The sequence below is a fragment of the Diceros bicornis genome, unplaced genomic scaffold (assembly GCF_020826845.1).
Source record: "Diceros bicornis minor isolate mBicDic1 unplaced genomic scaffold, mDicBic1.mat.cur scaffold_160_ctg1, whole genome shotgun sequence".
In the NCBI taxonomy this organism is placed as follows: domain Eukaryota; kingdom Metazoa; phylum Chordata; class Mammalia; order Perissodactyla; family Rhinocerotidae; genus Diceros; species Diceros bicornis.
The window spans coordinates 547,915-620,003 of record NW_026691066.1 but is presented as its reverse complement, the minus strand read 5'-3'; the positions used below and the strand labels follow the sequence as shown (position 1 = coordinate 620,003).

General features: G+C 41.3%; 2 long non-coding RNA genes and 1 pseudogene across 2 annotated transcripts; 2 read left to right on the top strand and 1 right to left on the bottom strand.

Annotated features, from left to right (window-relative positions):
• Positions 1 to 32,009: 32,009 nt before the first annotated feature.
• Positions 32,010 to 33,512, top strand: LOC131402574 (uncharacterized). Its single transcript, XR_009218776.1, has 3 exons — positions 32,010 to 32,070; positions 33,002 to 33,150; positions 33,451 to 33,512. It is a non-coding gene; the product is annotated as an uncharacterized LOC131402574 (long non-coding RNA).
• A 10,049-nt stretch (positions 33,513 to 43,561) lies between these two features.
• Positions 43,562 to 52,977, bottom strand: LOC131402573 (uncharacterized). Its single transcript, XR_009218775.1, has 3 exons — positions 52,918 to 52,977; positions 46,027 to 46,074; positions 43,562 to 43,691 (listed from the first exon to the last, which is right to left on the bottom strand). It is a non-coding gene; the product is annotated as an uncharacterized LOC131402573 (long non-coding RNA).
• Positions 52,978 to 53,283: 306 nt separating this feature from the next.
• On the top strand, positions 53,284 to 62,115 carry LOC131402571 (centrosomal protein kizuna-like; annotated as a pseudogene).
• The last annotated feature ends 9,974 nt before the right edge of the window (positions 62,116 to 72,089 follow it).

The window sequence follows — 72,089 nt, the reverse complement described above, 5'->3', positions numbered from 1 at the left end:
CCAAATATTTCCTAGCAGAGATACAACTTTAATGAGTACATAAGAATGATTTGTAATTAAAACCTGAAAGTACTCATTTGAATAGGGTTGGTTTCTGCTGCTTTCATTGTGGTTTACATGAATGAATATAAATTGATATGCCTAAATTGGCTAAATTATCTTTTCTGAACTATTAGTGTGCTTTTATTGTTGGTCAGTTTCAAAGGTAAATTCTAGTATTATTTAGGCCTATCTAGAATGAGAATGACTCAGATATTTTAAAGACCTCACCCAATCAGACTGCTCCCATCTTTGATCTTAAATTCTGATTTCAAATAGCATAGAGTTAAAAAAAAAAAAAAGAACCTTGTCTTATTGTCAGTGTAAATAAGGCTTAATCTTGATACTTCACAATGTGAATTCCCTTGGGCTAAAATTTCACTTATGTGTTTACTACCACAGTGCTATGCTGGTATGGAGGATCAATAAATACTATATGATAATAATTGATATGCAGTTTTCTTAATGACTACTCTAAGGAAAAATAATTTCAAAATGAAGAAAAGAATATCTTTCAATCTAGCCATAGATCGCTATCTATAGATCTGTATCTCTATGTCTGTCTCTATCTAGAGATCTCTATCTCTGTCTACATCTCTATCTCGTTTAGAGATCTCTATCTAAGTTGGAAGTTAATAAGAGTATGATATAGATATGTTAGGAATACAATTGCAATTGCTTTATTCCTACTTGACATTTTTACTGAAGGGCAACCTGGCATTATAATTTAAAATGAATTTTTTCTTCTCATATTTTTAATTTTTCCATATGTTAACACAAGTTAAACTCATAACTTGACTGTAATAAACATATTCGAGCCAATTTCTGTTTGCCACAAAAAGCCATTATGATGTGACCTAATTTGATATTTTAAAAATTGCCATTAGTGACTTTAGGCACAAATAGAAAGGGAGCAGCACTGTGTCAGAAGATCTAAATTATGAAGGCAAAATGAGATTTTTTTCTAGGAGAATGCCTGTCAGATGTAACCTCCTTTGCTTTTTCCTGAAATGGGGCTTGCTCTGTTTTTTTGTAGTGGGAGAATTTCTCAGAGATATTCTGCTGTAGCACCTTTCCCAGTCCTTACGTCCCTCTCATTTCCTTCTTTTTTTTTTTAGCACAGATTCTGTGGTCCAACATTATAAGCACATCGTTGCAAACCATCAACTACCATATCCCTTTTTGCCTTCAATCTTATTTACCTAGAAAATCTGTAATTCTAATTAAACCCAACTACCTGCCTACTCATGCCTGCATCTGAGCAGCTGAGTATGATTACAGAAAATCACAGAAGCATGCTATTTGGTCTGCTTGTTATTCATGATCACAGGTATCAAGTGGGTCCTCACTGCTGTCCAACAATGTACCACATGTCCCTAGTCATGTGAATCTCCTATTCTTACAATGCCTCTTTCACCTATTTTCCTCTATCCTCAAATCTTGGGCATCTCTCCCCTGATCCTCTCACTCAGATCACTCTGTCGCTCAGAGAACAATCTCCATATTGGCGAAAGAGTGTAATGAACTTCCTGTTTGTTTCAATAAGAAAACAAAAGCTATCAGAAGAAACTTCTACATTCTCCCACCATCAGATCTGCCAATCTACCGTCATCTGAAACTGTACTCCCTGTTCCCTGCTGTTACAGTGGATGAACTGTCTGGACCTCTACACTTTTCCACCTGTACGCTGGACTCCACAACCTCTCATCTACTTGAGCGTTCCAAGACTGACATTATCTCCTCTCCCTCCTGCATTGTACGGTTTTCCATTTTGACTGCTTTATTTCCATCAATCTACAAACATGTAGATTGGTATCTGTGTCATCTCTCAACGTAAATAGAACAGAATAAAATTGATCTTGGTCTTGAATCTTTTCGTGCCACCTTATTTCTCTTGTTCTGTTTTTAGCAAAGCTCCTTGAAAGAACTCTCTGCACTCCCCGTTTCCACTTCCTCTTCTCCCATTCTCTCTTAAACCCACTCCGCTCTGCTGGAAGACATCTAATCAAGGTCAGCGGTGGCCAGCACATTGACAAATATAATGCCAATTCTGAGTCTTCATTTAACATAAACTCTCAGGAACATTTGATCCAGTCGGTCACTTTCTTTTTTCTAAAACACTTTCTTAAAACTTGGCTTCTGCTAAAATACATTCTCCTACTTTTCTGGCTGTTTCTTCTTAGTCTGCCTTGCTGGTTTCTCTTCCTCTTCTTAACCTCTCAACGTCAAATGCCCCAGAAATCAGCCCTGGATCCTCTTCCCTGTATAGTCTACATTCCTTCGTTGGGGATCTCACCTATTATTGTGGCTTTAAATACATTCTATCTGATGATGATCCTCCAGATCTATGTCTTGAGTCCCAATCTGTCCTAAGCTCCATTTTCCTATATACAACTGCATGCTGTAGGTCTCTGCTTAGAAGATTAATATGCATTTAAAATTTTTGTTCAAAAACAATTCTTGGTTTCACCTCCCAAATCTGCTTTTACTTCATTGTTCTCTATCTCAGTAAATACCACCATCATCCAGGACTGTGGTTTTGTACAAATCCGAGGCGCATTGTTCTTATGGGTTAATTGAATTTTTATTTATATCTTCTGTGTATTTTCCCCAAGGGGCATCTCATTTATTCAAAATGGACTTAAAAATGTAAACAATTTGGTAATTGTACCTAGCTCTTGAAATTTTCAACCTAACTGGGCAGCTACTATATTAATTACATGATGAAAATGATCAACTAATATCCTTTTGAGAAATTACCAAAAATCAGAGAATAACCTTCATATCGGACAGAGCATGTAATGCAAAAACAAACAAACAAACAAGCAAACAAAAAAAAACTTTTAACCAGTTTTAGGTCTTGAAGAAATTTTAGCAAAGGGTTTTTGATTTTTAAAAAAATCAGTTTTTACCTAGCATTTAGGGGAGTAACCATACCTTATTTTTTGATTCCACAGAAGATGGCCACATTTGTTTTTCACTAAAAAGTGGTAAATATTATGTAGAAAATCTGAAAGAATTGACCAAAATACATCTCCTAAAGCTAATAAGTGATTGCAGCAAGGTTTCAGGATACACTCACTTTCCTATATACCAACAATGAACAAATGGAATTTGCAATTAAAAACACAATACCATTTACATTAGGAATGAAATGAAATGAAATACTTATGTATAAATCTAATGTATTATGTACAGGATCAATATAAGGAAAACTATAAAACTCTGATGAACAAAACCAAAGAAGAACTAAATAAATGGAGAGACAGTCTATGTTCATGGATAGGAAGACTCAATATTGTCAACAAGTCAGTTTTTTCCAACTTAATTTATAGAGATTCAATGCAATCCCAGTCAAAATGCCAGTAAGTTATTTTGTGGACATCAACATACTGATTCTAAAATTTATATGGAGAGGCAAAAGACCCAGAATAACCAATCCGAGATTGAAGGAGAAGGGCAAAGTTAGAGGGCTGACACTGCCTGACTTCAAGACTTACTATAAAGGTATAGTAATCAAGGCAGTGTGGTATTGGTGAAAAAATAAATAGATCAATGGATAGATTAATAGATAAATAGATCTCTGTTCTGAGAATAGAGAGCCCAGAAATAGACCTAAATAAATACAGACAACTGATCTTTGACAAGGAATCAAAGGCAATACAATGGAGAAAAGATAATTTGTGCTGGAACAACTGGACATCTACATGCAGAAAATGAACCTAGGCACAGATCTTACACCCTTCACAACAATAACACAAAATGGATCACAGAATTAAATGTAAAATGCCATATTATAAAAGTACTAGACGATAACATAGGAGAAAACCTAGATGGGTTTTGGGTATGGTGATAACTTTTTAGATACAACACCAAAGGCATGATCCATGAAAGAAGTAAGTGACAAGCTAGACTTCATTAAAATTAAAAACTTCTGCTCTGCAAAAGACAAGAGAAGGAGAAGACAAGCCACAGACTGGGAGAAAATATTTGCAAAAGACATGTCTGATAAAGGACCGCTATCCAAAGAACTCTTAAACCTCAACTGTAAGAAAACAAAGAACCCAATTTAAGAAATAGGCCAGAGACCTTAACAGATACCTCACCAAAGAAGATATACAGATGGCAAATAAGCACGTGAAAAGATGCTCCACTTCATATGTTATCAAAGAAGTGAAAATCTAAACAACCATGAGATACCATTACACACCTATTAGAATGGCCAAAATCTGGAACAATGACAACACCAAACCCTGGCAGGGATATGGAGCGACAGGAACTCTCATTCATTGCTGGGAAATGTACAGCTAATTTGAGAGAGAGTTTGGCTGTTTCTTACAAAACTAAATGTACCCTTACTATATGATCTAGAAGTTGTGTTTCTTGGTATTTACCCAAAGTAGTTGAAAACTTATATCCACAAAAGAACCTGCACACAGATGTTTATAGCAGCTTTATTCATAATTGCCAAAACTTGGAAGCAACCAAGATGTCCTTCGGTAGGTGAATGAATAAATAAACTGTGGTACACCCAGGCAGTGGAATATTGTTCAGCACTAAAACGAAATGAACTATCGAGTCATGAAAACACACGGAGGAACCTTAAATGCATGTTACTAAGTGAAAGAAGTCAATCTGAAAAGGCTACATAATGTGTGATTCCAACTATAGGACAATCTGGAAAAGGCAAAACTATGGATACAATAAAAAAATTAGTGGTTGCCAGGGGTTGGGGGGTGGTCGGGGGGATGAATAGGCAAAGCATAGAGGATTTCTAGGGCAGTGAAAATACTCTGTATGATACCATAATGATGGATACATGTCGTTGTACATTCATCCAAACCCATCGAATATACATCACCAAGAGTGAACCCTAAGGTAAACTATGGACTTTGGGTGATTATGACTTGTCAATGTAGGTTCATCAGTTGTAACAAATGTACTACTTTGGTGCAGGATGTTGATAATGGGGGAGACTGTGGAGAAGGGGCAGGGAGTATATGGGAAATCTCTGTACCATCCCTTTAATTTTTCTGTGAACCAAAAACTGCTCTTAAAACAGTGAAGTCTTTATTTTTAAAAAAGTGATAAATATCAAAGAACTAAAAGCACATCATTAGCTTTTTTTATATGCTGCTGCTACTGCAGAAAACTTCATAAGCTTTTCACCCAGAATATTGCAAAGATCAAAGAGCTTTCAAAGAGATTTCTAATTCTAACAGTAAATATAGATACTCTCTCTATGTAATCCAAGCTTGCTATGCTCTATGACATAGGGTACTCCATATTCTAAGCAAGACAGAGACCTAGACAGGATGATTTATCAGGAGCGGATTTTTGTGGAATTTCACCTGCGTTGTTGTTGGAGAGGCCCAGTGCCGAACTGAAACATGTGTGTAATGGCAGACTTGTGGCCAGCTTTTTAGTAAAATTCAGCCAGCATTGAATTCCATTCAAGTATGATTTTCTTTGTTTGTCAGTGGTGTCATACTGATTTAAAAATGTGTTTACCCTTTACATGGCTTCAATCAGCATTATTGAAACTTTCAACACCCATGGGATATATGCCATGGGCCCTGATGTCACCCACTGACTATGCTAGGTTAGTTTTTGCCACTGTTTGTGCTAGTACTTTCTCTTCTTCCAATGTCAACTGCTAAGTGGATCTTCTGAACCATAAGATTTGCATGAAGAGGGCTTCCCTTTGCTCTTAGAAAACTGTGTGTTCTACTCATTGACCCAGCTTGTTTACTTTGGTCTCAGAGATGGTTGGAGTTTTGTTTTCATTAAAAATATTCTTTTGGCTTTTGTCTCAATGTGACATGGATAGAAAAGGCTATCAATTATTTTTATAAGGAAAGCTGAAGAAGAAGGAACTGACATTTTTTAATCTACAAAATAAAAAAGTATTCATCTACTTTAGGAAATAATAAGAATCAATATTATGAAAATGTGCTAGTTAAATCTTCCTAGTTTTAAAAGTGCTCCCTCAAAATTCTGATCTGTCTTTATTCCCTTTGTTTTAAAAGGCAAGTTATGTATACATACCCTCCATAAAGATTTTATAAGATGTTAATGGAGAATAGAATAATATGGTCATACTTAAAGTTTATTGCCTTAAATAATTAATTTAAGCTCAGTGTTGTAAAAAAAGTTTGAATTTTATTTTGTATCATCTTTGGATGCATATCTGAAAACCTTTTATTTTTCTTATAATTCTTTTTACTTATACTGATGTTAAACTGCTTTAAGTAGCAGGCACAGCTAAGTTCACAAAAATGAGATGGATTGCTGGCTTTCATTCTTGAAGTTCCTATTTTAAGGGAATAAGGTGAGAAAATATGATAGTGAGATGGCACATGTAGAGGCATCTGGGAAACCACTGAACCCAATGATCAAAAAAATCCTGGAGAGAACATTCCATCGATTAAAGTGCAAGTAGCCTGCAAGAGTGGTACATATCAATTATTCACAACATTGTGCAAATTACTCTAATTAGGTAATTGCATTGTTTGCCTTCTACTATCTTAGCCTAATTTCTGGGGAATTATTGGTTAGAGGAAAGAGGAGCTATTTGGAAGGGTTGGGGAGAGGAAGACCGTGTTTAAGGGCATGTATTCCTTCTAGAAAGAAGCTTGGAACAGGTAGAGGTCTGCAGGGGCTGGAGACTGTTGGAGGACAGCCGTAGGGATGGGGCCCTGAAAATCGGGGAGACAGAGTCCAGAATGACATGTCAGACATGACCACGATGGAAACATCTACTGTGATCCTGAATTAATGTCTTAGCAAACATTTTCAGTCAGAAGAATGACCTAAAACATCCAGGAGACTTTAAATCGAAATATTATTTCAGGACTCTGGATTTTTTTTTTTTCTAGGAAGATTGGCCCTGTGCTAACATCTGTTGCCAATTTTCCTCTTTTTCTTTTTTCTCCCCAAAGCCCCAGTACATAGTTGTATATCATAGTTGTAGAGTTGTAGTTCTTCTATATGGGACACTGCCTCAGTAGGTCCGCGCCTAGGATCCGAACCGGCGAACCCCGGGCCACCAAAGTGGAACACGCGAACTTAACCACTACGCCACCTGACCGGCCCCTGGATATATTTTAAAGACCATAGACAGAATATACCCAATGAGAGATTATACTAATTGTTTATCATTGCATTCATGCTAACATTCTGAATCTGGCATGTAAAAGTGTCCTAGATAAAATAATAGTGGAGTTGACATTATTTTTCATCACCATCGTGCACCTTTACTTTTTGTTCTACTTAGCAGATATCTGACTTAATAAAATACAAAGGTTAGTTATGAGCAGAGACAGATGTAGACATATCAAAACAGTCGTTTATTTTTTCATCAAAGTCGAAAGCAAACTAAAACAAAGAAACAAATAAAACTCCATACACTGGATTGCCACTTAATTTAATTTTTATGTTATCCCAGAGTCCTGAAGATTTGTGTACACATTAGCACAAATATCTAGCATACATATATGTCTTAGGCCATTACCAGTGAATCTGTTCTTTCAGAAAGTGTCACCGAATTATACATTTAAAATCAACGCAAAGAAAATGAAAAAGGAGCCATTTTTTATTAGTTGACTTGTTTACTCAGCAAACACTTTCTAAATACCTACTATGTGCCACTCTGCTAGGTTATGGTAATACAATGACAAGTAATACACAGCTCCTGCCTTCAGAATTGTTGCAGTCTAATGGGGGCATCAGACCCAAACACTTATAAAGCAATGTGAAAGTGTAGTGAAATAGACATGTACAGGATCTTATGAATGACTGAGAACTCTGCTCCGAGCAGTCACTGCTGGATACTAAGGTAACATTGATTAGCTGAATTAAGACCACCCACATAAGGAACCACACTGCGTGGTAGAGTGCATATACCTGTTCTGCCTTTGCCTGGTGAAGGATATGGCTGTGTTCAGAAGTACACTGTTTTAGCTCATGCGGTTTCATTTATAGCATTGACAGGTAGATGTGATAAATATCAAAGTTTTCCAAAATGAGTTACTAAACTTCCTTCTTCCTGCGAAGTTCTAACCCAAAATTGTTCAGTAAAGGAGAATTACCAGGACCCAGGAAGAGGTTTGGGTACTAGCCAGAATTCTTATGAGTAACTGAGTGAAAAGTGTTTTCCTCATCAAAGTATTTTGCCTTCATTTTCTGAACTAAATGGAGGGAACTGACAGTGTTTCTGATGGTTGTTGCTGCTGACGGTGGTGGTAGTGGTGGGGATGGTGGTAAGAGATTTCTCTTTTTATTTTAGTCAACCACAGCATTGTTTCTCAGAAGCCATTTGATACACAAATATGGAGGTGAGAGTTGATCCATGCTGGCTTCTGAGAATCCTCCTCATTGCCTTTCTTGAACTTTTTTATTTCAAATTTTACAGCTAATTCTTCCATGGAAACAGACAAGGGACTAAAATAAAAAATAGAACCATTGCCAAGTTACAGGGCTTCCAGCCCTATTCTATAAAGGCCTTTGCCTTATATTCCTCTAATCCCTTCACAGTAGTAAATGAAGGACACTGGCCCCTCTTTTAATTGAGGGTGGAGCTTCCTTCTGACCTCATTTTAGTGGAGGGATTCTTTTCCTCATGAGGGCACCTCTTTCCAGCCTGAAGATGCCATCTGCGGAAGAAGATAGTGGTCCTTTGTCTCAACTGGGCACTTTGTAATTCTAAAGACCTTGAGTGTATGACGTTTGATTCACTAAAGACCTCTTAGCCTGCCCAGGTGTGAGCTCTTCTGTTTTTGTTTTTGTTTTTCAGTGCTGGATCAGAGAAACCATGGAAGCCATAGAATATCCTGAGTGTATCCCAGAGCTACAGCTAGTGGGCCTAGAACTAAAGCCTGGAATTGGGGATGTCTGTCTGGGGTGGACAATGGCCTATTAGCAATTTAGCTCAGCTAAGACAGAATTCTGAGTGTGTTCTCAGCTCATTGCCACATTTCTACATTTTCACAAAAATATGTTTAAAAGAAGAGCAGCATGGTACAGACCAAGGAGAACAGAGCAGAATACTGAGGGTGTGGTCAAGCTAGGGTAAGGTAAGTGGTTAGTGAAGTCTCCCAACCAAGGAAACCAGATAAACCAAAGGCATTTGACCGACCGAAGAGAAAACTCAAGACAGTGCTAAGAGTGGGAGGTAGTGAACAGCATATTAGGGGAAGAGGCAGAGCCCTGAGTGGCACTCAGAAGAGAGGCGTCAATGATCTTCACGTTGAGGCTGCTGATGGAGCCATGAGGGTGAGCAAACAGAGCATAGACCTGCAGAGACAAAAATTCTGGAAGCTCGGAGATCTGTTTTGTATTGTCATTTTCCTATTATTTACATCCTTAAGTCTAAAATATTTCCCTAGGAGTGTGATAGCTGAAATGCTTCCTCAAGTTGACTATAAACACTATGAAGTGTAGGTTTTACTGAGAAAAAAGTACCAAATGATATCAATATTTTCCCCACAGCTCCAGAAAAAATGTGTCCACAAGCACAATTCTATCCTTGAATTGGCAACACAAGTGAAATGGATCATTTTCTGTCAGGGAATGTATTACTGAGTTCTCCGATTTATTTTTTTGGAACTTCAGTATTCTGGGTTCTGACATATGGCTTTGCTTTGGAAGTTAAGTAGAAGGCAAGGACCGTCACACAGCTATTGTGCACACTCAGTTGCAGTAGCTCCCATTCATTGAGATTTTAGCTCTGCAGACAGCCAGCCTCCCACTGGGGCAGATGGTAGGGACAGGGGACTGACTTGGAAATAGGTGGTAGGAATGGAGGCCATTAAGGAAAGTCTGTGGATGATTAGAGGGAGGTTGAATGCCTTTCTTTCTGTATGGTTTTGAATTGAGTTGTGTCCCCGCTCCACCACCCCCCCATTTTTATGTCAAAATCCTAACCCGCAGTACCTCAGAGTGTAACCCGATTTAGAAATAGGGTCATTGCAGATATAATTAGTTAAGATGAGATCATAATGGCATAAGGTGGGCCCTAATCCAACCTGACTGGTGTCCTTATAAAAATGGAAAGTCTGGCACAGACACACACAGGCGGAACACCAGGTGAAGATGAAGGCAGAGGTTGGGGTGATGCTTCTACAAGCCAAGCAATGCCAGAGATTGCCAGGAAACTACCAGAAGCTGGGGGAGAGGCATGGTAGAGATTTTTCCTCACAGCCCTCAGAAGGAACCAATCTGCTGACACCTTGATCTTGGACTTCTAGCCTCCAGAACTGTGAGACTGACTATACATTTCTGTTGTTTAAGCCATTTAGTTTGTGGTACTAGAAAACAAATATGTGTATTGTTTGTGTTTCTTATCTGTCTCCTCCAATTCACTCTGCATTCATTGAGGTCAGGGACCATGTCCTGGTCATTTCCAAATCCTCGTCACATAGAACAGTGTCTAGCACACTTAGAGAGCCCCCAAAATGTTTATTGAATAAATAAGTAAATATATTGGTTTCTACCAATAACATTTGGATATCTCTCGATTAGCAAAGCGTATATTCTATTCTCCCAATTCTCAAACTTAGTTCAGTTTAGTAATTTGGACCCTGGATTAGGTTCACGGTGGCCTCCCTTGATTACCCCTTCTTCTCCCCAGATCCTACCACTGCCCTTCATTCAGCTATTTCTGTATTTAAAAGTTAAACATAACAATTTTCATAGTATCTACAGATAAGTGAAATTTTTATACCACTGTTCTAGGAAAGCCTTCATTTACCATAAAATTTGTATAGGTTATATCAAACGTTGGGTTAGGATTTTCTTGAGGGTAAAAAAGCAATTTTTTTTATTGATGGACAAATAAAATCAAGGATTGATTTTAATATAAAGATGTCTACTCATTATAGAGATGTGTCTTGAGTAAATAAAGAACATTAAGTGGACAATTTACTTAGAGCAAAGTGATAGCTTATCCAAAACATTACCATAGATGCAGATCCTATCATCTAGACTGTGGAAACTAGCTATACAAGATTATAGTGATGTCTGAGTGAACTGAGATATTTTTGAACTATAAGTGAAAATGTAGGTCCTTAAAAGTAAACTGGAAAACTTTTCCCCCAGATGCAAGCAATGAAAATATGCCAACTGGCCATATGTGGAAATCTCGGCATCTATTTACTTGCGTTTTAGCCTTTGTACCAAGTAGTTGAGAAGCAGAGGGGAAGGAGCCTTACTGGAGGTTCCAAAGGGGACAAGATGACATAGGGGGACACAGGGAAGAGGGGAAGAATTCTGGGTCAGAGGTGGACGGGATATCTTTCTGTAAGAGTCCTCTGAACCCCTGACTTAGGAGTCTCTTGTGAAAGCTTGGAGATCAACTGAAATATCCTTACACCATGATAACTTGGAAACGTTTTCAACTTCGTATCTTTTGTGTGTTTCAGTTCCTGGGGTTCTTTGTGTTTGTCTGGTTATGTTTCTTCTAAAAGAGGGAAACAAAGATAAACACTTCCATTAAATTCCTGGTCCAGTTAAATATATGATGGACAGCATGATTTTACATAAACTTCCCTCTGAAAACTCATTTGCTTGAATTATGGTTGTTTTAAGTGGAGTTATATGTTTTGCTTGAACGTTTAGACTGGTCAAAATGGCTGCACAAAAGCTTTTATGCTGAATTACATGTCTCAAGTTGCAGTTCAGTAAAAAGGATTTTCAGAGAAAAGGGAAGGTCATATCCCATGTGGCCAGAGGTGACTCTACGCTGGCTTTTCTCTCCGTGTTTACTGTGTAAGATTGCTCTAACAGTGTGAATTAGAGGCACTAGACTCAAATCTGTTTTAAGAACATTCCAGATTTACTGTACTAAAAATGGTGAGATAAAATTTTCTGTAAGCTTTCCCACTTGCTACGTGGCATTTAAGAGAAATTCACTCAGTTGAAGACAGTATCTTGTGAAACCTAAAACCAAACGAAAAGACTTGGAAGGAAGCATCGTCTGACTGGGATAGTCCAATGTCTGTGGTGTCTATTCGATGGTGCAGCAAGCGAAAGAGAACTCCTTGGTTTTCCTTGTCCCTAATCTAACCTCGGTTTCTGGGAATTAAAAACAGAAGGGCAGTTTGCAGCTCAGAGAATTCTCCTTAACAACTTCAGCTGGACGGAGCCCAGAATCTGGCTCTGGTATATAAAATGACGCTTTTAACTGTATGTGAGGATATTAACACTCGCTTTTGCCAGTTTCAAACAGACTTATATATGTGGTATACACACAGATATTGAATTTTCTAAGACATTTACTGTGAGAAATGCCTTTTAAACCCCTGGACTAAAGGTGCGTTAGTGTGGAATACCATGATTCCACACATTTGACTCCATTTTACTATGCCCCATTTATTTATAAATTTCTGTATTCATTCACTCACTCATTAATTACTTAATTTATTTATTACCTAAACGTAACAGACTTACTGAGAAGTACACAAATCTTACATGAGTAGCTCAAAAATCTTTTACAAAGGGGACACATCTGTAAACCACCACCTAAATCAAGATATCAAACACCAGCACCCTGGGGCCGGCCTGGTGGCGTAGTGGTTAAGTTCACATGCTCTACTTCGGCGGCCCGGGGTTCACAGGTTCGGATCCCAGGTGCAGACCTACGCACCATTTATCAAGCCATGCTGTGGTGGTGTCCCACATATAAAGTAGAGGAAGATGAGCACGGATGTTAGCCCAGGGCTAATCTTCCTCAGCAAAAAGAGGAAGATTGGCAACAGATGTTAGCTCAGGGCTAATCTTCCTCACACACACAAAAAACCCCACCAGCACCCCAGAAGCCACCTTGAGTCCCCTCCATGGACTTACCTCCTCAAAGGTAACAACCCTTAAGACCTCTGTCACTGTAGACTAGTGCTGCTGGTTCTTGATTTCCATAGAAATGGAATCATGCAACTCGTACTGCTTTTTTCTCTAGCTTCTTTTGCTCAGTATTGTGTCTGGGAGGTTCATCCATGTGATTGCATGTGGCAATAATTTGTTCTATTTCATTGCTTTGTAGAATTCCATTTTGTGTATTTTAAAATTTACGTTCCATCCTATGGCTGACGCATTTTGGGGTTATTTACAGTTTTAAGCTATTAAGAATAATGCATCTGGGGCTGGCCCAGTGGTATAGCAGTTAAGTTCACACACTCTGCTTTGGCAGCCTGGGGTTCGTGGGTTCAGATCCTAGGCCTGAACCTACGCACCGCTCATCAAGCCATGCTGAGGCGGCGTCTCATATAAAGTAGAGGAAGATGGGCACAGATGTTAGCCCAGGGCCAACCTTCCTTAGCAAAAAGAGGAGGATTGGCAACAGGTGTTAGCTCAGGGCCAATCTTTATTAAAAAAAAAAAAAGAAGAATGTATCTATAGACGTGCTTGTGTGTGTGTTTGGTGCACATGTGTGTGCATGTCTGCTTAGGATTAGAATGGCTGCATATAGGATACACATTTGTTCAGCTTAGAAGATACTGCCAGACAGTTTTCCAGAGTGGTTTTAAAATTTTACATTCCCACCAACAGTCTTTAAGAGTTCCAGTTATTCTGTATCCTCACCAGTGCTTTATAGAGTCAGTGTTTTTTCTGATTTATTTTATGACTTTTATTTAGCTATTCTGGGGGATATGTAGTAATACTCCATTGTGGTTTGTATTTGTATTTCTCTGGTCACTAATAATGTTAAAATTTTTTATTTGCTTGTTGGCCATTTGGGTAGGCTCTTTTATGAAGTGCCTGTTAATGTCTTTTGCCATTTTTCAAAATTGGGTGGTCTCTCTTTTACTTTCTGATTTGTAGGATGCTTTTTAAAAAAACATGAATTCTTTGTTAGATATATATTACAAGTGTATCTTTTATGATAGCTTATCTTCACTCTTTATGATGTCTTTTTTTTCTTTTTTCTTTTTTTTTTTTTTTTGATGAGGAGGATTGTCCATGAGCTAACCTGTACCAATCTTCCTCTATTTTTTGTACGTGGGACGCCACCACAGCATGGCTCGATGAGCAGTGTGTAGGTCCACGCCCGGGATCCAAACCTGTGAACCCCAGGCCTCCAAAGCAGAGTGTGTGAGCTTAACCACTACGCCACCGGGCTGGCCACTTTTCTTCCTTTTCTAAAGCTTCAGTTCGTGGTTGTGTATCCTAGTTGTTAGTTTTAGTTCTCTACGTGAGCTGCCACCATTGTATGACGACTGACAGACGCGTGGTGTGGTTCCGCGACTGGGAAACAAACCCAGGCCGCGGTGGCGAGAGTGCCAAATCTTAACCACCAGACCACCAGGGCTGGCTCTGTGATATCTTTTGATCAATTTATGTTCTTACTTTCAATGAAGCCCAATTTATTAATGTGTTCCATTACTGTACGTGCTTTCTTTTGTCCTTTTAAGAAATATTTACATAATCCAAGATGGTGAAGATGTTCTCCTATGCTATATTCTGGAAGCTTTGTCATTTTACCATTCACGTTTATGATCCATCTGGTAGTGATTTTTGTGTGTGGTGTGAGGTAGGAGTTGAGGATCATTGTTTTCTTATATGGGTTTATTGCTAGTTATGTGCCCTCTTTTTAGCAGAGAGCTGCTTTAGTTTGTCTAGAAGCAAAAACCTTCCTTTGGACTCACACCCTTAAACAAAATATGACAGAGAAACTCTATTTTGAAACTGAAGAGAGGAAGTGTCCTTGTGCCTTGAGGGGGAAGTGTGGGGTTCTTTTGGTTGTTGGTTTGAGGTAGGTTTGAGGCAGCATGAAGATAGTGCCAACAGCATTTTTCAACTGCTCAATAACCACATGTGACTAGTGGCTGCTGTGGATCTATAACATGTCCATCATCATGGAAAGTTCTTTTGGGCAGCTCTGTTCTATTTCTACTTGCTCTTTCACTCAACAGTATGTCTTGCAAACCAAGAGAAGCAAATTTTTTTTTGTCAAGCGTTGAAGCTGGACAGTGGGCACATGGCCATTTGTTATACTATTTTCTCTGCCTCTGATTGTTTAATATTTCTATAATAGAAATTTAAGAAAATAATACATTTTGGACAACTTTCCAAGTCAGTCCATATAGACCTAACTCATGCTTTTTAACAGCTGCATAGTATTCCATTGTATCCATGAGCTATAGATGCACCAGAGATAGCGAGGTAGCCAAAGATCAAACAAAAACTCCACGCTCCCCTTTCTATGGTGTGGAATTGTCACTAGAAGGCAGCTGCCCAACCATGGACTACATTTCCCAGCTCACCTTGCTTCCAGGTATGGTCATGTGACCGTGAGTAGAAGTGACATGTGTCACGGCCAGGCCTAGGATTTTATGAAGTGGGTGTGCCTTCTCCACTGTTTCTTTCCCCTTCTGCCGCTGCCTGCAGAAGACTCTGAGACCCTAGCTTGGCTGAGCCACAATACAGAAGGATCTGGGTCCCTGAATCATCGCGTGGAGGAAAGCCACTCACTAGCCAGAAATATCTGCATTGGACTCTTAAACAAACAAGAATTAAATTTCTTTTTATTAAGCCACTGACAGTTTTGGGTTTATTTGTTACAGTAGCTAGAGTTATTCTAACCAGCACAACAATTAACCCAACCAGTCCCTGAGTGTAAACAAACATTTAGTTTATACCAGGTTGTTACCAGGATAGTACTAACATGCACACCCTTGAGTGTATAGTGAGATATCTCTCTATGTTATATGACTATTTCTTTGGAGTAAATTCCTGGATGAAGAATTGCTGTGTCAAGTGCATGCGCATTTTGATAACATTTTACTAAGGGTAATATATGTATAGAAAAGTGCAACTATCATAAGTGTACAGTTCAATGAACTCTCACAAAGTTAATACACCTGTGTTTATGGATTTTTAATCCTGATGGTACCAAATTTTCTCAAAGGTTAAGCCTTTTGAATTCCCGTTTATAAATTCCTTGTACATCCCTCTCCCATACTTTTCTCACACTCTCTCTGTGGGGCACATATTCTTCATTTATCCACCTAACTTCCCCACACTCTGCCAGGCTTGGGCGGGGTCCCAGAACTGTGGAGATTAGCTCTTTCTCACCAACCAAAGGCTTTCTGGGCTCAGGTTTATTAAAAATTTTTATTAAAGACTTTTTTATTGTTTAAAAAATGATAGATTTTTTAAATCAAGGATGATCTTTTTGGAAATATATTGACGTAATTTTCTCTTTTCCACTTATAGGGATGTGACACCCCCCCCTCCTCAAACCCATTCTGCCAAAGGATTTCATCTCATTCAGGAAAATTTCAGATGTTTTAGCTGCAGACACACAATGACAGCCAAACGGTAATGTTCAGATTTTCCTTATCAAATTGGGTTTTTGAGTTCCCAAGAAGACAATAGTCTTGAAAGCAAAGCCTTACAAGATGCATAAGTTTGGGGGGTCTAAAGTACAGAATGGTAACTATAGTACACAATACTATATTATATTCTTAAAAGTTGCTGAGAGTAGATCTTAAATGTTCTCACCACAAAAAAAATGGTAATTATGTGAGGTGATGAAGGTCTTAGCTAATGCTATGGTGGTAATCATTGTGCAATATATAACTGTATCTAATCAACACATTGTATGCCTTACACTTGCACAATGTTATATCTCAATAAATTTTATTTTTCAATAGCCAGGCTTGGAGGACTGGAAGATAGAGATTTCATTAAGCTGTGGTGTAGAGAGGACTCAGGATATGATGTAAGGGATATACCTGTTATACAGGCAGAAAGAAAACTGTGGGAAGCTAAAAGAGAGATAAGATGAAGAAGACTCACCAGGATTCCTGCTTCTCTGCCATCTCACCTCAAGGCTAAATGCAAGTGGAGATGGGTCACCTCAGAGACTTCCAGATAGGAGTGGGTGAATTTAGGGGCATCAAGGCTAAGGGGTGACTTCTCCCAACAAAAGCTTTCTTTCTGCTGTTGCCACATCCAACATGGTGTGGGGGCCAAGGATTAGAACCAGCAGACAGGGAGAGCTAGTAGGTGACCCAAGAAAACTCTTCTGGTTTCTATAGCCTGGACATGGAAACCAGGAGCTACTGCATGGACCCCTGGGGGATGCAGAGCTTCTGAGAGGATTGATGGACAAGCAAGAACCAAGGTAGGACCATGCTCCATCTGTAGACAAAACACCCCAACCAGAGTCCACACTTCACAGCTCCAAGATCCCATAAGCTGCACCTACACCAACACCCAGATGCCATCTTGGGAGGAACAAGAGCAGGGTGAGAAATTTTGAAAGATTAAGTCTTCACACAATATAAACTGGGTTTTCCAAGTAAGACTAAACTGAGAAACTGAGACATTGAGAACACTAAGAGCTGACAACGTTTTCCTCCTCTATCCAACAGGAGCTTATATGGAAGATGAGAATTCTTAATTAAACATAAAAAATGTATTTTTTTCACATTGAGTTGTAGTTTGATTAAATTTCATCCCAATACCCACCACACTACCATTTATGAAGTTCTTATTACACATACCAGGTGGTTTACAAAGTTACCTCTTTTGATTCAAGCTTCACAACATCCCTGTGGGATAGGAATCTTGTTATCTGTATTTCATAGCTGAGGAAACTGAAGATCAGAGAGGTTATGTGACTTGCCTGAGGTCACACAGCAAGTCTAAGGTACAAAGGAAAGAGCCTGGAATGGGAACCAGGAGACCTGGAAGTTATCCCTTGTTCTGCCACTAACTAGCTCTCAGCAAGTGACCAGCTGTCAGCCTCTGAACAAAAGAATCTCCTCTCCAGAAGACGTCCTCCCACCACATTGGACATATGGATTCTCTTGGACCAACTTACGCCATGTCGCTGATTCCGGTGGGGTTGATGCGAATATTCTGCAGCTACATATACCACAACACCCTGTGTAGAAAGAAAAGAAAAATACCGTGAAGCAGCAAGAAGCTTTTTGGGCTCAACCTTAAAAATTACTCCTGGCATGGCCTCAGGTTTGATGAGCTTACATGAGAAACCCAATTGAGTGAGAAACATACATTATTGCACATAATCTTCAGAGCCACCATTCCTGCCTTTCTGCACTTTATTTTGGTTTTTCATTTTGATTGTATTCATTTTCTTTTCAATTACAAAAATAGCTCCAGCCGGTTTTCAAAGATGTACAATAAAACACGCATTCTCAAAAGGCATGACATCTCCCCCAAAAGGGCAAAACTTGGTTCTTTTGGGAAAGATGAAAAAAATCTTACTCTTTTATGTATAATACACATATAGATATACATATAATACACAAATAGATGTACAGTCTACCTGTGGTATTAAAATTTCATGAAATGGTAGGGCAATTAGTTTTTTTAAATATCTAAAAGGCAGTGTAGTCCTCCAGCATTTAGCTCTTCTCCAACATCATCATCATCATCATCATCATCATCATTATCCCTCACCACCATCATCATCATCACCACCATCATCACCTTCATCACCACCACCATCATCATCTTCATCAGCACCACTGCCACCACCACCACTACCATCATCATCCTCTTCATCATCACCACCACCACCACCATCATCATCACCACCACCACCATCATCATCTTCATCATCACCATCACCATCATCACCACCACCACCACCACCACCATTATCATCACCCTCACCATCAACATCATCAAAGTCATCATCACTACTCTTTGCTGGTTGACTTCAGGGCATAATGAGGGGTGCTAATGGCTAATACCAGTGCTGACACCCCAAAGCAACAACCCTGCATTCCTGCATTTGGAGTCCATGACTTATCTGCTCCTTCTGATGAAGCCTTCCAGTCAACCAGTTCCACAGACCCAAACTCCCAACACTCCAACTCACCATCACTAACTGAAATCCTCTTGCTCATGAATTATCTTAGAGGCAACCGAGTATCGTATTTAAGCATACCAAATCTGGCATCAAAATATGCGGGTTTAAAAATCTGGCTTCACCAATTACAGACCATGTGGCCTCAGGGAAGTTATTTAATCTCATCATACCTAAGTTTCCTCCTTCATAAAATAGGAGAAACTCTACAACAGCAGAGGAAACCCACACTTGTCACTTAGAAAAGATCCCTCATTCTTAGATTTGAACCCATGACCCAAACTCACAAGACATGTCAAAGAAACCACAACATAGAAGATAAACAATACCAAGAAAAACTGACGCCTAAAGAAGAAGCAATAAGAGGACAGACAGAAAGTCTCCATCTCATTGTTCTGATCTTAGCACAAATATCATCCCCTCAGAAATGTCTTTCCTGACTTCCGCCTTCAATACAACCCCTAGTCACACTCTATAACAACTTCTTTCATAGCACTTATTATTACCTGAAATGCTTTTGTTTATTATTTGTGGTAGCATAGTGTAGTGATAAAGCATACAGACTCTGGACCAGACTGCCTGGTTTTAAACCCTGACTCTACCCCTTACCAGCTAAGCTGTCTTGGGCAAGATATTTAATCTCTTTTGCCTCAGTTTTCTCCTTTGTAAAATGGAGCTATTGATGACCCAATATCAGAGAAATTCTGTGGAGGTTGAATGCATTCTATATTTGAGGAACTTAGAATGATGGTAAGTGGGTGGTTGCTGTTACTGTTAGTGGATTATTTTCCACCCACACCCTCCCACTAGGATGTTAGCCCCACGAGAGTAGGAACCTCGCCTGTTTATTCACTTCTCTATCCTCACTGCCTGGAACAGCTCCTGATACATAGTAGGTACTCAGGAAATACATGTCAAGTGAATGGCTATAAAGGAATTCTGCTCTGACAGATGGAATTCCCTGAGCTAGAGTGATTTTTGTTGAAGGTCCCCCAATAAAGGTGTTTGCAGTGTCCAACCTACATTTATGACCTCTTGGCTGGACGGTCCATGGCCCTCCCTTTTTCCTACAGCCTGTTTCCAGCCCAGGCTTCCCCGAGTGCCCCATTCAGCCTCACACTCACCCCAGAAGAGGAGCAAGCTGAAGGTCCCTATCGTGCTGCATTTCTGTCACTCAAGGAGGGGAACTTTTTCTCTGTTCTCCGGGTTTTCAATTACAGAAAGTGTGGGAAGAGGGCAGGGGTGGAGCTGGAATTGCTCAACACTGTGAGAATATCATGACCCTTTTTGCTGAGTTGCTCCCACTAAATGAGGACAGGGTGGCAAACCCCTTATTTTCTCCTCTCATCACCGTGAAGAAAAATTGGTCTGGCTGCTGTGTCACCATGTTATCTCTCTCCATCTCTCTCTCCTTCCCTCCTGCTCCCTTTTTCCTTTCCCCACCAACATTTACCTCCCATCTCTCATCACCTTCCTCCATTGCACCCAATGATAAATGGGCTTCCACCACTTGACTCCAATGAGGCAAGTCCCAACTCAAGGGTCTCTTCCCAGCCTGCTCCATAAAAATAAGCACCATAGCCATCATGTACCAGGCACTGTGTAGACACATTGCCAACAAAATTTAATTTCATCATCATGTCAACATCATAAAGTAGGGATTCCCACCCCCACCTATTTTACCAAAAATTACAAAAGGAAACTGAGGGTTGGAGAAGAGATGTGACTTGTCCAAGATTACTTGGACCTGAGATTTGAATCCAGGACCCTCTGAATCCAAAGTCTAGAGTTTACTCATTTCATCTGCCTTCAGCTCTCCACTATATCTGATCATATCCATCATCACCTCAATGCACAACAACGCTCCCATCCCATTCCCAGCTCCCCAAGCCAACCCAACACACACACATGCACAATCTCATAAATATGGAGGTCTAGTAACACCTTAGTTCAGGTCCTCCAGAAGCAGAAGCTGAGACAAGAATTCTGGTAAGGGTAGTTCTGCAAAGAGGGCCACCAAAACTCCAGCTAGTGAGGGGGGAAGTGAGATACGGAAGGGAAAGAGCCCACAGCAGGTGTGTAATCAAGCAGGTTACACAGTGAGAAACTGGATCTTAATCTCCCTGGCACCTCTGGAAGGCAGCATAGAGTGCACTCTTCAGAGTTATCCCAACCGAGGGGCGAGGGAACTGGGGTGTTTATCCACCAGCTCCTGTCACTCACAGATTGAGGCTCCAGAGTGTAACCCTCTTGATAACAAAATGCAGTGGCTGGCAGATTTCACTCTAGTGTGTCCTGAGGGGTTGAGGGTCACGGGGGTGGGCAGGCACCAAGAGTATCTGCTACAAGCTAAAAAATGAAATGGAAAGACCAGCCCCAAGTTCTTGGGAAGAAAAGCCCCACTTGTCTTTGCATTCTCCCTTTCGATCTGTGCAAGGAAAGATACCCATCCTGGAGTTATGATCACTGAAGCAGATTCATCAAGGGACCCTGCCCCAGTGAGGCTGCAGTTAAGAGCCAGCATGAAAATGCAGCAAATTCCACCAAGAAGGAGGATAAACAGAGCTGTGTTGTGTTTGAGAAGCACTGGAGGGTAAAAGCAGACTCTGGAACCAGCTTGCTGGGGGGTTCAAATCCCATTTCCACCGCTTGCCAGTCATGTGTTGTCCTGGGCAACTTCTCAATCTCTCTATGCCCCAACATTCCCATCTATGAGATGGGCCCAGTAATGGTAGGATCTACTCCGTGTGGCTAACATGAACATCCGAGGAGTGGTCATATGTGACGTGCCTGGAACAGAGCCTGGCAGACAGGAAATCCCCCAGCGTTGGCTATCACAGTGATAGGGTCTGAGGTCAGACAGACCTGGGATCAAATGCTGAATCTGCAAGATATTCCCAAAGTGACCTTGGGAGATGACTTGCCTGTCTGGGCCTCAGTTTCTTCATCTGGAGAATAGGAATAGCAATAGGCCCTGTCCCAAAGGATCGCTGTGGAAGGGATGCAGTAATGTCTGGTAACATTGCTACCTGGGAGGGGATGCTGGGACTTGCACTTTCTTCTATAATCCTTGTTCAATGCATCCAGGAGTGTGGACCCTAGAGGCAAAAAGACCAACGGGGTAGCTTTAACAGATGTCCACAAATTCTTTGATACTCCTGCGTTCAAGAGGGGGAGCCTAATTCCTCTCTCCTTGAGTGTGAGCTGGATTTAGTGACTTGCTTCTAATGAACAGGAAAAGGAGGATGTGACATTGTGTGACATCTGAGACACCTGAGGTTGTAAGAGTCATTGTGGCTTCCTCCGTGCTCTCTCTTGCCAGGATCACTGACTGAGGTGAAGCCAGTCACCATGCTGTTATGACACTCAAGCAGCGCAGTGGCGAAGCCCCTGTGAGGAGGAACTGAGATCTCCAGCCATCTGTTTGACTGCCACCTCATTAGAGACCCCAATCTAGAACCACCGAGCTAGGCCACCTCCAGATACCTGACCCCGATACAGTATAAGAAAATAAAAATATGTTGTTTAAAGTTGTTAAGTTTTGGAGTAATTTGTTACACAGCAAGAAGTAACTAACACACTGAGAAGCAACGTTTCCCCATCAGTAAAATGACGATAATAACTTCATAAGGTTTGAGGTTTCATGTGATAAAATCAAAAAATCCTGCATGACAGATTAAATGCTCAAGAGTATTAGTTACTGTTGTCAATATCATTATCCCACTATGCCAAATGGCTACAGCTACTCATAGGAGGCATGGTACCAGCCACAATTGAATTGAAGAGGTCGCCAAAGATCATTTCATCCAGTATCTTCTGAAGTGGGTGAAAGGGTTGAGGCTTTATCCTCAGGACAATTTAAGGAGGTTCAGGAAGGGAGTAATGGGCAGGTTGGTGTTTTACAACACTTGTGCTGTGTAGAGTGGGTGTTGCACAGGATGTGGTCATGGGTGGGGAGACAGGGAGAAAGTGAGGCTGATCCAAGAGAGAGAAAAGAGTGGTGGTGGTCTGGTCTAGGACAGGGGCTGTGGAGATGGAGAGGAATTTGGGAAGTAGGAAGAGAATTGGGGTAACATCAGGATGTGGGTGGGGAGTCTGAGACAGAAGGAAGAGTTGACTTTTGGAGGTTGCATTAAGGAATTGGAAGGTTTTCTGATCAAGCCCAGATTCCTCGTGGGGATGGGAATGGGATGAGGTGATGAATGAGTCTTCTGCTGCTGCCATAATGAATCACCACAAACTTAGAGTCTTGACACAACACAAATTTATTATGTCACAGGGCTGGAAGTCAGAGTCCCACATGAGTCTTATGAGGCCGAAATCAAGACGGCAGCTGGTCTGTGCTCCTTCTGGAAGCTCCAGAGGAGAATCCATTCCTTGCCTTTTCCAGCTTCTGGAAGCCACCTGCATTCTTTGGCTCAAGACCCCTTCCTCCAGCTTCAAAGCCAGCAGTGTAGCCTCCTCAAATCTCTCGCTTCAAATCTCTCTCTCTCTCTTCTTCTTCTACCTTTTCCTCTTTCTCTCTCTCACCCTCTCGATAGATAGACAGATAGATAGATACACACATACATACATACATACATACATACATACATACATACGTACATATATAGATACATAAATACATAGAAACATAGATACATATATAGATACACAGACACATAGATCCCAATCTCTCTCTCTCTCTCTCTCTCTCCCCCTCCATCTCCTTCTCTTATTCTCTCTCTCTGACCCTTGTGCCTCCCTCTTAAAAGGACCCTTGTGATTACATTGGACCCGCCTGGATAATCCAGAAAAATCTCCCCATCTCAAGATCCTTCACTTAATCACATCTGCAAAGTCCCTTTTTCTGTGTAAGGTCATATATTCACAGATTCTAGGGATTAGGATGTGGGCAACTTGGGGTGGGGAACCACATTATTCTACCTACCACAGATGGGGTCTGGGGTCTTAGTGAGTGATTGAGCACACAAGATGCCATTCACCCTTCAAACCCAAAAGAGGTGACCAAGGCTATAATATCTGGACCACAGAGGTCCTGCAAGGATGAGGGAAGTCATAAGGGGAGAAAAAGGGGAAAGATGGGATGGAGGAAATGAACCATTCTAGTCAAGCGATTGCAGAAACCTAACCCCTTGTGACTTTCCCAGCAAAGGGGAAATCTAAGGACACTCAAGACGGAAGAGGTCAGCCTGGAGGAGCGCCAGAGATGTCACTCATCCTCACACTGTGTGTGGGGGGCTCCAGGGAAGCCCTGCCCACCTTGACTATGCTCCTTCTGTGTTCTAAACCCTCCCATGGCTCCCTATTACCTTCAGGATGAAGTCCATGCTCATTAATATGGCACTCGAGACCCTCCCTCATCTTACACTGGTCTCCCCCTCTAGCCTCCCCACTCCCCCAAAACCCCAGTCATCCTAAACTAATTGAAGCCCCCTGTAGCAGACACTGTTGATGCCTCCCTGTCCAGCCACCCTTGAGCAGCTGGTGCACCCATCCCCCAGCTTCCGGGGGTGTCGCCTGCTCACAGCTCACAGCTTCCGCTTCCCCAGAGGACTGCTTTCCAGTCCAACAGCTGCACAAGCCCTCTGACCCAGCCCACAGCCAATAACTGGTGGTCACAGAAGTACAAAAAGCCAGCCCTCGCCCCAAGGTGAGATCAATTCGGTGGTGTTGTTCAGGTTACAGGGCTCCCCAGGGGATTAGGCTGAGGCTAGATTCCAACTGAGACCACCTCCTTGCTCAGCTCCTCCCTCTGTCCTACCTGCTCCCCTCACTCCTCCTCTGCTAAATGTCCTCCCTCAATAAACCCAGTGCACAAGAATCCTCATGGCAGGGTCCAAGTTCCCAGACCCCAACCAATGGCCAATTATGTTAATATTTTTCTGCACAGGTGATATTCAAAGTATAGGATTCCTGGTCTGGGCAGGGCACTGACCATACAGAACGGACACTGGCTATGAGCCTCAGACAAGATCCTAGGGGCCACCCCTGGTGCCAGCCACTAACTCATCAGTAGCTGGATTGTGGGATATCTTATGGTAAAGGCTAGATATGCAGCTGGACTGAAGTCGTGATTTACCAACTAGAATGGAAATATATCCATACACTTTTTTAAGTTTAAGATGTACAATGGGTTGATTTGATATATTTACATATTGTAACATGATTACCACTGCAGCATCAGTTAACATCTCCATCATGTCACATGATTATCAATCCTTTTTTGTGGTGAGAACATTTAAAATCTAGTCTCTTTGCAACATTAAAGTAAACAATACGGTATTGTTGACTATAATCACTATGCTGTGCTTGAGATCCCAAGAACTTATTCATCTTATAACTGCAAGTTTGTACCCTTTGGACAACATCTCCCCATTGCATCAACACCCCAGCACCTGGAAACCACCATTCTACTCTCTGTTTTTACAAGTTCAGCTTTTCTTAGATTCCACCTATAAGTGAGGTCATACAGTACTTGTCTTTCTCTGTCTGACTTATCTCACTTAGCATAATGCCCTCAAGGTCCATCCATATTGTCACAAATTGCAGGATTTCCTTCTTTCTCATGGTTGAATAATATTCCATCATATATATGTCACATCTGCCTTATCCATTCTTCTGTTGACAGACAGGTTGTCCCCACATCTTGGCTATTGTGAATAATGATGCAATAAACATGGGGGTGCAGATATCTTTTCAATATCCTGTTCTCATTTCCTTTGCATATGTACCCAGAAGTTGGATTACTGGATCATATGGTATTTATCCAAGAGAAATAAAAACATACCTCCACAGAATGACTCACACACAAATGTTCACAGCAGCTTTATTCACAATCACTGAACACTGGAAAGAACCCAAACGTCCATTGATAGGTGATATATCTACACTATGAAGCGCTGACTTGCTCAATGATGTGGATGAATCTCTAAGACATTATGCTGAGGAAAAGAAATCTGACGTAAAAGACACAAAAGAGTAAATGCTGGAATAGTTCTGTACTAGTCAGGGTTCTCCAGAGAAACAAAACCAATAGAAGAGAGAGAGAGAGATCTTAAGGAATTGGCTCATGCAGTTGTGGGGGTTGGCAAGTCCAAAATCTGTAGGACAAGCCAGCAGGCTGGAGACTCAGGTGAGAGTTGATGCTCTAGTCTTGAGGCTGAAGGCCAGACACTCAGGCAGAATTTCTATATTTCTACATTACTGTCTGGAAGAAGAATTCCTTCCACTCTGGGAAACCTCAATCTTTGCTCTTAAGTCCTTCAACTGACTGGATGAGGCCCACCCACATTATGGAGGGCCATCTGGTTTTCTCAAAATCTACTGATTTAAGTGTTAATCACATCTGAAAGATACCTTCACGGCAACACCTAGACTGGTGTTTGACCAAACAACTAGTCCCCACAGTCTAGCCAAACTGACACATAAAGTTAGCCATCACACAGTCCAACAATAGGAAATTTTAGAGGTTGCAAACCATATATAGGGGAGAGAGGAGGAACAAATCAATGGTGGCCTAGGGTGAAGCAGAGGGAGGGATGTATCAGAAAAAGCCTCGAGGAAAGTGAGGGGGATGATGGAAATGTTCTTTATCTTGATTGTGACAGAGGTTGTCAAAACACAGCAAATTTTACATTGTGAAAGGAAGCCGTGTGTTGTATGTGAATCATCCCTCCAAAAGTTGATAAGATTGGCTCCAAAATAAAGAGTGCCCACCATTCTGCCAAGTTATTTTATTGCCCATTCTATATAAAGGGACAAAATTATTTTATGCTATACAAAGGGACCAAAAGACATGAGTTTTGAGTTTCTCCAGAGAATCGTGGTCTCTTAAATTTGTTTTCATATGGGGCTTGATCTCATTTCACAAAGATAAATACATTTGACCTTAGAAAGCTAAGATACAACCTCTAGCTATACTTCCTTAAAAATCAAGATAAAACAATAAAAATGTGTACAGTTTCTATTTCCTAATTGCACACTGACTGATAAGAAATATTTCTTGGAAACCCCTTCCTTAGCAATAATTAGAGCTCGGCCACACTCTTTTCAATCTACATTGTGTGCTGTTCTGTGAATGTGTCACAATTTGCTTTCCCACCCCCTTGGAGCAGATTCCTGGTGTTTGCAAGCCCTGCTGGACACACACGCTCCCTCTGCAGATTACTGCAGAAACTCAGATCCACGAATGCTCTTACTTATCATTCCATCTCAAAGGCAGAAGGAACAGCTAGAAGAACTGTCACCCTAGACCTTCAGACACTCCCAGAAGTAGAACCAGAGGAAGATGTGAAAGTGCAGAAGCTTGGAGAGGAAAATAATACATCATCACATTTGCTCCCCAAGCACAGGGCCCATGGGCCAGAATTTCAGGGAAGTGGATCTGCAAGAATCTAGAGAAGAAAAAACATGAGCCTCCAGGCCTAAGCCTCTGAGAAGGAAGAACTTCTAGAAGGAGAGGGACGTCTGAAGGGTACAGCCCAAATCAGGGACAATAAATTCTGTGAGCTTAGAGGACTGGCTTTTCTGGCAGATAGCATGAGTTTCACAGTATTAGTTTGCTAGGGCTGCTGTAACAAAATATGACAGTCTACGTGGTTTAAACAACAGACATTTATCGTCTCACCGTGCTGGAGTCTGGAATTCTGAGATAAGGTGTCAGTGGGGTTGGTTTCTCCCGAGGCCTCTCTTCTTGGCTTACAGACGGTCACCTTCTCCCTGTGTCCTCATATGGTCTCCCTTCTGTGCATGTCTGTGTCCTAATCTCCTCTTCTTATGAGGACACCACTCATATTGGATTAGGACCCACCCTAATGACCTCATTTTACCTTAATCACCACTTTAAATGCCTTGTCTCCAAATACAGTCACATTCTAAGGTCCCGGGGGGTTAGGGCGGCAACATACCAATTTGGGGAGATGCAATTCAGCCATAACATCCGCATTCCAGATCCAACCATGTAATATGTGACCTTAACAATTGACAGTCTCTTTGACCCTCAGTTTTCTCATCTACTAAAAAATATTTGTCTACTTCACACAGTTATCTTGAGGACTAAATGAAACAATGCACGGAAAGCATTTGGCAGAGTAGGATGTACACAGTAAATATCTATCAGCTACTATCACTATTACTATACACTGCATACAAATATGTACATATATTATTTTTACAGGATATTACAATGAGGCTCTCTCTTAATTTGTCTGCAGCCCGCAAATGTGGGAGAACATAATAAGAGGAAACAAGAGAGCATTAATATTTCATCCAAGCAGAGCTTGCAAAGGAGGTGACTAATAATGAACCTTCTGATTCCTTCACCGAAGGTTCAGCAACTGTTTCTGTAAAGGGCCAGGTAGTAAATATTTTCAGCTTTGCAAGCCATAGGGTCACTGTTGCAACTCCAGTGTTATAATGTGAAAGCAGCCATAGATGTTGTGAATGGATGTGGCTGGGTGCCAATAAAACTTTATCTGTGGACAACAAAATTTGAATTTCATACACTTCTCATGTGTCATGGAATATTATTTTTCTTTTGACTTTCTTTCACCATTTAAAAATGTAAAAACCATTCACAGAAGCACTATTCCCAATAGCCAAAAGGTAAACAGAGCCTAGATGTCTATCAATGGATGAATGAATAATCAAAATGTGACATAGCTATATATTGGAATATTATGCAGCCATGGAAAGGAGTGAAGCAATCCACAAACAAAATACAGGAAGATTGGCAACAGATGTTAGCTCAGGGTGAATCTTCCTCAGAAAATGAAAATATATATATATATATTTGTTAAATGCCCAATAATCTAAAACATTCTAGTTATTAGAAAATTAGTTAAAAGTCACAGCTGTTACCAACAGGTATCTGATTATCTCCAGACTTCATGCTCCTTATGCAGGGAGAATTGTAGTCCTGGATTTAGGAAGAGCCCTCAGGAGAGAGAGGCTTTCTGTTGTTTTCACTGCACTCCCTGCCCAGAGAATGAGATTTCCAATGAGACAGGTGAGTATATGCCTTACAGAGACTTTCTCTACCTCTCTGTTATGTCCGTTATTCATCCGAGGAAATATTCTGGATGAGAACTGCAGAGTTGAAATGCTTCCTTAGTCAATTTAGTAATTGACTATTATAACAGGCCACTCTCCTTCTTGAATTAAGTTCATGTATCCTAAATAAAAATCAAATCAGCATTCCAAATCCAGATATATTTTATAAGAAGGCCATATCATGACTAAGCTTGGGTCATGCCATGTAATTCAGTACTCTATCTAGTCCCTGAAAAGGGAGAAATAATAACCTCGATAACTGCAGAAAAGGACATTTAATTAAATTCAACACCATTCGTGTATTAAAAAATAAACAGCAACAACAAAAACAACTCTTACAAAATCAGGAATAGAAGGGAACTCTGTCAATCTCATAAAGAGTATTTACAGAGTCAAACTTTATGGTGCAATGTTGAAATCAAGGATAAGAGAAGAACGTTCATTATCATTGCTACTACGAAACACACACTGGAGGCCCTGCTTAATGCAATATTGGCAGGAAATGATACAAAAGGAATGATTTATTGGAAAGGATGAAATAAAACTGACATTATCTTCAGCCGCTCCTCGGCTCAGCGGTTCGGGTTCGTCTCTCTCCGATTTCGCGGCCACAGTTCGGCTCTTTCCGTCTCTCCCCGCCAGGTCCCGTGCTCCGCCCACAGCCTGGTCCCGCCCACAGCCCCGCCTCTAGAGCTGGTTTCCACCCACAGCCCCGCCCCTAGACCTGGTCCCTGTCCCTGGTGCTGACCCAGCCCGCGGACCGGTCTCACATTAACTCTAGAAACTAGACACCTCCCCCGAGGCTGGGGTGCGCGGCCCCGCCCTGCCCCGCCCCTCACGCCGCCTCAACCCGGAGCCCCCAAACGTCCGTCCTCCCCGAAACTCCGTCCTCCCAGAACGCCCGCCCGAGACCGGAAGCGGAAGTGCGGGCGGCGCCGTGGATGGAGCGGGAGGTCTGCGCGGTGTGTCCAGTCTTCTCGGCGCGGACCGCATTCCCGTGGCCCTTCGGCCGAAGGGGCGAGGCGCGGTGAGTTGCGGGCGGTCCCGTCTCCGGTCGCGGTCGAGGGAGGGGCCTGGGCCGCGGGCAGCCCCGTCAGGGCCCGGCGTCCCTCCGTCCCCCCGGAGCCCCGTTTCCCCGGGCTGTTCGTCAGGGCGCCCGAGGCTGCTGTTCCTCCCGGCTCCGGGCGCCGCCGGCCCCTCCTCAGAGTCTCCGTCACCGTCCTCCGTGTGATTTTGTCCCCAGGGGTCTTATCCGCGTCTGGAGGGTTAGACTGGAGTGAGGGTGTGGGAGTGTGTTCAAGAGAGCGTTTCAGACAGAGGGACCCGCATGAGGACACCCTTGAAGCAGAGAGCCTGGTGTGTCCATGAACTGAGAAGAGGGATGGCTGAGCCGAGTCAACACAGGGGGAGGGGTGTGAGCCACGCCGGCGAGGGGGGACAGGCAGGACCAGATCAGGGGTGACTTGGGATTCTGTTCTAAGGCCAGTGGGAAGACTCTGGAGAGATGCGAGTAGAAGGAGGATGTGATTAGCGTTTGGTCTAAGCACGTTGGTTCAAATGGACTTCATGGTTAAGAATGTAGACTTAATAGGCAAGATGGGAGGTGCTGGGAATAAGATTAGGAATAAGATGATTGTTCCCTAGGCCTGGGTGATGGCTGTGGAGTAGGAAAGAAGTAGAAAGAAAAGACCTCGGAGTGGAGAACCGAGAGAACGTAACGGTACTTTCTTGCCTGCATGTGTCAGATGGCACAGGGCACTGACTGTGCTCCTCGCTGCTGTCCGTGCAGACCTGCAGGCGCCCCCTCACCCAGGTCTGTGTGTTCACCCATCTTTGTCACTCACAGGCCCCCCTCCACATCCTAAAGGAAGTCAGGCCTTACTTGTGAGGGGGTTGTCTCACATGGGAGACACCGAGGAGAGCCTCTCCAGACATCAGAGCAGCCCCTTCAGCCTCTCCCTCAGCCTCCTCCCTTCCCCTCTCTCGCTTTCCACACCCAGAAGGACCCCTGCTCAGTATTCCATGTCCCCAGGTTCTCCCTCCCCCAGGCTTGAGAAGGGTGGGGCAGCCACTAGGGAGGACATCGTCTGCACCTTCCATTCTGACCCCCACTGGTCCCGGGCTGAACAGAGAGTGACTCTACTGTGAGCTGAGCCATGAGACCCAGGGCGTCACCCACCTGGGCTCCCTCACCCTGGACGGGGACAGCCTCTACGTCAGTGGTGAGGGGCTGGGCTACAGCCACACTCTCTCTCCCAGTCAGAGTTCTGTGTTGCCTCCGTTGCTCTAAAGTGAGCTATGATCCATCTCTCTATGCTCCTGGTCTGGGATCAGTCTTCTCATCACTGTGTGATCACTGGGTCCAGCCACCTTCCACCTCGTTGCCTCCCCCCTGAACACCACTCCCCACTTCCCCTCTGCTTTCCCCACAAAGCTCCCTACATCCCCCCTCTCCCTTAATCCTTTATGTTCACCCCAACTCTTGCTCAGCTCCTCTCGCCTTCTCTCCACAGATTACACCTATGGAGCCGCAGCCCCGACTACCACAAGTGAGTATTCCTGGCCCTGACGTCCTGGGTCCCGTCTGCATTTGGGGTTGGGGAGCACTTGTTCTCCTTCACCCGCTGTCCTTGGTGAGGGAAGCACCTGGAAGGGCCCTAATTCATCCCTTCTCTCCCTCCCGGGTTCTGGTGGAGAGTCCCAGCCCAGGGTGAGAAAGCCTTAGACACAGACGTGTTGTCCACCACATTCTGACCCCACGTGGTTTTCACTTTAATTCTCCTGAAGCCCCGCCCTTGGTCCTCCTTTTCCAGGTGTCCCATCCGTCTGTCCAGTTTTCTGCCCGTCCATCTGTTTCTCCTCCGAGTTCAGTCTCTCTTGTTCACATATCTCTCTCTCTTGGGCTCCTCTCATCCACAGGCTTGCTCATCCCTCTACTCACACAGTCACCCCTCCCCTCACTCTCATTTATGCTTCACCTGTGAATGGTGGTCCTGGCACAGCCACTGCTGGAGCCCGGGTGAGCCTGGGGGCTCCTCCCACTCTGTCCCTCCCTGAGACAGCCCTCGCCACAGCTCCCGAGCCAGCCACCACGTCCCTGCATACTTCATCATCACCTGTGCCACCAGAAGCCACCACAGGTATCTGGGGGCCCCTTTTCCTTCCCAAGAGAAGCTCTCCGGCCCCACACCTCCACCAGCCAGTTGTGATCCAGGAGCTGGGAAGCCAGGGTGTGAAATTCTGGTTTTAGGGCAATCATGCTGATCACAAAGATTATACCGACGGTTCAGTCTAAGGCCAGCCCTCAGAGAGCCCCGAGTCTTGTGAAATTAACACACCATTATAGTACAATGTGGGAGGTTTCGGGGAGAGGCGCCTGGCATAATTTGGAGGGGAAGAGCTTGCTAGAGAAAGTTTCACCAGAATGGAGTCTTTAAGAATAAGTAGGAGGGACCCTGGCAACTAGAGGATGAAGGGTTTTCCTGGCAGAGAGGATTCCGTGAGCAAAGGCTCCAGCCTGAAACAACATGCCCTATGGGGAGAATTGAAACGAATTTGGGTTGCGTGAAGCATGGAGTTTAACCCGCAGTAGATGGATAAAATGAGACTGAAAGGTCAGCAGGAGCCAGATTGAGTAGAGCCTTGAGTGCCAGGTCAAGAAGGTTGAACTAACACTGAAGGCCATAGGGAGCCATGGGTGGTGCTAGAGCAGTGGTGGCCCTAGTGAGGTATTCATTTCAGAAAGATTCTTCTAGTGGTGCATGTAGAACATCCTTTAGACAGAGCATCCAGTGAGCCTGCTGGGGTGTTGGTCCGGGTGAAGGAAGTTAAGACCTGAGCTGGGACAGGGATGGAGAGGGAGTGTATGTGAGGACCAGTGTGCAACTGGAATTGGTGTTACTGGGAGGGAGGAGGAGCTGAGCAGATGTGCTGGTTCTGACTTGGGTGACCACACGGGTGGGTGGTGGTGACACTGGGAGAGAAGACGACAGATGATAATGAGTGCAGGACTCTGGTCTGGTCTCAGGCCAGCTCTCAGTGCTGGCCATCGCTCTCCCTCTCGTCTTGCAGCTTTGGGACACAACCTGAAGTCCCTCACAGTCACCTTCCCCATCTCCACCCTCCAGTATTCATCAGACAGGAGCAACAGCTCAGCCACGTTCAACTCCACTGAGAGGGTCCTGCAGAGCCTGGGGAGACCCTGGTCCCAGCAGCTCCTGGTGGGTTAAATCCCACCCAGCCCCTCCCCCAACCCCTGTCCCTCCTGCTCCTCCTCCTCCTCCTTCCTCCCCAGCTGGATCCTTGTTCAAGAAGAGCAGCCTGGGCCTCTTCTCCTTGAGTTGCAGACTGGTCTCCCTCAGGTGAGACCCTCCTCTGAGTATTTGCCCCTAATGACCACTTTTGTGACCACCCCTCTCTCAGTCTCCCCCCTGTCCTCCCATTTCCTCCTTCCTGTTCTGGCCCCCACCCCAGAGGTTTCAGGACCTCTCTCTAGAGTCCCCACATCCCTCTCTCCCCAGGCCTGAAAAGGATGGGGAAGCCAGCAGTGTGGACGCTGTCTGCACCTACCATCCTGACCCCGTGGGCCTCCATGCCTCTGTGCTGGGAGCGGAGAGTCTCCACCTGTCTGCTTTTCCTCTCAGTGGCTCCAGGCTCTGCAGCCCAGAGTTTATCCATCCAGAGAGAGCACCAGCTACATTTCCACATCATCAGCTGGAACCTCAGCAACCCGGAGCCCACATCCTCGGAGTACACCGCCCTGCTGAGGGACACCCAGGACCAGGTGGGGTCTCCCCTGTCCCGTCTCTCCTTGCCCTGAGGGCACCCTCATTCCTCCGTCGGACTTACATCTGTTACGTGATTGTTTCAACCCTTCACTTTCCCTGTGTGCCTGGGTTCTCTCAGTGTCCAGAGGTGATGTCCTAGCTGCCTTCCCCATTTCTCACATGGGTAAACTGAATCTCAGAAAGGGGATTTTTGTGCCTAAGGTCACACAGTGAGTTAGGGGCAGAGCCAGGATTTGAAGTCAGGTCTCCCTTGCCCCAAGGTCTGTGATCTTTCACTGGCTCCAGTGGCCCCCTGCGTCTCCAGGAGACCTCCATCTCACCCACTCTCCCTTGCGTTTGTTCTAGGTCACCAAGCTCTACAGAGGCAGCCAGCTATGAGACATATTTCACTCCTGCCTGGTCACCGACTTGATGTGGGTTGAGGAGATTGGAAGCATTGGCTGAGCAGGTGGCTGATGGCTCTGAGCTCCTGTGACACATCCTTGATCTGGAAGTCACTGACATGGTGCCCATTCTGCCCCACATCCCTGTCAGCTAATCCTACCATCTCCTTCCATAGATTTTCGGGGGTTGAGAAAAGCATTAACATTTGGGGCCGCCAACCTCCAGCATCCTCCTCCTCCTCCTCTTCTGGAAAGGTTCAACAAATATTAGCGGTCTAACTGTGCTCTCCAATATTGGAGCCACTAACCAGATGGGGCAATTTAAATTTATTATACACGTATTGGGATACGATGCACATATTGTGTGTGGGGGGGTGGTATTTTTTAGGTTTTTCTAGATACAATATCTTCTCATCTGCAAAACAAATAGTTTTACGTCTTCCCTTCCAATCTGGGTTTCTTTTATTCCTTTTTCTTGCCTAATTGCCCTCATCAGAGCCTCTGGTGCCTGTGATTAACATGTGAGATGAGGGAAGACATCAATGTCTTGTCCCTGGTCTTAGGGGGAAATTTTCAGTCTTTCACCATTGAATATGGTGTTAGCCGTGGGTTTTTCATCGATGCTGTTTATAGGTTGAGAAAGTTTTTTCTATTCCTAATTTGTTGAGTGTTTTCTTTTTTAGGCATGAAGGGCACTGTATTTTGTGAAATTCTTTTCTGTATATGTGGTCGAGATTGCGTGGTATTGGCCGTTATTCTATTAATATGGTGTATTACATAATCAAGTTTTCAGATATTAAGCCAACCCTTCAACTAGAGGTGAGAGATTAAGATGTTCTCAAGTCTTTCCTGGGCGTGCCACAGGCCTGAGCCCTTGTGGCCTTCTGGATGCCCGGAAATACCCTGGAGATTTTCAAAGCCCCCTGTGGACATCTCATTCCCCCAATTTTTCTTCTAAGTTGTTGGCTCACCTCTTGCCTGCCTCAGCTGGTATCACTCCCTCAGGCAACTACAATAGGAAACAATTAGCCCTGATTGTTTTTAGCAAGTGCCCTGGGGACAGACTTTCCTCCCTGGGCAAGCTCTGAGTCTAGTAACAACAAGCCCTGAACATGGGGCGTTTTCGGGGAGCTGCCAGGCAGGTCAGCTAGTTGCAGTTGGGTGGGGATGGGTCTTTTCAGAGCTCCACACCCATTATGGCTGCTGGGATGCTGGTTGTCTCAGCTACCATGGTTCTGAGACTGACGGTTTTCAAAGTTATGGAGGATATTGTGAGAGCAGGATGGGAATAGTGCAAGTTATAGTGCCACAAAGTTTGCTCCCTTTATCAAGATTCCACCATGTTTCTTCACTAAACCCTCCTCAGATTCTTGCAAGCCTTTGATTAATTTCTAGACTTCTGAAAAGTTGATTTCGACCATTTTTACCAGTGTTCTCATTGTTTTTATGCATTTGAAGACGTCCTTACTCCAAAGTTTCAAAAATGTTCTCCCTGTGGTTATTTATTTATAAATTAATTACTTTAAATGAAATTACATGAGAAATTCAGTTCCTCACTCACACACACTAGCCACATTTTAAGTGCTTGATAACAACATGGGGCTAACAATGAGTGTATTTGGTAGTGCAGGCAAATGTTGACATTATTGCAGAAAGTTCTCTTGGACAGGACCCAGAAGCAGGGAATCTAGAATCAGGGTAGAATTCCAGACACCCTTGTTCATCCCTTGTGTCCTTCCAGGTCGGTCCCCCATGGTAACCACACTGCAGTGGACTCACTGTGTACCCAGCCGCCTTGGCACAGAGACTGGATAGAGTTGCCATCTATGAGGAATTCCTGCGGCTGACCAGAAGGGTACCCAGCTGCAGAACTTGACCCTGGACGGAAAGAATGTCCTTGTGGATGGTAAGGCTCCCTGGTCATTGGGGAAGAAAGTGAGGCCTTTCTAGGGACTCTGGAGGCCTGGGGCTGAGAGAACACTGAACTTGCTCAGGCTGGCAGGAGGTGGCATAGTCCCCCAGTCTTTAGCCACCATTGAGAGAGAGAAAAGCACACCAGTGTAGTATGGGAGGCCCTCAACTTCTCCTAAACAGCTCAGTGACCTCAAGCTAGTCACCTCCCCTCTCCGGACTTTTGTTTCCTTATCTCTGCACTGAGAGCCACTGGGCCCGATGGTCAATGAGGGCCTCCAGCTGTGTGTGAAGCAGACTTACAGGTTTGGGGGTGGATGTGGTTTCTGATCCACAGGCTATAGTTTGCCAAGTCCCGCTCTAGATGAGCACCAATGCACTAGAACTTTCTGCAGTGGTGGAATGTTCTGTATCTGTGCTGTCCAGTGCATAGCTGCATGTGGCTGTTGAGTGCTCGAAAGATGGTATTGTGACTGGTCTTTATTGTTACTGATTTTTAATGTTACTGAGGTTAGAATTTTTATTTTATTTAACTAAAATTAATTTTAATTCAAAAAGAGACTTGTTGCTGCTGCATATCAGACAGCACACCTCTAAGAGGTTGTCTGGGTAGAGGCACAAGTAGGGGGACCTGCACCCCTCCCCCCATGCCCACTCCCTCCTGGAGTTTATGTTGTTGCTGGCAATAACAAGAATAGAGAATTGAAACTTATCAATTATTTGATCTGAACAAACTCATATTTTTAGGGGGTAACCAGAGAAGACTTCCTGCAGGAAATTACATTGTAGGTTAATCCTAGAAAATGAATATTAAGCAAATAGATAAAGGAGAAGGGGATGATGTGTTTCTAGGCACGGAAGAACAATTTTGAGTGGGAATTTACGAATTTAGAGAGATCACATAGGCTTGCCGACTGTGATGACCCATTCTCCCCCCAGCCATCATAAGATAGTCCAACCCAAATTCAGTCCTCTGTGCCCAGAGGTATTAATTTAGTTTAATTTATTACACTTTTGTTCTGTGATAATGGCCTTGAATTTTGTAGCAAAGTGTGCTCACTTTTTAGAGATGGAAAGTAAAATGGGGTGAAACATGATGATGTCTACTTGACTTTAATATTTCATTGAAAACATGGGATGAATCAAGGGCGGCAAGTGTTAATAATTTATACATTGATGAAATATTGTTTTAATTGGATGGAATATGCATTGTTAAATCTAGATGATGGATGTTTATGAGACTGTTCCCTTTATTTTTCTGTGTCTAAAAAGTTTTATTAAAAAGAGTGAAACACACTCACATGCATTCTCCATTTCATTCACTTCCAGAATATTCTCCCAACAGAAATGACACCTTGACTGAGAAGCATGGTAAACCTGCAGAAAACCCAGGACCACGGTAGGGGGCGAGTATCTTGATGCTGTGCCTCATCGAAGAGAACTATGCGCACAGGGTCTTGGATGATGAGGAAAGTTGGCCAACCCTTGTCAAGGACGGTTGAGGCACAGTGGGGTCAGCAGGAGCCCTGGGGCGATGACAGGAGGTGGCTCACCCCACCACTTGTCTCCCCAGACCTCTCCTTCTGGGCCCTCATCCTCATCTGCTGGCGGGCTTCCTGGTGCTCATCACAGGCCTGATCTGCTGTCTCCTGGTAAGCCATGACGTGTTGATTGTCTTCTTACCATTGGGTTGTAAGAGCTCTTTATATATTATAAGTACACGTCCTTTTCTAGGGATATGTTTTGCAGATGTTTTCTCCCAGTCTGTGTGTGGCTTGCCTTCTCCTTCACAACATGAGTCATTGGGGAAATATAAGTGACAGTCATCATGAGATTCTACCACACTTGAGAATGGCTAAAATTAAAAAGACTGACTATAGCAAGTGTTGTTGAAGATGTCAAGTCACTGAAACTCTCATCGAGTGCTGGTGAAAAATAGCTTGGATGCGTCTTTAATAATTACATACGTCTATCCAGCCATTCCTCTCCTAGGAATCCATGCAAAGGAAATAAACTCATATGTCTATACACAGACTTGTACACACATGTTGATAACAACCTATTTATTCTAGACAAAAATGGAAAACAAACAAAATGTCCATCTACTGGTTAACAGATACACAAAGTGTGGTATATCCCCATGGTGGAATACTATTCAACCATAAAAAAGAATGAATTATTTTTTTTTCTTTTTTAATTATTTTATTGAAATTATAAAGGGTTTTAACATTGTGTAATTTCGGGTGTTCATTATTATTTGTGAATTTCTTTATAGACTGCATCATGCTCACCACCAGTAGTCTAACTATTATCCATCACCATGCATATGTGCCCCTTTAACTCTTTCACTCAATGCCCAGCCCCCATCCCCTCTGGTAACCACTGATTTGTTCTCTTTATCCCTGTATATGTTTATCTTCTGCGTATGAGTGAAATCATGCATGTTTGATTTTGTCTGGCTTATTTCATTTAACATCCTACCCTCAAGGTCCATCCAGGTTGTTGCAAACACGATGATCTTGTCTTTTTTTTCTGGCTGAGTAGTATTCCATTGTATATAATACATACCACCTCTTCTTGATCCATTCATCTGTAGCAGGGCGCTTGGGTTGCTTCCATGTCTTGGCTATTGTGAATAATGCTGCAGTGAACACAGGGCTGCATAAATCTCTTTGAATTGTTGATTTCAATTTCTTTGGATAAATACCCAGTAGTGGGATAACTGGAAGGTATGCTATTTCTATTTTTAATTTTTTGAGAACTCTCCATAGTGTTGTCCCTAGTGGCTGCATCAGTTTGCATTCCCACCAGCAGTGTGTGAGGGTACCCTTTTCTCCTTATCCTCTCCAACATTTCGTACTTTTTGTCTTGGGAATTATAGTTGTTGTGACAGGTATAAGGTGATCTCTCATTGTAGTTTTGATTTGAATATCCCTAATAATTAGTGATGTTTTACATCTTTTCATGTGTCTGTTGGCCTTCTGTATATCTTCTTTGGAAAAATGTCTGTTCATATCCTCTGCCCATTTTTAGATTGGATTATCTGTTTTTTTATTGTTGGGTTGTATGAGTTGTTTATATATTTTGGAGATTAACCCCTTGTCAGATATATGATTTGCAAATATTTTCTCCCAGTTGGTGGGTTGTCTTTCCTTTTTTTTTTTTTTTTTTTTTTGGTGAAGAAGATCAGCCCTGAGCTAACATCCATGGTAATCCTCCTCTTTTTTTCTGAGGAAGACTGGCTCTGAGCTAACATCTATTGCCAATCCTCCTCCTTTTTTTTTCCCCCAAAGTCCCAGTTGATAGTTGTATGTCATAGTTGCACATCCTTCTAGTTGCTGTATGTGGGACGCGGCCGCAGCATGGTTGGAAAAGTGGTGCGTTTGTGCGCGTCCGGGATCCGAACCTGGGCCGCCAGTAGCGGAGCGTGCACACTTAACCACTAAGGCTCGGGGCCGACCCTGTCTTTTCATTTTGTCCATCGTTTCCTTTGCCTTGCAGAAGGCTTTTAGTCTCATGTAGTCCCATTTGTATATTTTTTCTTTTCTTTCCCTTGCCTGAGTAGACATGGTATTGGAAAAGATGCTGCTAAGACCGATGTCAAAGACTGAACTGCGTATATTTTCTTCTAGGAGTTTTATGGTTTCAAGTGTTAGATTCAAGTCTTTTATCCATTTCGAGTTAATTTTTGTGTATGGTGGAAGATAATGATCTACTTTCATTCTTTTGCATGTGGCTGTCCAGTTTTCCCAACAGCATTTATTGAAGAGACTTTCCTTTCTCCATTGTATGATCTTGGCTCCTTTGTCAGAGATTAACTGACCACAGATGTGTAGTTTTCTTTCTGGGCTTTCAGTTCTGTTCCATTGATCTATGAGTCTGCTTTTGTGCCAGTACCATGCCATTTTGATTACTATAGCTATGTAATATATTTTCAAGTTAGGATTGTGATGCCTCCAGCTTTGTTCTTTCTTTTCAGGATTGCTTTGGCTGTTCGAGGTCTTTTGTTATTCCATATATATTTTAGGATTCTGTGTTCTATTTCTGTGAAGAATGTCATTGGAATTCTGATTGGGATGGCATTGAATCTGTAGATTACTTTAGGTAATATGGCCTTTTTAACTGTGTTTATTCTTCCAATCCATGTGCATGGAATATCTTCCCATTACTTCAGGTCATCATTGATTTCTTTCAATAATGTCTTATAGTTTTCATTGTATAGGTCTTTAACCTCTTTGGTTAAATTTATCCCTAGAGATTTTTTTCTTTTTGTTGCAATTGTAAGTGGGATTGTATTCTTGAGTTCTCTTTCTGTTAGTTCATTATTAGAGTAGAAATGCAACTGATTGTGGTAAGTTGATTTTGTATGCTGCAACTTTGCTGTAGTAGTTGATTATTTCTAATAGTTTTCTGATGGATTCTTTATGGTTTTTTCTATTTACAATCATGTCATCTGCAAACAGCAAGAGTTTCATTTCTTCCTTTCCAATTTGGATTCCTTTTATTTCTTTTTCCAGCCTAATTGCTCTGGACAAAACCTCCAGTACTATGTTGAATGGGATATGTCCTCTTGGTGGAAAGTCCCCTTTAGCATTATATACTGCCCCTCTTTGTCTCTCATAGTCTTTTTTATCTTGAAGTCTGCTTTGTCTGATATGAGTATGGCAACACCTACTTTCTTTTATTTGCCATTTTCTTGGAGTATTGTCTCCCATCCATTCATTCTGAGCCTGTTTGTTTTTAGAGCTGATATGTGTTTCCTGGCAGCAACATATCATTGGGTCTTGTTTTCTAATCCACCCCACCACTCTGTGTCTGTTGATTGGAGAATTCAATCGATTTACATTTAGAGTGATTATTGATACATGAGGGCTTAATCCCACCTAATCTATATTTCCATTGTTCCTCTTCCTTTGTGTTTCTGACTACCATTTCATTTTGGGGGTTTTCTGTGGTAGTTTTCTCTATTTTTACGATCTATGGCTCTGCTCTGATTTTTTGTTTGCTGGTTACTCTGAGGTTTGTATGAAGATCTCATAGATGAGACAGTCCATCTTCTGATAGCCTCTTATCTCCATTAGCCTAAGCAGGTTCCATTCCTTTCCTCTTCTCCTTCTGAGTTATTGTTGTCACAAGTTATTCATTTTTGTGTTGTGCGGTTGTGACTAAGTTGAAGTGTTTATAGTTACTTTTGATGCCTTCCTTCCCTTCTTCTTTTAAGTTATAATTAAGTATTTGCTACCCTGTTGTGAAACAGAGCTGTAGCTTTCTGATTTTGTCTATTTATCTCTTTGATCAAAGCTTTGTAGACATTTGCCTTCTTTTTGTTTCAGGTATGAGGGCGTTCTTGATCATTGCTTGTATGGGAGATCTCGTGGCGATGAATTCCCTCAGCCTTTGTTTATCTGGGAAAACTTGTATTTCTCCATTGTATCATAAGGATCATTTCACTGGATAGAGTATTCTTGGCTGAAAGTTTTTTTCTTTCAGTATTTTTAATATATCATTCCATTCTTTCCTTGCCTGTAAAGTTTCTGCCAAGAAATATGCTGAAGGCCTGATAGGGGTTCCTTTGTAGGTTATTTTCTTCTGTCTTGCTTCCCTTCAGATTTTTTCTTTGTCATTGTCTTTTGCCAATTTTACTATTATACGCCTTGGAGAAGGTCTTTAAGCATTGATGTAATTAGGCGTTCTGTTGGCTTCATGTATTTTTAAGTCCGGTTCTTGCCCAGGGTTGAGAAGTTCTCAGCTATTATTTCTTTGAACAAGCTCTCTGCTCCTTTCTCCCTCTTTTCTCCCTCTGGAATACATATAATTCTTAGGTTGCTTTTATAATTGCGTCATATATTTCTCCAAGAATTCCTTCATTTTCTAAAAATCTGAGTCCTTTCTCCTCGTCCACTAGAAGCATTTCTATATTTCTATCCTCTAAATCACTTATTCTTTCAACCTGATATCAGCTCTATTTTGTAAGGATTCTAGATTCTTTTTTATCTCATTAATTATGTTCTTTATATCCAGAATTTCTGCTTGTTTTTTTTTTTTTAATAGCTTCAGTCTCTTTGATGAAGTATTCCATTTCCTCATTAATTTTATTCCTGAGTTCATCGAACTGTCTGAACATTCTTGTAACTTGGTGAGTTTCTTTATGACAGTTATTTTGAATTCTTTGTCATTTAGATTGTAAATTTCTGTGACTTCAAGGTTGGTTTCTGGAGATTTGTCATTTCCTTCTGCTCTGAATTGTTACTGTAGTTTCTTATGGTGTTTGATGAACTTATCTTTTGCCTGCGTATTTGTGGTAGTATCAGGTCGCAGACTGGTGAGGGTGGGCCTCTTTACATAGTCTATGGAATTGAATGCTAATCTCTTCCACAAACAGCCATGTGAACACATCCAGAAATAATGCTTAACTAGCTTTCTGGGCATCCCTTAGCTCTGTCAAGTTGACACCTGAAATTAACCAAAAAGGGTCAAGTTACAGAAGTGAGATGGGGGGATCTTTCACTGGGTCAGGAAGGGAAAGGACTGAGGTGGTTTTGGAAGGATCTGGAATTTTCTGGACTTTCTTGAAGAGCTTTGATAGAGCAGTCTTAGCAGTCATGGGGAAGGAAGCCTATTTCAGAGGGTCAAAGAGTGACTGAGAAACAGAAGGGCAGAGAGGGAGTGGAGGTGGACAGCTGTGCCTTGTGCCTCCTGAGAATGGCCTCTGGATTTAACACAGTGATGGCTCCCTCCCGGATCCCACAGCTTTGGTGTGGGGCTGACTCTTCCCTAGGACTAGGGTGTTCTAATTCCTCAGTGTGAGCTACTCTGCATATTCCAAATCCCCAATGTCCTAGCAATGGGGTGTCAAATGGCCCTCTCTGGTCCAGCAGGATCCAGGCACAGGACCCTTTATGGGACAGGAGGAGGAGCCGGGTGTACACGGGGTTCTTACCTGCCAGACCTGGAGTTCTGGGGAGTGGAGCTGAGCGAGGTCACAGTGCAGGAGCTGCTGACAGGGTTTGAGGCCACCTGGGAGGAGAGCAGAGGAGGGGGGGCATCAGGGACGGTCAGGACAAGACCTGCCCCCTCATTTGTATGCTGCATCTCTGTGCCTGGACACAATCTACTCCTCAAGTCTCGTTACCAAGAGCTGATTTCTTCCCTCATCGAATCTTTTCTTCCTTCTTCTTATATTGTTAAATTATTTTAAGTTAAATTTCGCTGGGTTTTCTCTCCCATACATTTAAAATTATTCCTTACTGATTCTTAGATGGAGACTATGATTTCAGTGAGTTACAATGAGAAATGAAGGAGTTCAGGGGTGATAACTGTGGACCTGAGAAATTTAAATGATGGCATCGGGCATGGTCCATGATCTTCAGGACAGCCATATGATAAGCCACATGATAATCAGAATTTTTAAGACAAGGTACTGTTAGGTTTTATGGTTTGAGTGAGAACAAAGGGAGAGGCCTAAAATTGACACACAGTTTACCAACAGCAGAGAACCCTCCCTCACCTCTTCCAGCTCCTGGTGGTTCCTGCTTCCCTGCCTTGTGGCAGCAGATCTCCAATCTCTGCCTACGTCTTTCACATGATCTTCTTCCCTCCATGTCTCTGTGTCCTCATCTCTTCTTATAAGGATGCCAGTCACTGAATTGAGGGCCCACTCGTTTAATCTTCTCAGCAATCCTGGAGGTAGATACTGTTGTTATCCTCATTTTATAGGGAGCCTCAGAGGGGTAAGTTAACTTGTCTAAGACTGTACAGCTAGGCAGAGGCAAAAATCAAACCCTGACCATTTGGCCCCAGCAGCCATACTGTTAGCCATCTTGCTGCACTGCCTTATAAGTGAGCATGGGTGAAAGGCTCTTCAAAAGTTGGGAGGAATTCCTGATCAGATAAAAACATCCTAGCTACATCATGTGAAATATTTCAATTATTTATTTAGATTCTGCATTTTTATCTAACTCTGGGAGCTAGTGAAATGGTCTCCCTTAGTGCTGTAATATTCCAGCTGAATCAGGTGAGCCATGAAAAGCAGAGTGCCCATCTCTAAACTGCTCACATTTCCAATAAAAGGAGCATCCATTTGAGTTGGCTTTTTTGGAGAGAAGAAATACCTTCAAGCTCCACTGAAGAAAACTTCAAGCAAGAAGACAGATGTGTGCCTAGTGTGCAGTGGCTTTGGCTGTGGATTTGAGCCATGTCAGGAGAGGTGGTGGAGCTGTGAGCGGAAGAAGCCCCACGGCAGGAGAGGCACCAGACGAAGACACCCCAGCGTTACACGGTGGGAAGTGTTCCATCCTGAGAGGACAGCCTGCAGGTCCCAGGATCTGAGTAGTATTCATAAGACCAAGGCAGCCACTGTAGAGCCCAGGCTTATCTCCAAGGGGTGAAGTGACCCGTGTTCTGGAGGGGACACCTGGTTAAAATAAACATCCTGGCAAGGGGAAAGGAGTCATAAGACTATCCTGAAGTGCCCATATTTAAAGAGGAAATGACTTAGGTTGGAATTGCCAGGAAGCAGATCCTGAGACAAGGATTTGAGTATAAGTAGTTTATGTAGGAGGTGGTCCCAAAAATCCCAGATAGAGGAGAGAGGAAAGTGACAGGGCCGATAAAGAGTGTGACTGAGTAGGTTACCTCTGTGAGCAGCTGGAGCTCAGTCCCCTTGGAAGACTGTAGAACATGCCTCAGAGTTATTGCACACGGGGGTGGGAAAGGGAGGCGTTTACCGTTCCCCTCCCGTCTGTCACTGACTGAGTGTTGTGCCTGGCTCCACTTCTGGCAGCTGCACAGCAGCGAGGGAAGTGCTCCGGCCAGGAGGCATGGGTGCTTGTAGGAGGACACTGTGGGCATGTACTGGGGTGGTGAGGGCCTCAGGGATATGGGCCTGGCCCTGTCATACTCGCTACAGGAAAGAACAGTAGGGGAAGGGGGTGAAGGAGTTGGGTTCTTACTTAAAGTTGTCTGTATAAGCCTCAGTTTCTTACCCTTGCTAGCCCACAGTGCTTCCTTCACCAACAGTCCCCTTGAATCACTGCTCAGTTATACACAGTGCACAAGAATCTCCCTAATGTGGGGCTCTGAGCGGTTGCCCAGGTTTCTAATACCAAGCCATTGTGCCTTCATGGGGATGGTGACCCCTCAGCTCTGCCATCCTCAAAGATGTGACTTCATTTGACCCAGAGCGACGACAAGTCGAAAGGTAGTCTCTCTGTGTTCAGCTGGACCTCTTTTATCTTAATAGCTTTTAATTCATGTGTGTTTCTATTCAGAAAACAATTAGAAATTAAACTGAATACACAAACAGTTTTTCAAGTCCTGGCCCTAAAACTAGATCTGCAGGCCTGTTTTCAGGAGAGGGTAGTAACTGCTCTTCTCTCCAGGCTCGCTAGACCATGAGCTCCCGTGGGGCAGGGCCCAGGGCCCCTTCCCCTGCTACACCTGGTGAGTGAGAATGGCCCGCTGACTTCAAAGAGGGAGAGGAGACAGCTGTTCTCTTTGAGCCAGGTGTGCATGCCTCCCATTTCACATGGAGTTAGAGGGCAAATGAAGTTTGAACTCTCCACATCCTGCTTCCTTTTAGGGGTGCCTTCCAGGTGGGTAGTGGGGAATGTGGCTCAGATTTACAGCTAACACTTACATTGGTCTTACTGTGTTTCAGGTACTAAGGTCTTTATATATGTGTGTATATAAATATTTATAAATATACACACAAACATAAACATATACACACTCTCATTGCAACAACCTTACAAAGTAAGAACTATTTTTGTACCCATTTTACAGATTAAGAAACAGAGGCCAAAGAAGTTAGGTAACTTGTTCCCAGGTCACACAACTGGTCGGTAGAAGAGCAAATCTCAGCAGACGGGTTCAGAGCCTTAATTAATAAATATATCTACTCACTTTTCAGTTACTGGAAGAAAGATTTCACTTAGGAAAATGATGAGAGGGAGCCTTTCTTTAAGGGATTTAGCTTCTCTCGTAGTCAAGAAAGAAAATAACAATAAAGTCTTACCTTTTGTGGAAATGTTTGGCTACCCAACTATCGTTCCTTTCGCCTTCTCTGTGGTGAAATTATGGGACAAGTGTGTTAGGTGTCAAGGCTCTTACAAGCGAGAAAGCTGTGTTCATACATATAGGTGCACATCTTACAGTGGAGTGATGGGGAAGAGAGGAAAAGTGAACGAGAATGGGAAAAGGAAACATAAGTCGATTTTGCATGAGGCAGATAAATTTTGTGAGTAACAGTTTCTTTTCTCCTTTTGATAGTACAAGGGATTACAGAAGCCTCCACAGGAGAACAAATATTGATTTCTTGTTCTTTAGAAGACTTTCCAAATTTTGTGTACTTATGTTTTATGAAATACTGTATTAGTAGAAAAGGACAGCCTGCTTCATATAGTCTGAAAAAAAATGTTAGTGCCTAGAACTTTTTTTGGAAAGGAATCTAGCAATAACCATCACAGTTAATAGCCATATATACTTTATCCCAGCAATCCAACTTTTGGTAATCTATGCTCTAGGAATAGAAGCTCTAGTTAATTTAATAATGTTAATATAGTGAAAAAAAATTAAATATATGAGGAAGGAATGGACAGGTGGTTAATCCATTTTAGGAAAAAGGAGCCTGCCTGTGGATGAGATTGCTTTTTTAATTGTGGTAGAGTATGAGTTGCTTTTATCTTTACTCAGGTCTCTCAGAATTAGAAAATGGAGTTGGTGTTCTGTCTCTCTGTGGTAATTCTTTAGTGAACAGGGAACTCTAAGAGACATAGTTATATCCTGAGTCACCCTATTTGGGAATTTCCGAGCAGATACAGGGCATATTAAACTGTATTATAAAAGAATGAGCAGTTACCTTGATATTCTCAGACACTTGTTAAGCTTCTGTTCTTTACTTGAAACCAAGACTTAACTTGTATTGTTTTGATGAAGGCAGTTGCTTTGGCCTAGAGGTATTGGGGAAAATGTTGAACAAAAAATGTTCCATCATTTTTTGAAAATCACCTACTGGTACAATTTAGGAATGCTGAATTTCTCCTGAAGCTTCTGTCTGCTTTTCTACTCTTCCCATTTACCCTACAGGGACTTGGTTTTATTTATCAGGTACAAGTTCCATTTAGAGTCTATTTTAGTAGATCTGGTTTTGTACTGGTTGTATTTAGTAAGAAATTAGACATAGACTTCAGATTCATTATTAGGGATTTTTATTTATTTTTTCCAAAAAGCTATGGTTCAGTAACACAATTTGAGTTTAAATGATTCAGTTTTGAGAATTGTAGCATAAGAAATGGGCACTGGAGTGCTTGTGTCTGGGTTTGAATCCTGTGACAGAGAGCAAATTGTTCAACCTTGCTAAATCTTGTAAGAGTGGGGATAATAATAATGGTTGTTTTGAAGATTAAAAAAGGTAATAGATATCTGCTTGACATCTGGTAAGTGCTTGACAAATGTTCACTGATCTTGTCACCACCACTCTTACCACTGTCACCATCATCACCATCTTTGTTCTCCACTAGGTTAGCCATACTTTGGTCCTGGCTTCTTGCCGCTGATCTAGGATAGTGGAGAGGCCAGCTCTGGGGATAGAGAGGCTAGCTATGAATTAAAGAAATGGGAGGTAAAGCCCCATGGTGGTAACAACTTGTAATATATTGATTTTATAGTGATTTATCCTACAAAATAACTTAGAATACATCCTTTGAAGCCTCAATTTAATGGCTCCATTTTAAAATTTAGATAGTTCCAATGACTATTGGATTTAATGGCCAGAGACATCTCTTTGTGGCCTCAGTTGAGAAAATTTGGTTGTGTCTATAATCTATCACAGTGGCAAAAAGGAAAGAACAGTTACAAATCACATTGGTGTGGTGTCTTAGTTGGCTCAGGCTGCCATAACAAAATACTACAAACTGGGTGGCTTAAACAACAGAAATGTATTTTCTCCCTCTTCTGGAGGCTGGAAGTCCAAGAGCATGGTGCCAGCAGGGTTGGTTTCTGGTGAGGCCTCTCTCCTTGTGTTGCATGTGGCCACCCTCCTCTGTGTCCTCATATGGCCTCTCCTCTGTGCCTGTGCGTGGAGAGAGAGCGATCTCTGCTGTCTCTTCCTCTTCTAAGGACACCAGTCCTATCAGATTAGGGCTCCACCCTTATGACCTCATTTAACCTTAATGACCTCCCTAAAGGCCCTGTCACATTGGGGATTGGAGCTTCACCATAAGAATTTGGGGCCAGCACAATTCAGTTTATAACACATGGTAAAGTAAAATAATTCCTTCAGGATTGTTATATGTGTTTTTATTAAGGGATATTTTTGAAATCTTCTTAATGTAATTTAAGGACTTGTTTATGTGGAAACTAAAAAGTGATAATTATACTGTGTGAAAAGCTGAAAATTTAGTCTGACAGCTCTGTTTCCATTCTACATTCACCTTGATGCTTCCCAATTCCCTTGTCTGGGGAAAAAATATATTAAGAAAAAATTAAAATTTCCTCAGCATATTGTAAAACGAAGTATAACAAATATTTTTTCAAAGTACAGTAGTGGTCAAGATCCTCTTGCTTTGAAAATTCCGGTTAGTAATTATTAACCGAGACATCATTACAATAATTCTAAACTTGCTGATATCTCCTTATATATGTCCCCTCTTTTCCTCCAGCAAAGAGGAATGCCTGATTGAAGAAGTTACCTTCTGTTCCTTAATAAGTATTTTCAGTTGTCTTTGTTTGCTTTGCTATCACTTTCCCCAACTCTCAATATTTTTTAAGAAATTGCAGATGGGTAACTGTGACAGGAAAAGGAAGAACTGAACTAAAATCTTTGATTATAGATTTACCTCAAGCACTCAACTACAGAAAGTAATAGGAAGGCGTAAAAAAGTTGATCATTATGTCAGATCCTTAAATTCTGATACACGGTCCTTCTTTCGGCAATAACATCTGTCTCTCAAAAACTTGTCAATTCCTACTATTATTCTAGTGTCAACAATAATGTGAAACGCGACGTTCTCTCTTCAGCTTCCCTGGTTCAGAAACTGCTTTGAGAAGACACATAATTATGTTCAGAATTTTAAGATTCAAGACCACCCTATTTCCTGTTGCTAAGCACACAAACTGACCGACTATTTTAAAAAAGAAAAGAGACGCCTGTCTTTGTGCCTGTTCTCGGCAAGTGGGAAATCTGCCAACCTGCAAAAGCCCAGCTTGTATTTTGCTAGAGCCAATACTTTACTTTGCAAATGTTGAGCCCGTTCAAATGTAGCATTACCTTATGGTGAGCAGGAGTTAATTTTTGCAGATTTCTTGTACATTTTTTGTTATAAAAGTTTAAAGTATTGCTGGTGGGAATGTAAAATGGTACAGCCACTTTGGAAAACAGTTTGGCAGTTTCTCAGAATGTTCAACATAGTTACCATATGACCCAGCAACTCCACACCTAGGTATATACTCAAGAGAGGTAAAAACATATGCACACAAAATCTTATGTGCAAATTTCAAAGCAGCAGTATTCATAACAGCCAAAAAGTGGAAACAACTCAAATGTCCATCATCTGATAAATGGATGAACAAAATGTGGTATATCCATGCAATGGAATATTATTTGGCCGTTAAACGGAAGTACTTATAACTGCTACAGCATGGATAAACCTTGAAAACGTTATGCTGAGTGAAAAAAGCCAGTCAGGGGCTGGCCCAGTGGTGTAGCGCTTAAGTACACGCGCTCTGCTTTGGCGGCGCCGGGTTCGCAGGTTTGGATCCCAGGCACAGACCTATGCACTGCTCATCAAGCCATGCTATGGTGGCATCCCATATACAAAACAGAGGAAGATGGGGACAGATGTTAACTCAGGGCTAATCTTCCTCAGCAAAAAGAGGAAGATTGGCAACAGATGTTAGCTCAGGGCCGATCTTCCTCACCAAAAAAAAGAAAAAGAAAAAAGCCACTCAAAAAAGACCACCTATTACACCTATTGTATAATTTTATTGATAAGAAATGTCCAGAAGAGGCAAATCTTTAGAGACAGAAGGTAAGTGGTTGCTAGGGCTGGAGGTTGGGGAGGATGGGGAGTGATTGCTAAAGGGTATGGAGTTTCTTTCTGGAATGATGAAAATGTTCTAAAATTGATTGTGGTGATAGTGGCACAGCTTTGTGAATAAACTAAAAAACTGCTAAACTATATAGTTTAAAAAGATGAATTGTATGATCTGTGAATTATGTCTCAATAAAACTGTTTTTAACAGTTTAAATTAAGTTAAATTTGTTAAATTGGAAAAAAAAAAGCCAAGAAGACAATGTTCATTTTCCTGGCATAATCCTGTACAAACAGATTTTGGGTAATTTCTTTTTCCTGTGTTTAGATTGATCTTTACATAGGTATAAGCATACTGAATATATAATTTTTTTTTTCATTTACCATATTTAAGCATTTCCCTTGATGTGACATAGTCTTCATTTGCCTCATTTTTATGACTTCCTAGTCTTGCCTGTTTTGTTGTCATATAGGTCGCTTCCAACTTTTCATGATTATAAATAATGCTGCAAATGAACTTGTTTGTCCACGTAGCTTTTTTTTTCTGTTAGGTTTATTTCCTTACAATGTTTCCATGTAGAATTATAGAATCAAAGGCAACAAGGATATTTAGGACCCTTAATGTCTGACTCTTTTCCAAGAGGATTCTGCCTGTTTATTCTGCTACCAAGAATGCAAGAGCTTCTGTTTTACCTATCATTCATCAATACTGGGGGTTATAATTTTTTAAGTGAACTTTTCATTCCAGAATAATTTTAGGTTTGCAGAAAAGCTGCAAAGATAATATCAAGATTTCCCTTGAATCCCTTACTCAGTGTCCGCCATTGTTAACCTCTTACATTATAGTGCCACACTTGTCAAATCTAAGAAACCAACATAGGTACATCACTATTGACTAAACTCCAGACTTTATTCAGATTTCACCAGTTTTTCTATTAATGCCTCTTTGCTGTTCCAGGACCCAGTCCAGGATTGAGTGTTATAATTTTAATTTTAAAAAATTTAATGTAATGGGTATAAAATGATATTACATTATTGTCAGTCTTGTTTTTTGTTTTTTTAAGCCAAGTTTTTAAGGGAATATTTCTAACTATTTTGTTTGATAGGAGAAAGATTGGAAGTTAATTTCCCTCCCAATAAACTTAGTTTATCAGGGCTGGCCCGGTGGCACAAGCGGTTAAGTGCGCGCGCTCCGCTGCAGTGGCCCGGGGTTCGCTGGTTCGGACCCCGGGCGCGCACCGACGCACAGCTTCTCAAGCCGTGCTGTGGCAGCGTCCCATATAAAGTGGAGGAGGATGGGCATGGACGTTAGCCCAGGGCCAGTCTTCCTCAGCAAAAAGAGGAGGATTGGCAGACGTTAACTCAGGGCCCATCTTCCTCACAAAAGAAAAAAAAAAACTTACTTTATGAAAGTATTATTCCTGTCACTTAAAAACTAGAAACACACTTCTGTGGTCTTCCTGCCGAAAATGCATTACCGGAATGTAACGATGAGGAAACATCAGTCAAACACATATTGAGAGACAGTCTACAAAGTAGCCAGCCTATATTCTTAAAAAGATGTCAAGGTCAAGAATGACAAAGACAGACTGAGGAGCTGTTCCAGATTAAAAGAAATTTAAGAGACATGACCCTAGATTGGATCCTGAACCTGGAAAAAAATTGGCTACAAAGGAGATTATTGGGCCAATTGACAAAATCTGAATGTGGACTGTGGAATGAAAAATAAGATTGTATCAATGTAAAATTTCCTGATTTTAATCATTGAACTCTGCTCATGAAAGAGAATGTCCCTGTGGACATTTGGAAATACATACTGAACTGTTTAGGGGGAGAGAAGGAAGATGTCTGTAACTTACCTTCAAATGGTTCAGGAAAAAATAGTATGCATATATATAAACATACTCACATGCATGTATGTAGAGGGAGAGAGAATGATAAAACAAATGGGGCAAAACATAAACAATTGTTAAATCCAGCTAAAGAGTATTAGGGAAGTTTCTTGTATGATTCTTGCAACTTTTCTGTAAGTTTGAAGTTATATCAAAATAAAAAGTTACCCCTCTCCCCCTCCAAAAAAGTAGAACTTTTTTCCCTATTGAGTCTCCTAAATAATTTTCTATTTATTCCTATTGGGTCTCAGCAGATCCTCAAATACAAGTTGCCTCTTTTGATCCTTATGGGGGAATAATGCACCAGACTGATTTTTATGCATAATTAAGGGTAATCTTTTTATAACTCCTGATTTATTACATGCCACTAAAATATAATGTTCTCATTAATTAGTGTATTACTAGAGTTTGTTGAGGACCCAGAGTTCCATATTCTAAAAAGTCTGGAATTCTTGGCAAAATGGCACTTAATAACTACTTGGTATCACAGAGAATTGTAACTTCTCCTGTTTTTAGGAAGTACCCACTGTTAACCGTGCTTTTTTGAATTGGTCATTGTTTTCAGTTCCTGTGGTTACGGAAGCGTTTACTGTAAGTTAAATCATGGTTTTGTGCTACTTTTGTTGATCGCACCGGTTACCGTTTAGACTGTTGTTGTTTCTCTCCAGTTCTTGGCTCTCTGCATTCTTTGTCCAGTGGAAATGGGCCTGGAGTCTTCTGCCTCTCTTAGTGGGTCAGAGGAGTTTGAGAACTACTGGTTGCAAGGAGTAACTCAAGGCACTTCCTTTGGCCCTCCCAGGTGGCTTTCTCATCTCTGAGACAGGCCTACACCTTTGCTTTATGTCTTGGCCTTTAACAGACCAACAAAGACGGAGGGACTGCTGTGTACTCCCTGAGCTGGGTTAGTAATTTCTCTGGTATTGGTTCATCAACACTCCCTAAATGGGTCTTGAAAGTGAAATATCCAAGGCCTTCCAAACTCACAAGTCTGGTCACTGATTTGCCTCAGGTCTTCACTAAATGACCGCTATTGTGTACCTACTCTGAGTCCTCACATGCAGCTAGCTGAAGCTCAAGCACAGTAGCACATCACTTGGAGCCATCTTTATAAATAACTTATTTTGAGAATAGGAAAAATGAAAGTAGTTGTTACATTAGGGTACTGGTAATAGGTGATTTTTGCCTGTTTTAAAATTTGTCTTTGTTATTATATCAGCTTTTCAATTACAAAAGGAATAGAAGACACATTGTATCACAAATACTGTTCATATTGATAAATCAGAATGTTGATTAATATAATTTTGCTAATTAAACCATATGGTATAATGGAAAACGCTTAGTAATGACGTAATGGCCTCTTTGGATGGTGAAATTGCAATATCCTATAAGGCAATCTTGACCCAACAATTTTATTTCTAGGAAGCTGTCCCACTAATATTCTCACGTTTGCAGATAGACATACACTCAAGGATATTGTTGCAGCATGGTTTGCAGTGGTAGATGGTGGGAAACAAACCAAGGTCCATCAAAATGAGACTGGTTAAATAAATTATGGTGCATCTATAGAACAGGATAATATGCAGCTGTTAAAATTGCAATATAGTCTCTTTGCCAGTCCAACAAGTAAGAAACTTAGAAGTCACCACTCCATCCTAACAAGTAAAAACACAAACAAACCAAAAAATCAGCAACTCTTCTTCAGTCTGTCAGAGAAGTGAGATCATAGGGCAGTCCACTACTCCTAAAATTGGAGGGACTGCCAGGTGCATAGAGAAATCACAACTTACCAGAACAGAGCTGAAACCTCTACAATAACCAGTGCTGAGGGAGAGAAACCTCAACTGTAACTGACAAATTGCTGGAGGCTCAGTGTAAATAGGTTCAAGAGATTAAAAACTCCAGGGGGACTAGTCATAGGGAGACTCCCCTCTTTTGTGAGTTTACAGGTCCTCACAGTGAACATCGGAGAAAAATTCCCTCATAATTCAGGTAGAGGAATGGGGAAAAGGAACCATTTTTGAAATGCACTAGAGCATTCTGTTCTTAGCAGTATCTGCCCTCAGGAGAAGCTATTTAACCAGAACCTAACTGATCTAGGGGAAGGGAAATACCCAACTCCAGAAGGCCCTAGGCTTCTATGTGGAGAAAAGGAAATAACCAATTCCAGCCCCTTCTAGCCTTGAACCTAAAATTGCTCTAAAAAGATGATGTCTTAAAAATCAATTGACTTAGATGCATGGATTTATTTCTGGACTCTCAGTTCTGTTTCATTCATCTGTATGTCTGTCCTTATACCAGTACAGACTAGAATTACTCTAGTTTTGTAGTAAGTTTTGAAATTGGGAAGTGTGAGTCCTCCAACTTTGCACTTCTTTGGAAGATTTTTTTGGCTATTCTAGGTCCCTTGTATTTCCACATGAATTTTAGTATCAGCTTGTCAATTTCTGCAAAAATGCCAGCTGGGATTTTGATAGAGATTGCTTTGAATCTGTAGATCAGTTTAGGAGTATTGTTGTCTTATCAATATTAAGTCTTACATTGCTTGTACACAGAATGTGTTTCCATTTGTTTAGGTCTTCTTTAATTTTTTTCTTCAATGTTTTATAGTTTTCAGTGTATTTGTCTTGCACTTCTTTGTTAAATTTATTCTGTTGTATTTTATTCTTTTTGATGCTATTGTAAATGAAATTGTTTTCTGATGTCAATTTCAGATTGTTTATTGCTAATGTATAGAAGTACATTATTTCTATTTATATATTGATCTTGTATCCTACAACCTTGCAGAACTTGTTTATTAGCTCTGTTTGTTCCTTGTGGAGTCCTTTATATAAGATCACGTTATCTTCAAATAGAGATAGATTTACAGTGATGCGTCACGTAACGATGGGGATATGTTTTGAGGAATGCATTGTTAGGCAATTTCAGTGTTGTGCGAACATCATAGAGTGTACTTACACAAATCTAGGTGGTATAGCCTACTACACACCTAGGCTATATGGTACTAGTCTTTTGGAACTACCGTCATATGTGCAGTCCGTCATTGACTGAAACATCATTATTCAGCACGTGACTACTTTTTCTTTTGCAGTTTAGATGCCTTTCGTTTCTTTTTCTTGTCATACTTCCTGGCTAGAATCTGCAGTACAGTGTTAAATAGAAGTGATGAGAGCAGACATTCTTGTGTTAATCTGAATCATAGGGAGAGAGCTTTCAATCTTTCACCGTTGACTATGATGTTAGCTGTGGGTTTTTCTTAGATGCATTTTATCAAGTTGAGGGAGTTCCCTTCTATTCCTAGTTTGTTGAGTGTTTTTTGCTTATCATGAACATGTTGGATTTTGTCAAATGCTTTTTCTGTGTCTATGGAGATAATTATTCAGAGGGATTGTCTTTTATTCTATTAATATGGTATATTACATTACTTGATTGTCATATGTTGAACCGACTTTGCATTGCTAGGATAAATCCTCCTTGATCATGGTGTATAATCCCTTTTATATGTTGCTGAATTTGGTTTGCTAGTATTTTATTGAAAATTTTTACATCTATATTCATAAGAAATATTGGTCTGTAATTTTCTTGTGACATCTTTGTCTAGTTTCAGTGTTAGGGACTGGCCTCATAGAATGAGTTGAGAAGTATTTCTTCCTCACCTGTTTTTGGAAGAGTTGATGAAGGATTAGTGTTAATTATTCTTTAAATGTCTGGTAGAATTCACCAGTGAAGCCTTTGGTCCTGGACTTTTCTTTAGGGGAAGTTTTTTGATTACTAATTCAATTGCTTAACTTGTTATAAGCCTATTTAGATTTTCTCTTTCTTCTTGAGTAGATTTTGTTAGTGTGTGTCCATCTAAGAGTTTGTCCAGTTCATCTAGGTTATCTAATTTGTTGGCATACAATTATTTTTAGTATGCCTTTATAATCTTTTTTATATCTGTAAGGTAGGTAACATAGTACCCATTTTCATTTCTGATTTACTTAGTAATTTAAATCTTCTCTCTATTTATTTATTTATTTATTTATTTATTTATTTGGTCAGTCTAGCTAAAGGTATCTCAATTTGTTGATCTTTTCAAAGAATCAACTTTTGGTTTTGTTGATTTTCTGTACTGCTTTTCTCTTCTCTAATTCATTTATTTCTGCCCTAATCTTTATAATTTTCTTCCTTCTGCTTGCTTTGGATTTAATTTGCTCTTCTTTTTCTAATTTCTTAACATGGAAGTTTAGGTTACTGATTTGAGTTCTTTCTTCTTTTTTGATATAGACACATACAGCTATGAATTTCCCTAGTCTAAGCACTGCTTCTGATAGGTTTTGGTATGTTGTGTTTTCCTTTTCATTCATCTCAAACTATCTTCTAATTTCCCTTGTGATTTTTTCTTTGACCCATTAATTATTTGAGTGTGTTTTTAAATTCCCACATATTTTTGAATTTGCCAAATTTCCTTCCTTTATTGATTTCTAATTTCATTCTATTGTCAGCAGAGTTCATACTTTCAATCCCTTTAAATTTATTGAGACTTCATTTATGGCCTAACATATAAAATGTTCCATGTGCAGTTGAGAAGAATATGTATTCTGCTGTTGGGTGGGTTGAGTCTTCTGTATATGTCTATTGGGTCTCATTGGTTTATAGTTGTTCAAGACCTCTGTTTCCTTATTGATCTTCTATCCAGTTGTTCTATCCATTATTGAATGTGGGGTATTGAAGTCTCCAACTACTATTGTTGAATTGTCTATTTCTCCTTTTAATTCTCTCAGTTTTCGCTGCAGGTATTTTAGGGCTTTGTTGTTAAGATATGTGTAGATATATAGATATAGGTATAGATATCTGTTTCTCATTGTTATAAATTTGTCATAAACTGATCCTTTTATCATTATAAAATGTCCTTTGTCTCAAGTAACAATTTTGTGTCTTAAAGTCTATTTTGTCTGATATTAATATAGCCGCTCTAGCTTTCTTTTGGTTACTGTTTGCATAGTGTATTTTTTCCATGAGGCTTTGTTCATATACCCTTTTCTGTCTCTTTGCTTGGAACCTCTTTGTGTCTTTGAATCTAAAATGAGTCTCTTTAGACAGCATATAGTTGGATCATGTTTTTTATCCATTCTACCAGTCTCTTACCTTAATGGTAGTATTTATTCCATTTAAACTTAATGTCATTATCGAAAAAGTAGGATTTGCATTTGCCATTTTGCTCTTTGTTTTCTATATATCTTTTTTTGTTCCTTTAATCCTCCATGCTGCCTTCTTTTGCACTAAATATATATTTTCTAGTATACCATTTTAAATCTCTGTCATTTATTTTGCTGTGGGTACCCTACTGTCATAATTAATATCTTAGCTTATAATAATCTAGTTTGGATTAATACCAATTTAATTTAAATAGCATACAAAAACTTTGCTCCTATATAGCTCCATTCTTTTCCCACTCCCTTGTGATGTTATTGTAATACAAACTATATCTTTATATCTTATATGCTACTCATCAACATAGATTTATAATTACTGCTTGATGCACTTGTCTTTTAAATTATATAGGAGAAGAAGAAGTTACAAACAAACAAAAAATATATTTATGCTTTGTTTTATATTTCCCAATGTAGTTACCCTTACTAGTGCTATTTATTTCTTACTATGAATGTGAGTTACTGTGTAGTGTCCTTTCATTTCAGCCTGAGGGATTCCCTGTAGTATTTCTTGTAAGGCGGGTATGGTAATGACAAATTTTCTCTGTTTTTGTTTAGCAAGGGATACCTCAATTTCTCCTTCATTTTTGAAGGAAAGTTTTGGTAGATATAGAATTCTTGATTGACAGTCTTTTTCTTTCAGCACTTTGAGTATGTTATCCTACTGCCTGCTGGCTTCCATGGTTTCTGATGAGACATCAACTGCTAATCTTATTGAGGATCCCTTATATATGAGGAGTCACTCCTCTGTTTTCACTTTCAAGATTCTCTCTTTTTCTTTGGCTTTCAATAGTTTGATTATGATGTATCTAGGTAAGGATCTCTGAGTTTATCATACTTGGACTTTGTTGAGTTTCTTTAAAGTGTAGATTAATGTTTTTCGTCAAATTTGGGAAGTTTTTGCCATTATTTCTTCAGAATTTCTTTCTGCACCTTTTTCTTTCTCTTCTCCTTCTGGGACTTTCATTGTGCCTATGCTGGTATGCTTGATGGTGTCCCACAGATCTCTCTCTGTTCATTTTCCTTCATTCTTTTTTCTTTCTTTTCCTCAGTCTGATAATCTCAATTGAGTTATATTCAAGTTTGTTGATACTTTCTTCTGCCTATTTATATCTGCTGCTGAACCCTTCTAGTGAATTTTTTATTCTGGTGATTGTACTTTTCAACTGCAGAATTTCTATTTGGTTCTTTTTTTTTTTTTTTTTAATAATTTCTATCTCTTTATTGATAATCTCTTTTTGGACATTGTTCTCATACTTTCCTTTATTTTTTTAGACATGATTTCCCTTAGTTCTTTGAACGTATTTAAAATAGCTAATTTAAAGCCTTTTTCTAGTAAGTCCAACATCTGGGCTTCCTCAGGGATAGTTTCTTTTGACTGCTTTTTTTTTTTTTCCTGTGTATGGGCTTTATTGTCTTGTTTTTTTTCATGTCTCATAATTTTTTGTTACAATTTGGACATTTGAAAATAATAAAATATGACAACTCTGAACATCTGATTCTCTTCCTCTCAGAGTTTGTTGTTGCTGTTTGTTTACTGACTTTCTGGACTAATTATGTAAAGTATTTTTTTGTCATGTGTGGTCACTGAAGGTTCTATTCACTTATTAGTGATCAGCTAATGATTAGACAGAGTTTTTTGAAATGCCTAAAACCAGTAAGTTTCACAGTCTTTGCCAAGGGGCTTTGAGTGTGTCTTCGGGCACACCTTCAGCCCTCATCCAGGCAGTTTACAATTCCACCTTGACCTTTGCTAAGTGCTTGCACAGAGCCTCAGGGTGAGCCTGAGGTGAGAGCTTAGGCCCTTCTCAGGACTTTTCCTGAGCATGCCCAAGGCCTGAGCGTGCAGGTGGCCATCTGGATTTCCAGGAGTGTGTTGGAGCTTTTCAAAGCCCCCTATGGACATCTTGTTAACCAGCTTTTCCTTTTAAGGTTTTTGGTTAGCCTGTTGTTTGCCCAACTGTTATCTACTGCCCAACTTTTATATACAGCCTTGATGTTAAACAATTGTCTCTGATTTTTTTTTTTTTTTTTGTGAGGGAGATCAGCCCTGAGCTAACATCTGATGCCAATCCTCCTCTTTTTTCTGAGGAAGACTGGCCCTGAGCTAACATCCGTGCTCATCTTCCTCCACTTTATATGGGACGCCGCCACAGCATGGCTCGACAAACAGTGCGTCAGTGCATGCTGGGGATCCGAACCGGCGAACCCTGGGCTGCCACAGCAGAGTGCGTGCACTTAACTGCCTGCGCCACTGGGCCGGCCCCTGTCTCTGATTATTTTTGACAAATATCCCCAAGGAGAAGGCTTTTTGCACTGTGTGAGCTCCAAGTCAAGTCAAATAAAGACAGTCTTGTGAGTGTAGCCTTCCAGGAAACCACCAGATAAGTCACGTAATGACAGTTCTCTGAGCATGGGGCGTTGAAGGAATTCCATCTCTTTTCCACTCCTTCCAGTAGCTGTTAGACTGCTGGGTTACAGGCTGTGGATTTTCAAAGTTACCGCAGACCTGAAGAGTGGGAAATGAGAATAGGACAAGTTAAAGCACCATAAAGTGTACTGTTCCTACCAAGATTCAGTTGTTTTTCTTGAGTAAATGCTCCCCTGATTGCTGCAAGCCTGTGGTTAATCTCCGGAATTCTAAGTTATTTTCCAGTGTCGAAGATGTTTTCCGGTGTCACTGTTTCTTTTATGAAACATAGAATTTTGAGAGGTTCTTATTCTACCATTTTCTCTGACATCTCTGTTCATTTGTTTTTAACATCAAAGTTGTTTCTTTTATTTTTTGGAATAGAAGAGATGGTATATTTGAAGAGAAGCAACACCTGATTCTGTTTCAGCTGTGTTTATGGCATTTTCTGTCTGAACATTTGGGCCTCAGTTTTTCCATATGCAGAAAAGGGGTGCAAATACGTCTCCCCATCTATTCTGTAGGGCTCTGTGAACTAAATGCTACTGTATATGTGGAGATGCTTTGGTCTCTTTGGAAGAAAAGCACTTAAATTCCTCAAGGCTTCAGGGTTGTTACTTCCAGTTCTGCTTCCCACTGCGTGTCCTTGATCAAGCCACTGAACCAATTGCTTCTGTTTCTTTTTCCACCTCTCCCCTCCCCTCTCTCTTTTCAAGGAAGAGACAATGTTCATTCTCCTGATAGACATGCCAGTAAATTTAAATTGCTTTAAATGTATTTAAAATTATTTGAAGATGTTCAGGAAAAACTGTTGTTGTTATTTGAGGTTGACTAGAAATTATGGCTGTTTGCACATATGCAGAATATTATAATGCAATCTTGAATGTGATTATTGGAGGGTTTTTTATATTACACATAATACCAGAAATAGAGTTTTGAAACCTCTGGTAGTCCTTTGTATGCATCTCTCTCTCTCCCTCTCCCTTTTTTTTTTTGCCATCAGGTACCTTCCTAGCTCCATCAAATCTGAGCATCTCTGAGGAAAGTGGCTAGAACTCACAGCTTTTTTTTTTGGCTTGTGCTAAAATATACATAACATAAAATTTACCATTTTAACCACATTTAAGTGTACAATTCAGTCGCGTTAAGTACATTCACATAGTTGTGCAATGTATGCATTTCTTTTTGAAAAATATAGATTCCATAGTTCCTTGACAATATTTGCTTTGTGAACCAACACTGTTTTTAAAATTAAAGAGTATGGACTATACCAGTTTTTTGCTCATTCATTTTGTAGGAAGCCATGAGTTTTATAAACATGGTAGCTGTTGATTTCAATGGTCATGCTTCCTTTACCTCATTTCATTTCTGAAAACAACCTAAACAACCTAATTGTTCATACACAATACATTTAACTCACGTCTCTTTTGGTGCTGCAGGTTGCAATGCAGGCAGGGATTAACTTGGGGACAGCTGTGTCAAGAGGATTGTATCAACCAGCAACAATCTTTATGGGCCGCCAAATGTCAGCCATCCCAAGCGCTGGAGATGTTAGTACAGAGCAGAAATCTCCCCAACCCACGAAGAACTTCAGAACAATTCCTGACCCACGTTCACAGCGACAGACAGCCAGAGCAGTGATGTGACAGACAGCTATGTAGTCTGCACTAATAGTGGCACACAGTGCTTAAATAAGTCTGACAAAATAGATGGAAGGACATCTCTTCAGATTGGTGAGAAAACGCCAGTGACAGCCAGCCCATTGTCTGAGGAGGAACAGACTCATTGCTTGGAGATAGGAAGCAACTCACGTCACGGCAAGAGTAATTTATCTGAAAGCAAAAAGTCTGCTGAACTCCATTCCCTGTTACGGGGAAGATTACGTCCAGGGAGCAGAACCACTGATTTAAAGTGTGACAGTTCCAGCAGATCAGGGGCATCAGAGGGAGAAATACTGACACGGGAACATATTGAAGTCAAGGAAGACAGTGCCAGACTACCAGTCGCTCCGATATCAGTCTCAGAATACTGTGCATCTGAAAGTAAGTGTTCTCAAGAGAAGCATTCTGCTCAGGAAGGTTTCTCAGGTGGGGTGAGAGGCTGATTTTTGTTGGTATTTAGTTTTTCTGGGTGGTAGTGGTCTTATGTAAGAACAAAGTGTACTCTCTAATTTTATCTTTTGTCAAAAAACAAAGTACAGTGGTGACTTTGCCAACAAATTCCATTCTAATGAATTCTTAAATATGTATGTGGAAATATTCTTACAAGCGAATTCTCTGATTTTTAAACTCATTGTTATATTTTTAATATATTTAATAAAATATTTTTAATGAGTTTTTAAATACTGTAATTAATCATGGATTGTTTCTACATGTTTTAACTGATGAATAATCCCACTCCGTGAGGTGGAACGTCTTACCTCGCTTCTCCCTGCACTTAGTGATCAGTAGTCTCTTCATATCCCCTCTTCCAGATCATCCTCCTCACGGGGACCCCGAGGCACAGAAGCCCTTCAGGAAAATGCAGCAACAGCAGGAAGAGGAAAGTCTGAGCAGCAGCAGTGACCTCACAGTTGCCGTAAGTGAAGATGGTCTGATTTTAGAGAGTCCAGAACCACAGCCAGATCCGAGTGACAAGATGGAGGGAGAAGATGGAATAGAGGCCTTAAAATTAATCCACTCTGAGCAAGAAAGAGGTGCCCTATCCACCGAAAAACATAATTGTATTTTGCAAACTCTAAGCTCTCCTGATTCAAAAAAAGAATCCTCCACTAACTCACCAACAAGAGAGTAAGCCATTGAATTTTTTTTTACTATTCTGTTTTTAATTATAGACATTTTTAGAGATCATTCCACTGGGAATGTATTGTCGAACACTCAGTCATGAATGTATAAGTTCCTTACTCATAAATAATCTCTTAGCAAAGGTCTAATTTGCTTTCTTTTCTTTTTTTATAAAATAGCTTTAAAAGTCTGAATATCATTGAAATCATGGTGATTTGCAGTTTATAATTATATCCAAACAATCCCTGGTTAATTCATAAGTCATTCCCCCCACCCCTACCCTCCAGCCTTTTAAGAAAACAAATCATTTTGAAGTTGTGGTAACACAGAAGGTGACAAACGGTTAAACTTACTAGGAATTCAGCTTTAGAGGCTAGGAACTTTGTATCTAATTAATTTGCTTAATCCTAATATCCCTTGCCATGGTGTCATTTTTGTCATATGATTAAATATGAGTTAATAAGTTCTTCTAAGTGTATATCTAAGCCAGCTTTCCTTTTCTGAATGTAAATATGAGGACACTGGAATCTTTAATGTTAAATAGGAACAACATCAGTGTTATACATTTTGAGCACTTATTATAATATCCAACTCATGAAAGCTCATGTATAATTTTTTATTATTGATTGGAGGTACTAGGTGGAATTGTGTAGAAAACATGGAAACTGTTGAAAACCAATTCTGCAATGAAAAATAACTCTAATAGCATCAAATCTCTTTTAGGAGTGGAAGGAACCTACGTAACAAACTAAGGTAGATCTCGCCTTTTAAAAATGAGGAAATCAAGGCTAGGGGCATAGGAATGACACGGAGGCCGTTGGGGCAGACCTTCCATACAGCCTGCCTCCCCAACCCACATGGCACCACTAGAATTTTCTGTTACACTGTGATGCCATCACTCTTTCTTTCCAACAGTCCCAGCAACAGTGAAAAGCCAAGTGGGCATCCTTGTATATGAGGGGATATGTTCTCTTTTAGAGCAGCGTTGCACCTTTAATGTATTGCCTCTTACCATTCATTATCTACTTATGGTGAAAATTTTAATTTATAGTCTGATTGACTTTAAAGTGATGTTCAAGAAATATTTATTAATAGCACATCCAAGTACAAAGTACTTGTACTGTGGATGGAAGAACCAACATGGTTCCTGTCATTGGGAAATTTGATTTATTAGAGTGGCAAGCCAAATGGATTTTTTTGTGTGTGTGTGAGGAAGATCGGCCCTGAGGTAACATCTGCCAATCCTCCTCTTTTTGCTGAGGAAGACTGGCCCTGGGCTAACATCCATGGCCATCTTCCTCCACTTTATATGGGACGCCGCCACAGCATGGCTTGACAAGTGGTGCGTCAGTGCGCGCCTGGGATCCAAACCAGGGAACCCCGGGCCGCTGCAGCGGAGCGCATGCACTTAACCGCTTGCGCCACCGGGCTGGCCCCACAATGGATTTTTCTAGTAAGAATACTTCTCTCATCAAAAAGGTACAGGTATTATATACTACATCATCAGAAACTTTATCACTAGAGATAGAATGTATCTGTTTTGGGTTTCGTATTTGCAGGCTTCTTTTTATAGCAATTCATTGGACCAGTAAGTAGTTTGGTGGATTAACTGGGGGACTAGTGTACTTACCCAGGACTCAGGCTTTTTCTGAGATGAAAAAAGTTGGGTATGTGTATAGAATTAAGAATGTTCTATCTCTCCTTCTCCTATATGACTGACTTTTTCCTATGATCTTAAAGCCAAGTTCCTTAGAATTTTGGGATATAGTTTTCCAAAATTTGTTAGAAAATATGGGCATTTGGGGAATTTTTGTATAGTTTGTCCTAATGGAATGGTCCCAGGATGAAAGGTCAGTCAGCAATGGTTGTTTTCTGTCTGTTACCAAATTTGAGCCCATTGATTTTGTGTGGTAAAAGTACTACCCAGGGGCCGGCCCTGTGGCTTAGCGGTTAAGTGCGCGCGCTCCGCTGCTGGCGGCCTAGGTTCGGATCCCAGGCGCACACTGACGCACCGCTTCTCAGGCCGTGCTGAGGCCGTGTCCCACCTACAGCAACTAGAAGGATTTGCATCTATGACATACAGCTATCTACTGGGGCTTTGGGGGAAAAAAATAAATAAATAAATAAACATTTAAAAAAAAAAAAAGTACTATCCAGGAATAGGTTGAAGGTGGTTTAAATGATCCTGGTTAACCTGCTGACATCCTCACCGCTTTTGAGGCGCTGCGTTCTCTTATTTCCTCTTTAGCATGAGCTCTTCTCCTTGCTCTGAGGGTTAATTATTCATCTGAGACTGTAGTGTCATATTTACAGAGCTAATACTATGACTTCAAAGGTTCATTATCTCAGTTTACTTTATGGTCTGTTGGGGGCCTGGAGAAAAGTCACTTGAATGAATTTTAGTTAACAAAGATCTCAAGGGAAGGGTAGATCCTACAATTCCTCACCCACAAGAAAAGAAACTTTGTAACTATGTATGGTGACTGATGTTAACTAACTGTGGTGATCATTTCACAATATGTACAAATATTGGATCATTATGTTGCATACCTGAAACTAATATAATGCTGTATGTCGATTATACTTCAATTAAAAAAAAAAGAATAAGAGGAAGGAAGAGAAGGAAACCAGAATGGAAAGTGTGTGGAACATGGAAATGGCCTTTCTTTTCCAGAGTGGTAAAATGGTCCCTTGCTGCTAATGTGAATTCACTTCACATTCCTCCTTTGCTAGACTCAGACCAGTGATAATATCCGTACTGTCCTATATTTGGACAGAATACTTAATCCTCCCAAATGTGAAATTAACTCACAACTACTAGCTTTATATTTTTCACGAAAATCTTCTCCTAAAAATAAAAGGCACGTGTTTTCTGAGGAGCAGGAGAGCCAGCTCACTGGAGTCAGATGATTTACCTCACAACAATAGATGAGAGGAAAGCCTAACTCCAGCTTCCAGCTGCCAGGAGCCTTTGTTTACCAAGAAGCTACTCTTTTTTTCTTTTGCTATTCTTTTTTTTTTTTAACTTTTATCTTTGCTCTCTTTTCCTTGACCAAGTCAGTATAATTGAGTGCAGAAATAGCATATGGTCATTATGATCTGGACTTATATCCTAAAAGCTGAAAAACTTTTTGGTTGATCTTTATAGAATAAAAACAAAACAGAACATTTTTACCTCTTTTACAGTGATTCCTTACCTTTTTAGAATTCTTTGATTTTATTGATACTTCTCCTCTCCCAAAAGTACCTTACCACAAATCTGAAGTAATATAGGTAGTAGGACTGACAGGAGAGTGTTATGATGCTGTCCTAGGACAGTGGGACTAATTTACAGCAAGAAACACTTTCTGTCCTAGGCCAGTACCCAACACATATACAGAAGTTATGCAAAACAGTACTTTCCCCTTCTGCATGCATGACATCTGGTGTTTTCTTTATTAAATTTGTCAAAATACTAGTTCAGGTTTGCCCAACTAATATCACAATCCAGCAATGTTAAAAAGTGTTGCCTTAGGATTTATTATTTTCAGAGTTGAGTCCCTGATCTGTACATATTTTAACTATATAGCATTTAATATTTCAAAATATGATGCTCATTTTAAGTACTTATTTTTATCTTGATTGATTCTCAGTAGGGCAAGATAAGTTACATTTGTATTCGTCAGTGTGACGGTAGTTTTAATCCAGTAATAAGGGGCTCATGGTTAAGTTCTTAAATTGAACCAGCAAAAGCAGGAAAGCAGTGATTGCCAGCCTCCGGTGCTGACAGCAGGACTCCTTTTGTTTGTGGCCACGTTGGAGATGTGGACGTGGATGCTGTTTTGTTATGTCTGTGCTAAAACTCTATTTCTCCAGCCTCTCTTTCATCCAGGCATCCTTGAGCCTTGAGGTAATGGGAAAGTTGTGTCTCTCAGGTTCTTTACGTGATCATTATTTATTGTTTTTCCCAACAGTCTTCCCCACTTTAACTTACAGCAGACACTGTTAACAGTCCTGCAGGGTAAGGGTGTCCTGTGGGTGCCCAGGCTGCTGCTGACCCCTCTGGGGCACCTGGCTTTGCTCCCTGCAGATGCTCTTCTCTGTCCCTACCATGAGCCTGGTTAGATTTTCTCAGCGGTGGGTCCCCCAGCTCATCCTGCTGCCGCCTCCCCTTCCTGACCTTCCCGCCCCTCACTCAGCCCAGAGACCCCACACTCAAATGTGCAAGCCTGAGGCCCAGGGCAGCGAGAGCTGCAGAGGAGCAGCTGCCCAACCAAGGCAGTCAGTTATGTGTCCTCTGATTCATTCCTGTAGCCGCTTCTGCAAGGCCTGGACTGGAGAGAAACCGTTTTACTGTGAGGTGAACCTATCCACAGACCCACTCAAAATAACGACTAGAATTTGGCCACCTCAAATACATTCATACAACTTGACTTCGAGTCTTGAAACCTGGGTTCAACTAAATTGTTTTTTGTTTGTTTGTTTTCAGAGTTTCTAAAAAGGGACAGTTCAAAAAACTAATTTGCATGCATTTGAAAAGTGTTAACATCGTAGGAGGAATTCAAGAAACTTGTTTCTAGGTAGTAGAAAATTCAGTGTTTCTGTGTATTTTTTTCACACCTAAAGCAGTTAATAACAATTTAGCAATATCATATATCCAATCAGTGTTCAGTCAGGAGCCAAGCAGATATCTTTTCAGTTGATGTTTTTTGATGAGTAGCCAAACTGTGCCATTGCACTGCATTTGCTTCATATGTCTCTTAAGTAGCATCACCATATAATTTATTGTCTAAATTAGGAAACTTTTGATTAACAAAAGACAACTCTATTAATTATTATGCTGGGACAACAGGCAGAAACCTGAATTGTCATGGACAAATTCTACTTTTTATTTTAATTGTGGTAAAAAATACACAACTTTAAATTTACCATCTTAACTGTTTTTAAGTGTGCAGCTCAGTAGTGTTAAGTATATTCACAGTGTTGTGCAACAGATCTCTAGAACTTTTTCATCTTGCAATACTGAAACACTATACCCACTAAACACTAATACTCCCTCCCCCTTCTTCCCAGCCCTTAATAACCACCTTTCCACTTTCTGTTTCTATGATTTTGACCACTTTTGTTACTTCATATGAGTGGAATCATACAGTACTTGGCCTCTTGTGACTGGCTTATTTCGCTTAGTATAAGGTCCTCAGGGTTCATCCACACTGTAGTATGTGACAGGATTTCCTTCTTTTTAAAGGCTGCATAATATTCCATTGTATGTATATGCCACATTTTCTTTATCCATTCAACTATTGATGGACATTTGGGTTGCTTCCACCTCTTGGCCATTGTGGAAAATGCTGTGATGAACAAGGGTGTGCCAATAACTCTTTGAGATCCTGTTTTTAGTTCTTTTGGATATATACCCAGAGTGGATTGCTGGATCATATAGTAATTCTATTTTTAATTTGTTGAGGAAGCTCCATACTGTTTTCCCTAATAGCTACACCCACCAGCAGTGCACAAGAGTTCCGATTTGTCCACATCCTCCACAACGCTGATTTTCTGTTCTTTTGATAGTGGCCATCCTGATGGGTGTGAGGTGATATCTCATTGTGGTTTTGATTTACGTTTCCCTGGTGATTAGTGATTTTGAGCATCTTTTCATGTGCTTATTGACCATTTGTATATGGAGAAATGTCTATTCAAGCACTTTGCCCATTTTTCATCGGGTTATTTGATTTTTGTTATTGTTGTCGAGTGGTAGAAGTTCCTTATATATTCTGGATATTAACCCCTTTTCAAATATATGATTTCAGTTATTTTCTCCCATTGTGTAGGTTGCCTTTTCACTCTGTTGATTGTTTCCTTTGACATGCAAAAGTTAAGTTTGAGATAGTCCTGTGTGTCTATTTTTAATTTTGTTGACTGTGCTTTTGGTGTCATATCCAAGAAATCGTTGCCAAAACCAATGTCCTGAAGCTTTTCTCCTATGTTTTCTTCTGGGAATTTAATAGTTTTCAGTCTTATGTTTAAGTCTTTAACCCTTTTTGAGTTGATTTTGTGTATGGTATAAGGTAAGGGTCCAACTTCATTCTTTTGCATGTGGATATCCAGTTATCTGTGCCTTTTTTTAAATCTGTAGAAACAAAAGCCTACCAGTTGCTGAAGTGGTCTACCCTTCAGGATAATACAAATCAAACTGAAGACAGGTTCCAAAAGGCAGATGCTTCTGCATCACAACTGTCAGGTAAGTGAGCAGATTCAGCACTCACAGCCAGTGTCTAGGTGACCCAAGGCAGCAGCTAGTGCTGTGCTCAGGGAAGGGTGGTCATTCTTTGAAAGTTTCTGGAGTTTGCTTTGTAATAAGCTATCACTGGATCAGAATCAGCCAGTACTTTTTCAGTCCTTAACAAACAAGAATTTGGAAGAGTCTTCCCTCCTGGATATGTGCCAGCCCTGGCATGGCGATGGTCCTTACAGGCCCTTGGATTATACCTGGCATGTCATGATAGTAACTTGTCGCTAAGTACCACAGGAGACACCCCAAATTCTTTCTTTTCCCACATCTTCCAGTTTCTTAATCATCAATGGGGAACATCATCCTGGGCTATTTTCCCTCACCAGAATGTTGGAAAACTTTGGGTTTTTTAAATGAAAAGACTGTAAATCCCAGTAAAGCTAAATTTTAAGCTTAAGTGTATTTCCTTCAATCTAGGATTTTTGTTTTAATTGTAATTTTCTTTGTTTTCGTATACTTTATTGCATTTTTATTATTTTCATTGGTTTTTATTTTATTACACGTTTTTTTTAGTATGTCACTTCAGCTCCCTTTGTGCAAGTAAATGGATTCATACAGAAGGAAGTACACCTTAGTCACTTCCTTATCCTTACATAAACCACCATTCCATAATTTCACCCATCAGAATGAACAGTGATCTCTTAACATCACATAATTCCCAGGCCATATCCAGATTTCCCAATTGTCTCAAAGATGTCTATATCAGACAGGCATTTTTTCGAGGGACATATGGTGCATTAGACTTAGCTGTCTGTCTTCAGAGAGCTATTTCCTAGATAATATTAGTGTTAGAATTGGTTGCTGCAAAATTCTGTTATTTTGGTTGTTTTGAGGATTCAGTGAGCCACTGCAGGCGAAATGCCCAGCGCAGGGCCTGTTAGAGAGCAGCCCTCGGCGACTGCTGGCCGCGGTGGTGCTGGGTGTTATGTGAACTCCGCGAATGTGAGACATTGTAGTTGGCTGAGGTATGAAGCAGGGCCTCTGCCCCGATGGAGGGCTTCATCACTTTGGAAAGATGTAGCACTCGTGAGCCCTTAACCGTTTGCTTTTCACCACTTTCTTCACATTTGAGTCACAGAATTAGAATCCAGAGAGATTTAGAAAGTATTTATCCAACCCCCTCATTTCACAAAAGGAGGCGACAAGAGAGTAGCACCTCCCTCGGAGCCTTACAGCCAGTTAGCAGACACACGTGGTTGGAAGGTGACTCCACACATCTATGTTTGGTAAGTTTATTTTATATGGATAGTTAATTGGACAAGTTCAAAGGATGAGTAAATTTGACATAAGTTGTAGTCCCTTGGATGTATATCAAAAATGTTGGGGGCCGGCCTCATGGCTTAGCGGTTAAGTGCACGTGCTCCGCTACTGGCGGCCCGGTTCGCATCCCGGGCACACACCGACGCACCGCTTCTGCAGCCATGCTGAGGCCGCGTCCCACATACAGCAACTAGAAGGATGCGCAACTATGACATACAACTATCTACTGGGGCTTTGGGGAAAAAAAGAAGGAGGATTGGCAATAGATGTTAGCTCAGAGCCGGTTTTCCTCAGCAAAAAGAGGAGGATTAGCATGGATGTTAGCTCAGGGCTCATCTTCCTCACACACACACAAAAATGTTGGTACTGTTAATATACTAATGATTAATGTATTTGTTTATTAATTTATTCATAAGTGATACTTTATAGGTTGTATAATCAAGCACCCCTAGATTCAGTTCCCTCACTCCACACTCAAATTTACACTATGTGCTTTGCAAGATTCCACATTTTCCTGCGTTGGGATCATAGAAGTCCTTCTGGTGGTGTCAGCCGTTTCTCAGGTCAGATACGGCCTCTGGCGTTTAGTTTACGTGTGCTCACACAATACTTTTCACTCTCACTCTCACTCTCTCGCTCTCACTCTGATCCTGGGGACTTCTCTGAGCTCCAAAGAGAAGCAGGAGGCAGGCTGGCAGGGTGGAGGGAAATGGAAGCCACGTACCCCGTGGTTAGCGTACCCCGCTACTGCTGTTACAGGTAGTGGTGAGGATGGGCACCCTGAACTCAGGAGCCACCCCAAATCTGACTATTGCAGAAGCAGTGCATGTTTCAGTTACTTTCTGCATCAGATGTGTTAGGTCTCTGCCTCTGGACCTGTCACTAAGGAAAGCCACTGCAACCTTGCGCCTTCCTTTCCATGTCTGAAAAGGCCTTATGCTGGTAAGCACATGGAAACCCTCTTCAGGCTGAGCACGGACACATTGTTAAGAGAATGGCTTGGCTGCAGAGGTTACATGCAGGCAAGCAGGTTACAGGATAGAAACTCAGCAAATGCCTTTTGCAGAGACACCCATGCACTCTCTATCCATGATCTCAGGTGACTGCCAGTTAAGAATCAGAATTGAAGCAGAAACATCCAAGGCTGAAGTCACCCAGGGGGCAGAGGTCAAGGATTGCCCTGCACGCTGATAGCATCATGGGAACAGTCTGGTTCCCCTGGCTCCAGGAAAGAGGTGGATTGTGCATCTTCCCCATCAACTTTTTCAGGCTGGTTAAAGAGTGGCCTTGATGGTTTTCAATGGAGATTCAGTCTCTCCTGGGAGATGGAAAAACAGAGGATTTGGCAGAGGGCTTAAGGGTGGGTGGGGTGGGTAACTGTCATCCAGCGGTGTCAGTTATTTCTGAGACCTGGTTCCCAGCACCCATTATTTTGATGATCCCTTGCTGCCCATGTGTTATAACAAGGTGAATTATCCAGTGCATGGTGCTGTAGTAGAGACCCGTGTGCTCACATGTGCATCGTGGTCATTTGGAATAGAGCTCTTCGAATGATTTTATTTTTTATTTTTTGTGGCTTCTAAGTATCACCGGAAAACGCTCCACTTCCTTTCAGAGTTCTATCAACATGTTCCTTGCCTCAGAAGCTCCCTGCCTTCTGTGGCTTGAGCAGCATCTTCCCCTGTTGACATTTGTTTCACCAAAGTTATTGTGAGCCCTCTTCTTCACTCGTTGCTGCGTGGTGGCTGACACTCCCTCTCCATGTTTGTGCTTCTCACAGGTTTGAATATTGGCAGCGGTACATTCAAGACAAAGACAACTAACAAAATCGCTTCGGAAGCTAGTTTTTCATCTAGTGAAGGAAGTCGTTTGTCAAGGTAAAGTCCTGAAAGCCTGTCTAAATAGTGGCAACAAGATGAGAAATGTCGCTACGCAATGAATTAAACTCCGGCCGCGTGTTCTTTTGTTTTGTGACTTGATGGAAGGTTATGGTTTGGGGTTTTGTTTATCTAAAATAACAGTTGAAACTTTAGTCTACCTTTGAAAATATTTGCACCAGAGCCAAGTATTGTTTTGCAGCTGTTGTTTCCTTGGTTTAAGACTCAATTGACACCTCAGTGAACCACGAATTAGCGTCTACAGCTGCTCACAGTAGGGCTGCTTAGAGACCACACAATGGAGGGTGTAGGAAAAGGGCAGAGAGAAAAATGTCAGGCCTTAAAGGAAATAAAGTGGCCTGTTTC